Here is a 72,089-nt window from a genome sequence, read left to right as displayed (position 1 = left end):
AAGATTACAACTTAAGCAAAGAATCACAAGTACAAACAAGATCTTCTTCTCCTTCGTTGTATTATGCTATTAGGTCTTCTTGCTGCTATCTCCTTGCTCTTCTATATGAAAAACATCTTTTAAAAGTCTTTAAATACCAGCCCAACAGATCAGGAGTCCGACAAATTAATCTTATAATAGAATCAGGATTCCTGAAATTCGATGTAGCGCGGCCGCCCTGAGTTTCTGACAAATGGGTGTGGCTGCTCCCATGACTAGCGCGACCGTCCTAACCTTCTGGAAATTCTAATTTTTCTTGTTTCCTTGACTTCAATTGTTGGTTTCTTTCGTGCTAACTCCCGAGGCTCCATCCTAACACCCTTTTAGCATTAAAACGATGTAAAATCTATTCCTTCTTCCAAATACACCCTGAAATGCAAAATACTACAAAAACACATCAAAAACACAAATAATTTGAGTACAAATCACCAATTCGAGCCTTTACGAAGCGTTCTAAGTGGATATAAATTCCACTTATCACATACCAACTGTTAGGCATTTAAGTATACTGTAGAGAGAGAGGTGAACACAGTCTTGAAAATCAAATCAATTTCAAACACATTAATATGAGAAACAATTTTTGTATTGATTATAAAAACTGTTAATAGATTATAAAGTACTCTCTCAAAGGATGGAAATATATCCTTGAGAGATGTTAGTTTACATGAATGATTAAAACCTTAATAAACACGTATAGTGTAAACCTGAATTGTGTGCTTATATACTGCACAGCTACGAAATCAATCAAAAATATATGATAAACATTAATATGGAAATATAATGTATATTTTCTAATTGATTCCTCCAAATAAAAAAGTTCTACACCGACATATCTCTGCAAATATTATCTCCTTGCAACAGAATCAATCTTCTCCTGACTTCCGCATATGCCATAATTCTATTATTTTTCAGAATATGGGTGACAATTTTTTTTGAGAAAATGAAACATATTAGATTTCGAGTGTAGAACTAAAAATACTCACAAATCAATTATTTTGTGGATAACTACTTAAAAAATGTAGAGAAAGTTGAGATAGATAATGGAGAATGGATGAAAAATAGGGATGTCATGCATGAAAATCAATGGGAGGAAATATTTATGTGTGGATAAAGTTTGGAGTAACAAAAAGGGTGAAAACATTTATAGTATGGTAATATAGCAACTGACAATCCCAACCATAATCCATTTCAAATTCAGGTCGAATGATAATTTTGTTACATTTCTAAAATTTTCTCTCTATCTACTTTCAACCTTCATTGCAAGCAGTAAATCTTTTATTAATATTATCTTATGTGCATTTTTAATATATCGCACTTCCGGACTATTAATTCTAAATTAAAACTAAAATAAATTACAATTTACTGATAAAAAAGTCTATTACAAAGGTGACTATTACAAAAGCGCAACTAACGGAAGTCCAAAAGTCAATCTACTCCAATACTAAGCCCTCGAACTTCATTGTTGTCCAACTCGAATCTTAGACGGAACCCGAAGTTGTAAGTAATGAGGTATACATCCCGGCAAGAAACTAATCGATCCAACTAGTAGGCCAAGTAACATATACATATATATCAAAAATACAATTATCTATATGACACGATATACGAAACAAGCTCTTTCGGTATATATTCTTATTCTTATTCGATACACAAAATACACATACCAAATAAATAACAATAATTCAAAACTCATAATCCATACCACGACCACTACAACCCGGTGATAACGGTCCTAAATTTCAAAAAACTACCACTACAATCCGGTGACTACGGTCCCAAGTTCTTATTCGATATTTTCACAAATCATGGCATAAATCAGATATCCAAATTATCATCTAGACACTACACATATACATTAGTACATATTCTATAATATATAATACTTTCAAATATATCATCACTTAGCCCAAATTTCGATAATCAAATATACACGCATGATAATACAATTGTCAAAACACTAGCAAGATCGATCGAAAACTTACCTCCAAACCTGACCATATCTGAATTTAGCCTTTTTGACCCTCTAAACGATATTTTCTTGAAAAATATGAACCACAAAAATTTAAGAGAATGAAAAGACCTTTCCGAAAAGTCCAGAATCAACGAATTCCGACTTACGATGAATTTCTACAAATTTTACAAGACTGCTGATTTTTGTGTTTAGGAGCCCCACGAATTTTAATAAAAAGGACGAGAAAGATGATTATGATGGATTTATAACGATACAAAACCTTATGTAAAGTCCAACCCAAATTTTAGCCCCATTAGGCTAATTAAATTTTAAATTCTAATCTATGACAAATTTTAATCTTTTTATTCTATTATCAATCTAATTCTAAAATTACGGAATATTACATACTACCCTCCTTAAAAAGAATTTGGTCCCCAAATTCACAACAAACCTATACGTCTACGCCTTCTAATCTTCTATAAGTCAAACTTAAACTATGGTACACGGGAATATCTTAGGGAATGTACTAGTCCCGTACCTAATATACTCCGAAGGACATCCTATTCTTGATACCAACTGTAACATTCCACATTTTTGGACTAATAATTCTAAATAAAAAACTTAAATAAAACACAATTTTTATTCAATAAATCAAAAATTACACGAAAGTCAAAGCATCGGTCAAACTTACAAATCAAAAACATAAAATCAGAGATCCAACTCCACAAATACAATAATCAATATCTTGCACTTAATCAAAAATATTCTAAAATCGCAATAATTCTTATCAAAAAAATTGCACCAATTCACATAGCATGAAATTTACAAGTTCACATCCACATTATTAATAAGCTTCCACAATGTCCGACCCTGGAATATCATAAAAGAGTGAGCTAGACAACTCAGCAAGTAACAAATTGACTTACAAATATTATCAAAAATTAATGGGCGTTTTATAAAATAGTTTTTCACCAAAACATTATTGTCAAATTTGAAAACCTTTGTAAAATACAGTCCAATCCCAAAGTTTAAGATTTCAAAATATATAATTAAAAATCAAAACGAAATTCTTATAAATACCACAGTCGTACTCTACGACCACACTTTGCTAGTAGCCGACATCTTATTCTTATTCTTATATACCACCCTTTGGCTATGATCGGCATCTAAAATTTAATAATTACGCGCCCTTAATAAGTATCTAAAATTGTACACTCATGCACCTACTAAGGGTATCTAAGGCTAGTTCCGTAACTATAGCGTAAATTACGAACAAGTTCGAAACGTAGAGATTGGGATTCGAAAGATTCTCGTATCTTATATCTGACATAGTTCGAAATGATATTCTTATATCTTATATAAAAATTCGAAAAAGCAGAGTATCAAAATCTTTTTCAAAAATAAAAGTAAGTCAAAATATACTTATCTCGAAGCCGACTTAAACCCAAAATCAATACATGAATGAATCCTTGAATATTAAATTAACAAAACATAGAACAATTAATAACAATTATTAACACACGATTTAGGCTAACTGACACACAATTGATACACACATTACACGTGATTACCACAACCAACAAAATAACAATAAACTAATAATTAACTTTATAAACTTTTAAAATCAACCATTTACCTTCGTGGTTGGTGTCAACTTAACATGCATTCGGGTACATGGCACATAGTTAATATATTAAAACTAAATCTTACGCAATTTAATAAGTAACTTTATAAGGAAAAATACTACTACTAAGTGCATCAACAAATCAAGATCTTTTGGGGGTCTGTGATGGGCTTGTTGTTTACCCAAGTTTGCTGCAATCGGGACAATATGCTTCAACTTATTTCAGACTCGAAATCGGGACTTGACCCGATTTCGAAAAAGGATCGGGATTTAACCCGGGTTGTCACATATGGTATCGAAAGCTTGATGCGTCAAGTTGCCGGAGGTGGGGACACGAAGGCTGGTTGTGTTATCTCACCATGGCAAAAGGTTTGGAGGCGGGGACACGAAACCAGCTGGTATTATCCCACAATGGCTAGAAAGGTACGATCTGGGTCCTATGGACTGTCTGTTCGGGTCTGACGAGGACGACATAAGTTTAAGTGGGGGAGTTTGTAATACCCCAGTCCCATATTGAGGAAATTTGGGGCATCTATTCAGTTTATAAGGTAAAATACTACTACAAAGTGCACCAACAAATAATGATCTTTTGGGGGCCTATGGTGGGCTTGTTGTTTAACCAAGTTGGCTGCACTCGGGACAGTAGGCTTCGGCTTATTTCAGACTCGTATTTATAACATTCAATCCCACGACCGAATACGTACCGGACCCAACAACCCACCACGGGTCAGCCTGAAAAAGCTAGCAATTTGATACACATTAGTTATTGACTTGTATCTATAAAGACCCCAAACACTCTTATTCATATCGATGTGGGATATTACAAACACCCCCTCTTATAGGACCGACTTCCTCGTGAATCACGCAAACACACATACGGAACCCGGGTTGTGCATCTACACTTCCGAAAGGCAGAGCTTTGATACCATTTATAACATCCAAGCCCATAATCGAATGCATACCGGACCCAACAACCCACCACAGGTCAGCCCGAAAAAGCTAGCGATCTAGTACACATTAGTTGTTGACTTGTATCTTAAAGGCCACAAACACTCTTATTCTTATCGACGTGGGAAGTTAGATACATGTTATCATTTCTATTCATACATCTTTCATTCAAACACAACACTCAAAATAAAATGTATACCTCAATTGCCATTATATATATAGTTAGGTTCAATGGATTTCACTGTTTCATTGGAGTCCTTAGAGTCTAATGTGTTTTGCAAGTAAAATATAACTTAACCAGTAGAACATCACTATTTTATTGAAAATCTTGTAGATTGCACACATTTTATAAGTAGAACATTGCAAAATATATTATTCTACAAAATAAAATATATTTAAGTAATTAATACATATTGCAGAAAAATATATAAACAAAATTTAATTGCCGAACATAAATATTTAAGTACATAGATATATAAACATAGATATCTATAAGTAAACGGGGTGTATATTTTAATTCGTGAACATACATGTCTGTACGCACTATTACGAATAAGTAATTAGGAACAGTTTTGTAGACAATTCGGCTTACTCAGCTTTTTTCATGATATAATATTTTAACATACACATACGAGTACTATAAATGAACTATAAATGAACAGAGTCGTTCGTAAGTAAAAATCAGGATCGGTTCGTTCAAGTGAACTCGGCTCGGTTCCTATTTTTAAATGAGACGATCTTGAACCTGAAAATAAGTTCAGATAAGCAAATAAGACGAGCCGAGCTTTTTGACTATTTGGCTTGAAATCAGTTCGTTTAACTGAGACTCGGCTCAAGCTCGGCTAACTCGACTCAGATAAAATTTATAAATAACAAATTAGTACTCATTACTTAAATATTTTTATTTGTACATTTTTCTCTCCATTTATTAATTATTTAATTATTTTTAGAATTTTTATTTTATATATCTATGTTTGGATATATATAAACTAATTAAATAATTAGTTTGGAGAACATAAATATTTATGTTGCAGAACATACTTATTAAATTACAGAACATACATATTATACTTGTAAATATATGAGATTTGCATGATTTTATTGAAGTAATTATATTTTGAAACATGTTTTGCAAGATAACACGTTTAACAAGTTACTTTATTTGCAAAACATAGATGGACTCCGAGGACTTAAACGAATCCAATAAAAAGGTGGTATCCATATAAATTTACTATATATATATATATATATAACTAAAATAATACCCCGTGCGAGTCACAAGTCATTTTCTAGGTTTATTTTTGTGCAACATATGACTACGGTGTTATATTATTACTTTTTATTGGTAAATGGTGCATGTACGTCTCACGTATATATGTTATAAGTTGATTAATTATCAAGATGTATATTTTCATGTAAGGTGTTACCAACTATACAAAGTTGCTAATTATGCTCATTAAGCAAATTATACATTTTTTGTTTATGTCATGTAATTTGTATTGTAATCGGCGCATGCTAGAAATCTGTCATATAGATTTTTCAATGAGTCATCAATTCTTGAGATAAAGTTTTCATACTCCTGAGTTAGTATTATCCTCATGTTCTTTTTTTATGCTGATGTGCCTTGACTCTTTACTTCCAAAGCATCTCATATCTATTTGACAGTTTTGCATCCAATCACCCCGTTGGAAATAACATTATACAGACTACTATGTAGAAGATGTCTCATCTTAGCAGTCTTCATTATAGAGGCCAAATCTTTAGTCCCTTTTATCCTGAGGAACCATTTTCTCAGGTTCATCAGCAATAGCAAATGTCAACTTGTTTGGCTTGTGAGGACCATCATAAATTTTGTCAATATATTTAGGATCTACTGCTTCCGGGAACATAGCCATCCTTACTTTCTCACTAACCCTCAATATTGGGACTCTTAATCTTTCATACCTACTTGATGGTGGTGGTTATGTTTAATTTGCTTTCTCGGCCATTTTTTATTTTTCTATTGGGTCTTAAACTGTTTGTGAATCAACTGCAAGCTCAGATACCAACTGTTAGGCTGTAATTATACTGTAGAGGGGAGGTGAATACAACATTAACAATAAAATCAATTTCAAACACTGTAATATGAGGAACAATTATTGAATTGATTATAAAAATTTTAACAGATTACAAAGTACTTTATCAAAGGATGAACAGATATCCTTGAGAGCTGCTAGGTTACGTGAATGATAAAAACGTTAATCAATTCCTACAGTGTGAACCTAATATGTGATTTTATACACCGCAACTATACAATCAATCTAAAAAATACGATAAACATGAATATGAAAATACAATGTATATCTTTAAATTGATTGCTACAAATAATAAAGTCCCACACCGACATATATTTGAAAATATATCTTGCAACAAAATCAATCTTCTCCTGAAATCCACAGACGCTATAATTATATTATTTTTCATAGTAGGGATGATAATTTTTTCGAGAAAATGAAACGTATTAGATTTTGAGAATAGAATCGAAAATAATCACAAATCGATTTTGTGAGGATAACTAATTAAAAGATTTAAATAAAGTGGAGATAAATAATGGAGAATGAATGAAGAATAGGGATGTCATACATGAAAATCAATGGGAGCATAAATTTATATGTGAGAAAAAATGAGGGCAAAAAAATTTACTGTATGTTCATATAACAACTGATAATCCCAATCATAAACCATTTCAAATTCAGGTCGAACGGTAATTTTTTTAATTCGAAAAATTTTCTTTATAACTATTTTCAACCCCCATTGCAAGTAGTAATTTTTGTATTAATAGTATCTTACGTACATGTTGTCATTTTCTATTCCTACATTTCCATTTAAACACAACATTCAGAAGAAAATATATACATCAATGGTCATTGAACACTCTGTCAATGTATACTGTATATTAATAAAACTAGCATAATAACCCGTGCGAGTCACGAGTCTTTTTTTAGATTTTTTTTGTGCAACATATAATTATAGGGTTTTATTATTTTTTATATTGGTAAATAGTGCACACACGTCTCACATATTTATGTTTTAAGTTGATTAATTATCAATGTGTATAATTTTCATGTAAGACGTTATCAACTACATAAAGTTGGTAATTTAGCTAATTGAGAACATTATACAATTTTTGTTTATGTCATGTCATTTGTATTTACTAATCAATGCATGTAAGAAATCTGTCATATAGGTCTGTCAATGAGTCATCAGTTCTTGAGTCAAAGTGTTCCTACTCCTGAGTGAGTATTGTCCTCATGTTCTTCTTCATGGATGATGTGCCTTGACACTTTACTTTTAAGGCATCCCATATCCCCTTAGCAGTTTTACACCCAAACATCCTGTTGGACAAAATATTCTAGACTGCTATGTAGAACATGTCCTATCTTAGCAACCTTCATTATGGAGGCCACATCTTCAGGAGTATAGTCCATTTTTATCTTTAGAAGCCATCTCTCAAGTTCATCATCAATAACAACAACTGCCAACTTCTTTGACTTTTGAGGACCGTCGTAAATGTTGTCAAGATATTTATGATCTGTTGCTTCCAGAAACATAGTCATCTTCACTTTTCATGTAGGGTATTCACTATCCTTCACTCTTTGGACTTATTATTTTACAGCTACTGGTATTATTATTAGTATTTATAACTAATGGTGGTGGTTGTGGTGGCCAAGTATTTATCAGCTACTTTCTCGGAGCGTGATGGCCAATTCATTAACTCGAGATTATTGGAGTAAACGATCACCTTGAACCACATAAAAATACATCTAATCAAAAAGTCAACCTTGAATCTTACGTGGGGCGACGCTTTTCGACATCATCAACGAGTGAGACCTTTTAATAGGTACAAGCCTCTTTTATAATTTTAATAATATATATGTAAAATAATTGGTTTGGAGCACTGCCTACCGTCTTCAGTGCCATCCTCCCGATACCTATTTGAAAGAGGTTCTTCTTTTCTTGAGTCCGACAGGGTGAAAATTTTCTGTAGTGAGAGGCTTACCAAAATTGGCAGTCCAAGTCTTTTTTACAGAATGATATTCAAAGGGCAATGCCTTCACACACAGGCCAAGCGGTCTTTTCATGGGTGTTATTTGGTTTATGGCAAATATGTTGTAATTTTTAAGTAAAAACCATCAATTGTATTCTTTAAAAAAATGGCTAGGCACATTTCATCGAGGCGAATATATTGTAACCGGATGATCTACTGATTGAAGTTGACTTTTTTTTTTCTAAACTAGGTTCGGTCGTTATACATACGTGTGATGCCTCTTAAATGGGTGTGATTATCGTTTTCGTAACAAATGTACATTTATATATAAATTTAATTCAATATATATATATATATATAATTTAACAAAATATTTATTACATTATATCCGAACGCATGTGTGCGTATATTACTAATGATTTAATTATTAACGAATTAGAAAAATCTAATTCTACATAATTTTATTTTTTTACAAATAAGTTAAATACAGTTTGCACTCCTTAACTCATATGAATTTTGATATATATATATATATATATATATGTGTGTGTGTGTGTGTGTATACATCTTCATGAGATTATTTTGGATCCCCTAACTTTGAAAAAAATGGGTCAAAACGCAACCCATGATCCTTTCTCATCAGCTAACATCGTTAAAGTTATATATTTCAAGGGCATTATTATTATTGAATAACACAAAATAACAGAAAAAGTGGAAAATAACATTATCTACCAAATGAATGATATGAGAAATAATGTTCGTGTTTGACAACTGATAATATCACAATATATGGACTGAATGGCCGTTAGCAAATTTACCGCAACGTTTGGCCAAATTAAATGAACGGGCATGTAAGAAGAAATATGATGAAAAGATGAATGTTGTCCGGTGGGTACATTCCCGTTCTGTTCTCACCATTTTTCTTATACACATGTATATATCATTTCATCTCCTTCTTTTCTAGATTAATAGGAGAAATTATAAATATTATAACTTTTTTTTCTTTTTATATTAGTTTATCAAAGTTATTGATTAATATTTCAATTCTAATTCTTTTTACCTAATAAATTGTGATTTTGTGAAACAAATCATTGATTTATGAATAAGTCATTCAAACACCTAAATATCTTATAGTTTTATTTTAATCCGGGACCATAACACCGATCAAACTAAACCAAACTAATTATATTTAATTTTGTTTTTTTATCCGGATGGATAGTACTTTTAACGAGATGAATATTGCATCTTACATAACACGAGATCATTATCATTTTTTAAAAAAACAATTATTTCATATTCGTCTATCAAAATTATTATTTTATGTAATTTGTAATATACATTTTTTTATCGCGGGTAACCCGCAGCCTGTAATATCCCGTAATTTCTATAATTAGATTAATAATTGAATTATATAACAAAAGGATTAAAATTAGATAAGGACTAAGATTTAAAATTATATTAGATTTATGGGCCTAAAATTTGGATCAGATTCTAATATGGATAACTTGTAGGTTAAGATATAGGGTTTTGTATCGTTATAAATACACATTATTCGTCTTCCTTGTTTTTATTTATTAAAATTCGTAGGGGTTTTTCTTCATAAAAATCAGCAGTCTTGTAAAATTCGTAGAAAATTCATCGTAAGTCAGAATTCGTTGATTCTGGACTTTTCAGAAATATCTTTTCGTTCTCTACAACTTTCGTGTTTCGTATTTTCCAAGAAAACATCGTTTATAGGGTCAAAAAGTGCAAATAAGGATCTGATCAGAATTGGAATCGTGAAGAAAATCGAGATTTTAGATGTGTTGTGTTTGATGGTTTGCTAATGATTGATAATGTCTTCTGATGTGAATTATCAATTTACGTGATTGAGGCAAGTAATTTTCCGTTGCTCTGTATTATTTGTTTTCCTACATGTTTTATTAGTAACTATTCGTTGCTTCGTTTTTGTTGTGTAACGTATCTTATATTGTTTGGTTCATGTGCTCGAATATTTGTTTTGATAATCGTAAGTATGATATTGATATGTGATTGATAAGAAACGAATTCAAAGAAATCCTCAGTCTTAGTCATGTATAAGAAGTAGAAACCGATCACTGGGTAGTGTGATACTTAGAACTAGTTTGCGAACGTTCCGGAACACATCGACACCTTGTTAAGCTTCGGTTTCACTTGATGAGGGACGTAAACTAGCCCTAATCGAATAAGAATTAGAACCCGGTCACTTGGGAAGTGTGGCATGAAGTATAAGATGCCGGTCATTGACAAAGTGTGACATAAGGTGTGATTTAGGATTGTGGGACTAAAGATAAGAATTTGTTATTAAGATTTATTGATTGATTAAGAATATTGATTATGCGAATTATAGAAAATATTGTGTGATCTACTGTAACAGCCCGCACTTCCGGACCATTAATTCTAAATCGAAACTAAAATAAAATACAATGTTTGATCAAATATCCTATTACAATGCTTACTATTACGAACGCGCAGCTAAAAGCCGAAGTCCAAAACTCAATCTACTCCAAACCTAAGTCCTCGAACTCCAATGATATCCAACTCGAATTTTAAGCGAAACCTGAAATATTAAAAGAACGAGCGGCGAAGCCCATCAAGCAACTATCGTTTGACGGCTCAAAATAATATTTTTATCTTTTTTTTTGAAAAACACAACTTTACATTAGTCACATAACATAGATCACATAGAATCACAAATATTCGATAACATAGATCATACAATATATTTTCTATAGCAAGGATCAAAATTTTAGAATTAGATTAATAATAAAATAATAGAATAAAAAGTATTAAAATTATATGAAGACTAGGATTTAAAATTGAATTAGAGTTTTGGGCCTAAAATATTTGGATCCGATTCTAATATGGATAACTTGTAGGTTAAGAAATACGATTTTATATCATTATAAATAAATCTCATTCTTCTTCTTCTTCGTCTTAATTATTAAAATTCGTAGGGCTTTTATTTAATAAAATCAGCAGTCTCGTAAAATTCATAGAAAATTCATCGTAAGTCAGAATTCGTTGATTCTGGACTTTTCGGAAAGGTTTTTTCGTTTTACACAACTTTTGTCGTTCGTGTTTTCCAAGAAAACGACATTTAGAGGATCAAAAAGGCTAATTTTATATCTGGTCAGATTTTGAGGTAAGTTTTCGATCGATCTTATTAGTGTTTTCAAATTGTATGTTATGCGTGTCTATTTGATTATTAAAACTTAGGCCGAGTGATTATATATTTGAGAGTATTATGTCTTATGGTATATGTATTGTTGTGTATGTGTGGTATCTAAACGATAATTTTGGATCTCTGATTTATGTCATGGTTTATGAAAGTATCGAATAAGAACTTAGGACCGTAGTGACCGGATTATAGTGACAATTTTCTGAAAAATTTAGGACCGTTATCACCGGGTTGTAGTGGTCGTGGTATCAGTTATTGATTTTGAATTATAGTTATTTATGTGGTATGTGTATTATGTGTGTCAAATAAGAATAAGAAAATGTATCGAAAGTGTTTGTTTCGTATATCGTATCGTATAGATTGTCGTATTTTGTTATATGTGTATGTGTACTTAGGGGTGAACACGGGTCGGGTTGGGCGGTTTAGAGGTAATAAATCGAACCAACCCAATTAATTCAATTTTTAAAAAATGAACCCGTTAACCGAATTTTTTTTTTCAACCCGACCCTACCCTTTATATATTGGTTCGGGTTGGTTTGGGTTAAAACTCGAATAAAACTATTTAAATATTTTTAGGAGTTAAAATTACAAATAATTTTAATCAAAAATTGAAGTGTACCCCATAATTTAATAGAAGATAAAAATTATTGGATACTATATGTACCGTGTACTCTTCTAGTTTTAAGTCAGTAACTTATGGTGTGTTACCCGTAAAATAATTTTTTTATTTCAAATATATTATTTATTACAATAAATATATAAATTAAAATTTCTAATAATAATACTATAATAAAAAAAATTGGGTTGGGTTGGGTTAATAAGGGTTTAAATTTTTTGAAACTTGACCCAACCCATTATATTCGGGTTGACAAAAAATTAAACCAATGATCGGGTTCTAAGTATCACACTACCCAGTGATCGGGTTCTAATTGTTATACATGACTAAGACCGGGAATTTCTTTGAATTCGTATCTTATCAATCACATATCAATATCATACTTACGATTATCAAAACAAATATCCGAGCACATGAACCAAACAATATAAGATACGTTACACAACAAAAATGGAGCAACGAATAGTTACTAACAAAACATGTAGGCAAACAAATAATACAGAGCTACGGAAAGTTACTTGCCTCAATCACACAAATAGATAATTCACATCAGAAGACATTATCAATCATTAGCAAACCATCAAACACAACACATCTAAAATCTCTATTTTCTCCACGATTCCAATTCTGATCAGATCCTTATTTGCACTTTTTGACCCTCTAACCGATGTTTTCCTGGAAAACACGAAACACGAAAGTTGTAGAAAACAAAAAGATCTTTCCGAAAAGTCTAGAATCAACGAATTCTGACTTACGATGAATTTTCTACGAATTTTACAAGACTGCTGTTTTTTATGGACCTACGAATTTTAATAAATAAAAAACGAGTAAGACGAATAAGGTGTATTTATAACGATACAAAACTCTACATCTTAACCTACAAGTTATCCATATTAAAATCTGATCCAAATTTTAGGCCGATAAATCTAATTCAATTTTAAATTCTAGTCCTTATCTAGTTTTAATCCTTTTATTCTATTATTCAATTATTAATCTAATTCTAAAAATTACGGGATATTACACAACCACTACCCTTCGGGTGCGTTTTTAATTTTGTCTTAAAAAAAATATAAGTTATAAGTTATGACCTACCAAATACATTATCAACTTTTAAGTAACTTATACTTAAATTTATCCAAACACATTAATAACTTATAATTTACAATATTCATTTCACTTATACGACAATTTCACTTATACGACACTTTCCAAGTTTAAATCATAAATCATATTTTTTAAGAAATTTCAAACGGATCCAATATTTTGACATGTTCTATCGTTGCAATAATGACCATTTGTGAAGTACAAGCATGACTCATTTATTGGGAATTAAAAAGAAAATGTATTTAGCTCTTTGAAATTATACAAATTGACGAGGAGCTGGACCGAGAAGACATTTTGGATGGCAAGCCGAATATATGGTTAAGGCCGTATAAAATAGTACTCCCTCCGTCCCTAAAAACGTTTTTTCTTTGTGTTGGACACGTTTGCCAATACACACTTTTGATCGTTAATATCTTTAAATTCGTATTAGTATTAAATATAAAAATTTCACTGTATTAAAATATTGATAAATACGAATCCAACGAGATCACTCATAACTATGTTTGATATTATAGATTATACGTAAATTAGTAATCAATCGTTTATTGTAAACAGTACCGAAAGTTAAAAGAGAAAACGTATATTGGGACCGAGGGAGTAGTTATACTACGCTATTGCTTTAATATCGTTGCTCAATCACGCAACCAACTTAGTCACAACATGTATAGCATCAGTTTGGTATGACCCGTTTATATATTTGCTAAAGATAATGGCTTGTCGTTTAATTACGAGTAATGTCGGAGACACAAGAAAATATATAAAAAATTATTATCAAATGACGTTACTTGGATGATGTGTCGGTGCGAACAAACCAGTATTATTAATGTAAATATATGAGGATCCGTGGGACCTTGGACCAAGGAAGTGGGGCCCAAGAAGTTTTAGTTATAATATTTATTGAATTTTGACGTAAAGCCCAAGAAAGTATATTATTGGTAAATAATAGCTCATTTGGGACTCCCAATAAATAAAAACAACAATATCATTTAAAGGGGTTGGATAATTGAATAAAGAAAAGATATTCTTAAAGATTAGTTTTAAATATTAAATAATATTCGAGGCCTATCAGGATCATTTTAATTTAGCAAATAATATCCTGACAAGTTAATTTTGTAAATATTTCCGAAACCAACTTTGTTATAATAAGTCGGTTCATTATTAATTTCATTAATTAATTTTTGATTTTTTAATTATATAATTAATAACATAATATAATTAATAGTTAACAAAATTTATTTTCAAACTAAAACTTAAATCAAGCATGAAACTCGGGTCGTAAATAGTCCGGTAGCCTCAAGTTCAGCTCAAAAACTTGAATCAATTTCACCAAATATTGACAAAAACTCGAAATATGATAAGTTATACTCGAATTCGATTCTAATAAATTTATAAAATATTAAATAGATAAAAATATATTTATTAAAAAATAATATCGGCTCGATAAGACTCGTGAACCTTATGAGCCGATTAATTTGAAATTCGAGTTCGGCCGTGTAAAAAAATTTATTATTTTGCCCCCATATTTTGATAAACATGACATCTAAACATTATAATATTTTTGGTATCTGCAGTTGAAAAAATCATCGAGACTTGATAGAAAACCATTATTTTTAATGGTAATAGTGCACTTTAAACTTTACATTCGCGACACAATATAAATTTAAGGATGTTCATCGTTACAGTGATGTTTCTAACATGAATCACACAATATGGTATGAAATAACACGCAAATATCGTAAAAGTACACAAAAAATAGTAATTCTTTTATAAATAAAACTAGTCTGTGACTTGCACCGGTAAGAAAACTAGATTCTCATAATTATGCAAAGGTGAAAGTGAGATTCCCATATATTGTAATAATATTTTCGTAATCTGAAAGGTCAAATGTTTGACTTTCTTCTTCTTTTATTTTTGTACGGTTTTTGTGCTACATATGAATTTGAAAGCACTACTCCCGCCCTCCAATCGAATTATATACATATGAGTTGTGACATGAAAGTGAAGAAAAAATATAATTTATTAAAAAAGTAAGAAAAGTTGGTAAATTAACGGGACATACCAATTTTTTATGTATATAATGAGTAAAGTGAAATAAAGTAGTGGATATAAGTGATTGTAGTTGATTTGTATATTATAAAACTTTATTATTTTTGAAACGTAGAGAATTGAGAGTACCTCTCAAAAAGAAAATGATAAAGAAATGAATGAAAAAGAAGAAATAATTTTTTTACCACATATCATCTCCTTTTAAAAGTATATTATAATTTTGTGTGATGGTTCTCAAAACGTATGTTTAAAATAGCTGATCAATGTTATTTGTATTTTCTTAGGTTTCAGATTGCAAGTTTAAGAAAATAAAAAGGGGTCAAACATTTTCGGCGATGACAATGAGACGCGAGTGATGTATGTGATATTGCGAGGAGACGAAGACTTTTAGGTCAGTATCGTACCAACTTTTTGTTTGGTAAGCACATCCTACTACTTCCACATGATTTTGAATTTCACTCGTAACTAGAGCCGGCCAAATGTGCGGGTTTGAACCGCCTGTTCGGGACCGGCTCGTACGGAAACCCGTAATTATTCGGCCCGAACCGGGTCGGTTCAAGCCCGAACAATTCGTTGAAATATATGAGCCGATTACGAATCTAATGACCGGCCCACACGTACACAACTCGCGACCTGCACCGATTGCACAACCCGCACAGGCCCGTGGGTTTGCTCCTGCAACAACTTGAATTGAAGTGGAAATATGGAATAAACTCTCACACACACACAATACAATAAACACACAATACACACATAACTATGCATATACATATACAACCAATCAAGAACAAACTGAAGCCAAACAACCAGAACAAAACGGCGGCTGGAAAAAGAAATTACCGGAAACAGGGGAGAGAAACGAGGAGGAGGAAGAGGGGAAAAAGAGAGATGAGAAAAAAACGAGAGGGAGAGATAGAGATTGCGAGAGAGACTGCAGGGAGGGTGAGAGAGAGAGATTGAGTGAGGGAGATATGAAAGAACAGGGGAGGTGGGTTTTGTGTCTGTGTGTGTGTTGTTTTTGTTTTTTGTCTTTTATCAGGTAACATATAGCAACTGAAATGTACAGCCCGCACAACCCGTTAACAACCCGCACAGGCACACACAACCCGTTAACTCACGATTATTCGTGTACCGGTTACGAGTCCAATTTCGTCGGTTCAAACCCGGCCCGAGCCCGGTTCGTTCTTAAACAGGCCGGTTCAGTGTTGACATTCCAAGTGCTCAACCCGTGTGCGGCCCGGCCCGGCACGCACGGATCGCCCAATTGGCCAGGTCTACTCGTAACTGCTTTACTAGTATTTCAAATCTTCTATCCATATAAAGAATTAGAATATGTATATTTTTAATCTTCTCTCTATATAAAGATTGGTGTATTCATGTGATTTTTAATTTTAAATTAATATAGCTTGGTATATTCTTATGAATTTTTGTAAATCAAGTGAATTACCTGAATTTTATGCTGTGCTCTAGAGATTTTTTAGGAGAGATGGGAGAAGAAGAGAAAATAAAAGAAATAGTAAAAAAAACAAATCAGTCCTGTACTATCGAGTTTGTGTAAAAAATGAGAGAAAATGACCAAGAAAAAAAAGATAATGTGAGAGGATCTTTTCAAATCTTCCCATTTTTAGAAAGAAAGTTTCAGGAAAAAATTATAGGAAATTTTCTTTCCCGATTATTTCCCTTCTCTCGCCAAGAAACTCGGAAGCACGCCTATGAAGGAAAATTTTAGAATTGTCTTTTCTCTTCTCTTCTCTACTCTTCTCTTATCTATTCTCTCCATTTTCGAACTCTGCAGCATTAAAGACAATCAGACCCATCATTATATGTATGACGGAATTCGGTGATAGGGTATGCGGCTAACAAGATCAGTATTTTAAAAATCCTCGATTTAATTGATTAATCTCCGATTAATCTTCTACAAGGGGCATAACTAATTCAATTTATTCGATTTATTCTTATAAGTTTTTCTTTATTATATTATATATAGTAAATTATTACAATTAAAATGCTATATCTATTTAGATATGAATAATTATAAAATTTATGATATAATAAATATATATTTGTTAATAAATAATCATAATAGTATATTAAACAATATTTTAATATTAAAATACGTTCGATTTTTATTCTGATTAATTCTCGATTCAAACTAATTCTAAATTCACAGTTAAATCGATTACGTCTGATTATCGATTTTTAAACGGGTTTAAAAAAAATAGATACTTCAATATATATATATATATAAAGGAGGATACGCGGGAGTTTATGTGGCGCTCTAATATTGTCTGAATCTATTTTTCTAATTTTTATAGAGTTTTAAAATTTTAAATATTAAAAATAAAAAATATCTTTTAAGGTCCTAGAAGTACTATAGATATTAGAATTTATGAAGGACAAGAGTTACTTTTCCACGAGGATTCTAAATACATTTATACTCTGCGACTGCAACCTATATATATAAATATAATGATTCTCAAGCCCAAAGTATCAAGTACGGTGATTATTATTTCAAAAAAAAATTGGTTGATATATATTCGCCAATTTAATCATCTAGCATCCATATATATGTGATTTAGCATTCATGAATGTTGCATGTGCGTAATTTTTATATAATAATACTTATTTCTAAGATATTTTTTTGATTGCCGATTTAGACCAGTAAGAGTGCAAGATGAGTAAGAAAAATAAAAAGAGAAGCAGGAGCATGCATGGATGACTGGATGTGTATGTATTACATTCTAATTTTTAGTATATACTTCTATCGGTTTTCATTCTAATATTTTAAGATTTTAGTTTCTCAATTCTTGGTGATTTTTATATGTTAATTTGGTACTCCCTCCGTCCCTCCCAATTGTTATCGTTTCTGGGAGAGTGTCCGGCACACATTTTAAGATGAAGAAAAAGTATAGTTCTATAACTTTTTTTAAAAAATTTTATTTTCCTGAATAAAAGTTTAAATATTCTATTTTTATTCAGAAAAAGAAAATTTTTAAAAAAAGTTATAGAACTATACTTTTTATTCATCTTAAAATGCGTGCCGGACACTCTCCCAGAAACGATAACAATTGGGAGGGACGGAGGGAGTAGTATTTTTGCCGGGGCTATACTCAATATGAGACTAAGGGTTTTTTTTATTGGTTTCATATGGTTGCCAACTTGGATGGCAGTTTCCTGGGGCATGTTCAGTAGTTGTACTTCGATGTGGGTGGATTCATGTGCAAGTAGATTCTTATCTTTAGTTATGGTGTATATTTTGTATTGTGTACTTTTGATAACTTAAGTAGGATAATTTTCCGGACAATAAATTTCTAAATATATAGTTAAAGAGTTTAATGGCATGAGATAAAAAAAAAGTGCACAAATCGCTTTAATTTGTAAAATTGTAATGATTTATGGTTTATAATTGTTTTGCAAATAATTTCTTCACAATTATGATTTTGTCCTACAATTTCTTAATATTCGGATTGCGAAAGGGAGGATATGCATCGGATTAGGCGACGCTCTACATCGTCTCATTCGATTTTTCTTTTTTTTAGAGCTTTAGAATTTTAAATGCTTAAAAGTAATAAAAAATTGTTGTGTTAATATATCTGAAGTCGAAAAAATATTCGAATTTATAGAAGAGAATAGTTCGAAAAAAGTTGTATTCTTTAAAAATATTATATATATAAAATAGGTGTTCGAATTTATTGAGCAAAATAGTTAGAATTTATATTAAAAATAAAAAAGGTGAACGCAGCAGGGGTGAACACTATATGCATAGGTGCAGGCATGCAGATCATATTAATTTAATTCTCTTAATTTGTTAGAATTTAATTTTTTTTAAATATTAACAACTAAAATGTTTATTAACATATATTAAAATTAATAGAGAATTAGAGTTCAAATCCATATTCAATAGGATACATATACCTCCTGTAAAAATCAGAGACAAGTCAATCCTTACAGTAAAATCAATTTACTTTCGTAGGACTCTTGATGAGAAAATTCTCCCGTTTCGACCTTCCAGCCGGTAAACAAAGACGCAAGCTAACGCTTTAGCCTGAGGTGAATCCATATATTTGATGTGTTTTTCTGTTTAATTTTATATTATATATTCATTAACATCCATATTACATATGAATATTGCACATCTTATATTCATATATCTCTTATCCATAAGTTTTTTTACATGTAATTTGATTTTAATTATCTTCCAATTTGTTTTTAGGAGTTTGTAATAAAACAAGTTTTCTTTAATTTAAGTTTTTCTATTATCACATTGAATATTTTGCGGTTGAAATTTAACTGCTGCTAACAGTGTTTTCTTTAAAAATTTTGTAGTTTATTAAGCTCACGGTGTAGAGAACGAGAGATAGACCAAAATGTCATTATTTTAGTAAAAAATGCCCAAATTGTCACTTTTCAGAATTATGGCCCAAAATGTCAATTTATAACGGGGTATCGTGTAATATTTTGAGAACAGGACAAAACAGTATACGAAATACCGTTTTGCTACTTTTTTTTTACATTTTAATGGTAAAACGGTAGATGAACTAACATTTTATGTTTTTTTCTTTTTGTTATTTAAGTTGTTTTTGTTGTATTATTTAGTGGTCCGAAAACATCATTTAATCTTACGTTTTTCGGTATTTCTTTTTATTTAATATTTTTAAAATTTAAAATTATACCGAAATTTAACAATTTTTAATATTTAGGTTTCACCAATCCCCTTTTGGGTTTTAGAAATATTAAAAAAAAATTAATAAATATTATACCGATTTAAGGCCCTAAACCCTATAGCCTAAACCCTAATTTAATCTAGGGTTTAGGGCCAAAAATGTAAATTTTAAATTAAACAATTTTAAATTTAAAAGTTTAACTTAATTTTGATAATTTTTAATATTTTAGTGTTCACCAATCCCCTATTGATTTTTAGAAATAATTTAAATATTTTTTTTTAGTATTTTAGGAATTAATAATTTTTTATTTGAGATTAAAAATAATTTTTATTAAAAAAATTATATGTATAAAACATTAGATAAATTGATGTTTTGGGGTCAAAGCGATACATGATGTAGTGTTTTGGATTCCAAAACATAACACCATCTCACATCTAACTTAAAAAAAAAAGAGGAATAGACTTAACGGTGTTTAGTGTACCGTTTTACTTGCTAAAAGTAAAAAAAATTAAAAAAAACAAAACGGTACACGAAGTACCATTATATCAAAACGTTTAACTAAGTGTCGTTATGAATTGACATTTTGGGCTATTATTTTCAGAAGTGATATTTTATACTATTTTTAACCCAAAAATGACATTTAGGGCCACCATCCTAGAGAACGTCAAGGATAACTTTGATAATATTTTCGGTTCCTAGGATATCCAGAATTTTAAAGGTCGTTCTATTTTTCATAAGTAAATAAAAGGCGAATCTATTCTTTATAGATTTATTAATTTAATTATTATCCTAAATGTTTTATATGCAAAATATATAAGTTAGAGCATTTTCAATGATATTAGCTAAAATGGCTAAAATAACATAAAATAATAATTATATTAAATTTGCTGAACTATAAGGTTATGTGCTTCAATAAGTCTGTCTAAAATATTAAATTAACATTTTCATCTTTTTTATAACTCTCCGAGAATTGGACAAATTTTACATTTAATTTTAAATAACATAAGTGTCACAATTTGTATATATTATGTATAATAGTTGTCGCCTAAAATTTTGTTGCTAAAATATTCTGTCATAGCAGATGCTGAAATAAAATTTCATCCTTCCTAAAAAAATAAAGCCAAACAAATCTACATATAACTATGAATCAAATCGATAAAATTATCATCTATACAAGGTGTCACCCGATATCAATTTTACAAAAATTGACCTAATTGATAAAAACACCAACGAACAAGGGTCTCACGCCAACTCTTAAAAAATAAATAAAAAAGGTAGAAATAAGCGAAAAAGTATATACATTTTTAAACTTCTATAATTTCTAATCGATCCACGTGAATAATTAATATGCAATGGTTAACTTCTTTTCTGAAATACGCAGGACAATGGACATGTTTCCTTGAATTAATATTCTAGAACTAATGTTCCAAAGCTGCACGAGATTTTCAGGATGAACCTTAATTTTTTATTGTTCTTTTTGAAAGTATGTTTTCTAATTGTATATGCATATCTAAATTGTACAGTACCGTTAAAACTCTTTAACATAATAAACTTGATCCATGAAAAAAATATTATTTTATCGATATTAAAAATATATTTTCTGCATAATAGTGGGATTATAAAAAATATTATTATGATTAAGTTTTTGTTTTATTGTTTATTACTTAATTGAGTTTCAAATTAACGTGATTATTAATTTTTATGATATTATAATTTTTTTCAGATTTTTTTTCTTTAAAAATTTTCTTAAAATATAAAAGATATTATAAAGACAACGTAAATCATGGCTTAATATAATAGTAATACTTCAAAACTGATTCATAATCTCTCCTCTTGAGCAACCGCCCCTAATATTTTTTAAAAGGCTTTTATCATCTACGGTCAATTGCTCAAGATAGTTGAGTCATAACAAAGATTGAATAATGATATATTAACTGTTTGTTCAATTTCGATTATATTTAAAAATACTGTGTAAATTTTATTATTGAATTGATAAACAAGAGGGATTCGAATTATTTTTTTTTAAAAATAAGTATAAAAGTACACGTATAATCTAAAAAGAGTAGTTTGGATTTATAAAAAAAATGTATTACTTTTTAAGAAATATGAGATGCGAAAATTTAGGTGGCATCATATTCGAACTAGAAAACACATACATATTTCTATAAAATTAAATTTTCAATTTTATACTAGATAAGAATATTCGAGTTAGATAAAGTTATCTATTCGAAATAGGCAATTTTTGATCAGTATTGTGCTTAACAGGAGGGCGACTAAAATTAATTTTTATTTAAATTGTGGTAGATATTGATATGTGAAAAGTTGAAGGCGGTAGAATAGATTAAATTTAGCGGCTTATAAATATTATGCACCCGATGAAATTAATGTATAAGTCCCGAATATCTCCTTTTTATAATTCATGTATAAATATAAAAGTTAAATTCACATGTATCTTAGATAAAGGACAAAAGTTTAAATTTTAAAAAGAAAAGGATAATTATTTACAAACAAAAGGGGTTGGGATCATTTTTAAATCAATCTCTAAAATACGCGCAATTAAATGAGAATAGTTTGGATTTTTAAAGAAAAATATATTATTATTTAACAAGTATGAAATGCGAGAGATTAAGTGTCAACGTATTAGATTAAAAAACACAATCATATTTGTTAAAATTAGGTTTTTGATTTTATATTAGATAATGATATTCAAAGTAAACAATTTATATACTGAAAACAAGCAATTCTTGGTCAGTTTGTGCTTGACGGAAGACCGGCCACCTCAAATCACTTTTTATTCAAAATTGTAATATAAATTCATATTAATATCTCATGAGATAAAAAGATCCTGATATGTGAAAAGTCAAAGGCGATAAAATATAATAGAGTTAGTGGCTTAAAAAATACTATGCACGAATGAAATTAATGTACAAGTCATCGATCTCTTTTCTTATAATATTCATGTATTCGAGTAAAAGTCGTGTGTATTCTAATTAATTTATAAAGGAGACGACTTCGGATTTTAAAGAAAAGGTATCATTATTTATAAATAAGAGGGGTTCAGATCATTTTGTTAACAAATTATAGGTCTAAAAATACCCGTATAATCAAATAATAGTAGTTTGGAAATATACAAAAATGTAATATAATTTAATAAAGATGAGATGCGAGAGTTTAAGTGTCAACCTATTCGAACTAGAAAACACATTCATGTTTATATAAAATTAAGTTTTCGATTTTATACTAACCAAGGATATTCGAAATAGAAAAGGTTGTATATATAAAGCATGCATTTTCTAATTAGTATTATATTTGACGGGAGGGCGGATCAAATTATTTTTTATCTAAATTATAATAATAAATCATACCAAAATTTAAAAAAAAAAATACACGCCGCCGCGAAGCGCGGCTTTATTTACTAGTTAAATGCTAACGAGATAAGCCTTCATTTTCATTTCCATTGAGCTATTATGATTGATTTTGATACTTTTGAGTTAGTAGTTGGGACGTTTATTTAATTAATATTGATTCACCATTCACCAATGTGCGGTGGTTGGTGACTGCTCCGCACCTTTCATTTTTCAATTCATTTAATATTTCATTTCGCTATGAAATTCATTTATAGAAAGATAGCCACCCAAATACGACTTTCCTCATTAATCTTATTATACTATTTCAATAATTATTTTAAAAAATGTCAGAGCGTCCAAATATTGTTACAATTTTTTTCTCCAATATTTTATAAATGATATTTTTTCTCAAAATAATATGAAATAACACGTATATTTATATGCGTACATGAATTAAATTACAACATATGTCATGACACATAATTTTATAATTTTTTTTTTAGAAATTTTGGGTTAACTGACATTACTTTTTTTTTGCCAGCTATATAAGGAAAATGTTTGATTGTGTACAAAATTTTTGCACATAATGACATGACATGTGGTGAGTTTTTCACATCAAAGTACAATTAAAACATTTCACGTTAATTGTCACGTCATTTGGTATAAATTTTTTGTATACAAATACGCTCTATAAATATTCTCCTTGTTACACAGTCTTTAGCTCAAACAAACTTCAAACACTTTCACCTCACCACCTTTACTTACCAATGAAGATCACCGTGAAAGAATCAACGTTAGTGCCTCCGGCCGAGGCCACGCCACGACGGAGTCTCTGGAATGCTAACGTAGACCTTGTCGTACCGAATTTTCACACACCTAGCGTGTATTTTTACAGGCCAAATGGCAGTGACAACTTTTTTGACACAAAAGTACTCAAGGATGCATTGAGTAGAGCTTTGGTTCCTTTTTATCCCATGGCTGGGCGATTAAAAAGAGACGATGATGGGCGCGTCGAGATTGATTGTAATGGAGAAGGCGTGCTCTTTGTTGAGGCTGAGTCTGACGGTGTAGTGGATGATTTTGATGACTTTGCTCCCACGTTAGAGCTCCGCCAACTGATTCCGACGGTTGATTATTCACTTGGGATATCATCGTATTCGTTGTTGGTTTTGCAGGTGAGTTTCAATTGTTATTTTAGAATGACACTTCGTATATCCTTATTTATAACCACAAGGGCGTTATAAATAATAAAAGGGAGAGGAAAATCGAACATGTGACCTATCGTACACAGGACCTCAGTCTTCGCCACTAGACTAAGATCTCACGAATTGCATGTACATGTTTATGGTTGGGTTGATCAGTGTCTTAAAATGAACCTCATTCCGTAAATCATCCTTCATTTTTTTTATCAAAAGATACATTTTCGATTCTCCTAATAGGATGCAATATCCGAAGAATGGATTTCCTTGATTCGAGAAAGTTTATGTAACTATTACTGTTTAATCTAACTATTACATTCTTAGAATTGTCAGATGTTAGATTTGATTCTTGTTGTCTGATTGTAATTTGTTTTGTTGCGTCCAAAATTAGTTACAGTTGAACCTCGATTAAGTAATAATCTTTAAAGTAGTAACCTCCTTAAATTGTTTTCTATGACTGCAGATAACCTTTTTCAAATGTGGTGGAGTCTCACTAGGTGTTGGTATGCAACACCATGCTGCAGATGGAGCCTCTGGACTCCATTTCATCAACACATGGTCCGATATGGCTCGCGGTCTTGACCTCACCCTCGCACCATTCATAGACCGCACCCTCCTCCGTGCTCGTGAGCCGCCTCAACCTGCATTTCCCCACATTGAATACCAGCCCCCTCCTTCCATGAAGTCCAACCCTGATTCGACAATTATTCCTGAAACATCCGTCTCAATCTTTAAAATTACTCGAGAACAGCTCAATGCTCTCAAAGCCAAGTCCAAGGAAGATGGAAACACAGTGGCTTATAGCTCCTATGAAATGCTGGCAGGACACATGTGGCGGACTGTGTGTAAAGCCCGCGGACTTGCTGATGATCAAGAAAGCAAGCTGTTCATTGCAACTGATGGAAGGTTGAGGTTACTGCCTCCACTCCCACCAGGTTACTTTGGCAATGTAATTTTCACTACCACGCCTATAGCTGCAGCAGGTGATCTCATATCAAAGCCACTGTGGTATAGCGCTAGTAGAATTCATGATGCATTGGCACGGATGGACAACGATTATCTAAGGTCAGCGCTTGATTACCTGGAATTGCAGCCTGATCTTAAAGCACTTGTTCGCGGGGCACATTCTTTCAAGTGCCCCAACCTTGGAATTACTAGCTGGGCTAGATTGCCTATACACGACGCTGATTTTGGATGGGGAAGGCCAATATTCATGGGACCTGGCGGAATTGCTTATGAAGGTTTAAGTTTCGTGTTGCCAAGTCCTTCTAATGATGGAAGCTTATCGGTGGCCATTTCTTTGCAAGCAGAGCACATGAAGCTCTTTAGCAAATTGTTATATGACATTTAAGAAACATCTTTGTTGTTAAGTTACTAGTCCGTCTAAAACCTTAAGGTGATAGAGGAAGGCCCGAACAAGATCTTATACTCTTTAACATTTGCTACTAAAGAAAATTGCTAATATTGGTACTAAACCACAAATTCTTTCTACCCTTATCATCCTTCTGTCACATTTCTTATCTTCTGTAAGAACTATAGTCTATCGATAACTAGTATCACCAATTACTCAATTAGTAAATATGAATGTTGATGAAAGTTGGATACAGTTTACTAGCAAAACTGCAAACATAGAATTGTGGTGGTCTGTTCATCAGCACCAAATCTACAGAAGGGAGATCCTGACGGTATTCGACTACCTGGTATCTCAATTCTTACTGAATTACAATCTGAAGCAGGAACAAAGATGAGAAATGTGCAAAAAGCAGATAAGAACACTCTCTACTCTCTACTCTTCAATGCCTGAAATTTTATTGGATGCAAACTCAAAACAGAACTGTTCAACTGTTGGACAACTGAATTAGGGCAAATCAAATCAACTAGTAAAATAAAGAGATGAAGCAAGAAAGCCTAACATACATTATTCAAAGCTAGCCTAAGTTATCCCACTCCACGCGATAAATCTTTGACCATGATCAGAAAGACAGAGCAAGAAACAAGCAGACTGAGATATAAAAAGACATAGTCTGAGGCAGCTTAGACACAGCATTATTTTTTTTCTTCCCTGAAGGATCGCGAACAACATTGTTACCACCACCAGAGCCTTTCTTTCCTTGAGACTTTTTTGAGACAACAATCATGTCCTTTACCTCATGATCCACTCTTGCTGTACTGCCATGCTCTTCTGTTGGATTAATCTCCGCGACTGTAGTCGTTACTTCTGCACAAGAAATTAATTGAATCTCTGGAATCTTAGCTAAAACTCCTTAAAATAGACCAGTGTCATAAATGTTTAACAAACACTTTAGGACTTACCATGATCATCAAGATTCTTCTTCACGGATGTCAGCAGCTTCTTCTCGATAGCAAAGCTCGTTACGATGAGAAGTTGAACACATAATGCGATGATCAATAAACATCTGATCATCCCACTCTTCATTTTTCTGCAACTTCAGTTGCAGCTAGCTAATTATAAGACTCTGTTTTTACCAGGTCTTTGTTTTCAGTTTTCACCCTACTTATAGTATATAATTTCACTTGATTTTTAGCAAAGATGCTACACCATTGGCTAAAACACACCTACTCTATAACAAATGTTAAGTAATCAGTCCGTCTAAGACTTTAAGATTGCAAAGGAAGGCCCCACAAATACAACCGAAACTAATATCAATACCAACAACAAATATTTAAATTTAATAAATGGGGGTGAGAGGACTTGAATGGTGGGAGCTCTGATACCATGTTAAGTAATCAGTCCGTCTGAAATCTTAAGATTGTAGAAAAAGGCCTCAACAAGTTCTTATACTATTTAACAAACAAACACGAGTGAGATACAAGACTCTTTAGGCTTTGGTGTGGGCACGTCAGTTGTCAAAGGGCCAATTTGGAAGCAACACAGCAGATCAAAATGGAATTATTTTTGAGAAAAAGTTGTCAATGATTCATTATAATTTAATTGTAGAAGATAATATGCTACACTAATATACTACTACAATATACTAGTTCAAAGAATTATAGGCATAGGTAAGAGGTTTTAGCACACTTTAGAGTTGAATAATAGGTGTAGGATATCTAGCATACTTTTTGTTTCAAATGTGTACTTCAAATCCTAATGCAGGTGGTGTGACATTTCCATGAATTTGGCATACAATCTTGCTGAGAATGCGAGGTAATTACTCAGACGGGTTATCATAGACTAAAGTCCCGACTGAGTCAAAAAACGCGTAATTCTTTAGTTTGAGTCGCGTCTAGTTTTAAAAATCGCCGATAAATTATTTAGGTACGACTGATCTAACAAAGAATGTCCAAGATACATAATTTTTCACATTCAACTGCCCAAAATATAGAGATGCGCGCGAATCGCCCAAAATACCCCGAAATATGCATTTCATGGATGCGTAGTCAACCTTTCAAATTTTAATAAAGAGTACGCATGTTCCACATGCGTATTCACTTTTTGATTTAAGAAGAACACGCATATGAAACATGCGTATTCACTAAAATACAAAAAGTAAATACGCATGTACCACATGCGTAATCTTTATAAAAAATTGAAATAATTAATATGCATCCCTCACGTGAGTTATTTTGGGCGTACAGTCTCGCCAATTGGCATTTTGGACATTTTTCCCCAAATGATGGGTATTTTGGTTTTTCATCCCTAATCTAAATGGACGGATTTTTATTTTTCATCCTTTTGAGCTCAAAAAAGCTCCTCCCTCCGTTCCGATAGATTCTTAACATTTAAAATGAATAGTTCGACACGCATTTTAAGACTCTTATCTTGTATAACTCCATAACTTATTTTTAAGATTTTTTTTTGAATAAAAATTTCAACATTTAATTTTTATTCCAACGAAAAAAGTTTTTAAAATAATTTATGTATTTATAATAAATATAGCATTAAAATACGGTCGAATACTTTGTTTCAAATGTTAAGAATTCATTGGGACAGACCGAGTATTAAAAAGGAGAAGAAACTAGAATTCAAAATCTGCGTTCTAACTCTGTAGTGTAGAGACAAGAAGAAAGCTCCAAATTTTAATTTTTTTTTGGTGTTGTAATTTCTTTTTCGAAAGGATTCCAAATGAGTGCTCTGCTCCAGCTAACTAATGGAATAAGATTCTTTCACAAATATGTGCTTTTGGAAGAATTGTCGTGCAAATTTTGAGGCCCTAAAACAAGATTATCTTAAGGCTATGCTTTATTCTGCTAAGCAAATTAATATAAAACTACATTTCTGATTAAACACATGAGTCATGACAAGTAAACAAGATGCTTTAATTGCGTGACAACCGAAAGAGAAAGATTCACAATTACTAATTTACTATGATGTCCTTTTGCATTCTCCCTCCATTTACACTTTTGAATTTTTTCGATTTTTTTCTCATTTATGTTTATCGAATACATTTACGGTGGAAATATACTGAACGAAACATTAAATAAGCAATGGAGAACAAGATTCTAGGAGCAAATGCCTATTGTAAAACTTTAACATTTGATAGTGTAATGATATTGGATTATTCTTACTTGAGTGATTGTGGTATCTCTGTGAGCACTTTCGTATTTGAATTTTGGAGATATTAGGAGTGTCTTGAGTAGAGAACTCTCATAAAAAAATTCAATGACAAGCAACTTTTTATTGCATCATGACACTATATTTTGTCAATGAAAGTGAGATTTTTTTAGAGCATCTCCAATGGTGCAAAACCCTTAGCTAAATTATCTAGGTGAAATTTATGTGGCACTTAAGTGATAATATTTAGAAATTATGTAAAATTTCAAGCATTCCAATCATAGTTGCCCTTAGCAAAAAATATAGATAATCACATTTGGTTGACTATATTTGTCGAACTACTAAATCGTTTAGGTATAATTTTGCTATCATTATTATACATAATATCATTGGAGTGTTTCCCCTTTCCCTTAGGTAAAATATTACATAATTCCTTATTTATCATATTTTAGCTACCAGTTATTCTAATTACCGTTGGAGATGCTGTTATAGCATGAGCTCTCCTCTACCTTAACACCACATTAATGTGTTAGAAAGAGAAATTAAGTTAATTACATGTTATATTTCACAGCCGGAAACGGGCCCGATTTCTCTAAAGTATATGTATTCAAGTGACTATGTTATGTGTTAATGTTCCAAGTTCATTTTTTTTAATCATTTTTATTAGATTTTTTAATTTTTTGAATACGTGACGAATATTAGTATTTCAACCATTTATTCTCGAATTTATGATCATAAAATTATAAATAAAACTAAATAACTCAAATTATGAAATATTTATTACATTATAGGGAAATTTAAATTTTTTGGTGGGGACACTTAATTAAATATACATATTTATATCTTAAAATTTTAATAAAAATCGTTAATTTTTAATTTCATGAGGGCACGTGTCCCCGCTGGTATCTACATGAATCCGCCCTCTTTATATTCAACATATTTATTAAAACATTTTAGTGTTAGAAAATAATAAAAATTAATCGAATCATATTTTAAATTCATGTCACAAATTTTGATAATGCCGCTATGGAAAAAAAATGTTTCAGGGGTGATCGAGACGAACATACTAAAAATGATAAAATAACATATTTCACTGGACATGAGTAACAAAATTAATCTATTTTTTTTAATTAAATAACACATCTCTCATTTTATAATCATAACTTGTAAAATCATGTAATCAGCAAAAAAAAAACAAGCGGTAAAATGTACACAAGGCCCAAGGCCCAAACCAACTTGTATTTCTGGCCCATCATGGTCGGGTCGCCCGGAAAATCGCACCGGCTACCGCTAGCAGTTTGTGAAATGGAGTGACACTAAAGCTCAAGATTGGTAATGATTATCAGTTAAATGTCTGCATATTGTTGCTAAGATCAGTTATCAGTTATTTTTTATACTTTGCTCTATCAATTGCTGTTAGTGTATTTGTTTTGCACGCTTGTATATTTGTTGATATGAAGTTGCAAGTTACTGCCTCCCTCCCAGAGGATGTTATACGTGCACTAGCACCTATTTTGAGACTTCTATAAAATATAGTTTCATAATATTTTTTCAATAAAAGTTTAAACATAAAAATTTTATTAAAAAAAAAATTTAAAAAAATTATTTTGGAATTATACTTTTAAACGAGTATTGAAAAGGCTGCATGGATAGAATTCAATGGGACAGAGGAATATAATGCAACGGTAGTCACGTGTCATCATGGATACATGTCCAAGCATCACTCTTGCAAATGTTTCGTATATTTTTGACCGAAATTAATTTGTTTTGTGTTAGTACTCTGTCCGAGTGTCAAGTGTATTTGTTTTTAGCCGAAATTAATGTGTTATGTGCCAATTGTCAATACTCTGGGAATGTAGTGTATTGGTTTATGGCCTAAATTAAAGTCAAGTGTATTTTGATTTTGGCCGAAATTAGTGTCATGTGTCAATACTCTGTCCGAGTGACAAGTGTCCGGTTAAGGTGAAAAACGATTCCAGCAATACTACTGTGTCTTGACACTCCTAACGGCTATTTAGGATAGTGATCTTGTTGTATACTTATCTGTTGTAATTTGTAACTCCGTTAGAATTAGTGATTAGGCAAGTTACTGATTCAGTCCTTTTTCTTTCCTCGTGCAAATAGATGTTTGCATTGTGATGATACACTGTAATTCACTTATAAATCTTGGCAATGATTTGATGTGGAACTACATGCTATACCTTTTGGTTGACATTTACCAACATAGATGCTCGTTTTAGGAGGATCACCATGCACTGAAAGCAATTGTATGCAAGTATGCCCATTATGGTCTGTGAAGCAGACAAATTGTTCTTTTTGACTTCACAATTTCTAAACCTTCAAATCTGATGCAATTATCTGGGCTAATGTTTACTTTGTTTGCCAATAACTTAGCGCGACCAAAGTTTAGGTAGGAGGATAAAGTTTGTTAGTTTTGTGAAGTAAATACAAATCATAGTGATTATAAAGAGATATCCGGGGACAAAGATCATATGAGGAGTTGATAATCACGATTTTGTGTTTAATTAATTATCACTGCAGTGCTTTAGTTATCATCTTAAAATTTGGTTGCTTTTTATTTACAATTTTGATTAGTTCTCTTGGTATTTTAACTTGGCATTATGTTTGGAGATTGTAGTCATTATCATGGTGCAACATCACCCACTTATTGCTGTGCTTATTACAAGCTAAAGATGAGATTGTGGTCCTTATCTGGACGAAAGCATTACCATTTCTTCTCAAATGGGGGAAAGCACTGGAAGTTGGTGCTGTTCACACCTTATCTTAGATGCTTTTCGTAAGTTTAATCATTTTGCAAGTTTAAGAAATATCTTAGAGTACTATAGTAATATTCATCCTCTCTATGTTAGTCTTAGTTGTATTCATCTAAATCTATCAATATTTGTTAATATCATGTTAAACGTTAGACGATAATGAGTTAATTTCATAGTTTCTGTGGTGATCGATCACCTAGACCTTATCTGGATCTACAGATGCAATAGGTGGTTTACTATTAGTGTTTTGAGATGCAATAGGAGGCACTTTGATTTCAGACCCCAGGATCTAATTAAGTAGTGGGAATATGGTTGTTGTAATTTGTCAGATTTATTAGTCCCCGCGCTATTTGAGTTTTTGGATTCTGCAAGTCAACTTAATGTAGATTGATATTTGATAAAAAAAATTAATCTTTGTACATGAGTATGTATTGGTGCCACCTAGTCATCGCCTACAGTAGACGATGATATTCCAAGAGAGGAGGCAAATGTCGCAGTTGTTTCCCCACCAAGGTATCTCTTCAGCCGATCCAAGTCATCAGCAGCATCTAGCATCGTAGGCCTTGTAGCGGGGGAATACTGTGTACAAAGAATGCCTAGCTCAATTAATTCTCCTATCGCAACTTCCCACATTCTTTTCACTTCAGGGGACTGATTTCGAATAGCTCTCACCATATTGGAGTTTATTATTTTCTCCATTCTTCCATGATAGTGACTTTTTACCCATTTCTGCAGGCTTAGACCACCAATGAACATTTCATCTGTTGGTCTCTTTCTAGTCACCATCTCTAGAACCAAAACTCCAAAGCTGTAAACATCTCCCTTGGTGGATGTGCCTGATCCAAATCCATACTCTGCATTGGGGAAAGAAACCCGAAAAACTAACTTAAGCTTGCATTGAAAGTTGATAAATCTGCTCACAGTTTTTGTTTGTTGTTTGTGCATTTATAATCTGGTCACTCTGCATTTTTAAGTAAATCATGTAATTGTGGATTAATTGTTGGCTGTTTAACTAGAGTATAATGTCCAAATTTGTACATAGGATCTTTCTCATATAATTTCTTGCAAACTGTAACAACTTTTGCTTACGCGACAACTTAAACTATGCTCATTATCAAATTTTATCCTGAGATATAAATCCCTCTTTATTATTTTGTGTTCTAAATGATGAGATGCAGTAATAAAGGCGAGTTTCTGTACCTGGTGCAATGTATCCTATAGTTCCCGATAACATATTTGCAGTGGAGTCACCCATATTCTCAATAACTGGAGCATTCCCTCCTACTGTCATAACCAACCTTGCTATGCCAAAATCAGAGACCAGAGCTGTCATATCGTCGTTAAGAAGAACATTGCTGGGCTTAAGATCACAGTGGATTACCCTAACAGGAGAATGATGATGAAGATATGCCATACCTTCAGCAATATCACTGCAAATATTGACCATCTGAACAAGGTTCAAGTCGGAGGAATCAGAACGAAGGGCTGATCCTGGATATCGGTACAGATGACTCTCTAAGCTCCCATTTGTCATGTATGGAAGAACAAGAGCCTTGAAGTCAGGTAAACTACAAGCTGTTATTATCCGGATGAGGTTCCTATGCCGAATCCTCCTAAGAACCTGACATTCTCGTGCAAAACTTTTTGTTGAATTGCCAGTTTGTAATTGTAGCACTTTGACTGCTACTGCTGTACCATCTTGAAGAACTCCTTTATAGACACGTCCATAGCTGCCTGATCCAATCAATTTCTGCTCGTTGAATCCTCCGGTGGCTTCTGAGAGTTGTTTGTAAGGCATCCTTGGGAAATTAGGCATCAGCTCTGGTTCTGACATCGTTTCTGTCTCATTTGTGGTTGTGGAATTTTTTTTTTGCACATGCCTGTATCCAAGCACACAGCATATGGTCGAGAAGAAAGCTGAGACAGATACGACAACACAGAATATAATTAAGAACACGCGTGAATGAAAATAATGGCCTTCCAGATGGCAATTATGAATTCCTGGCACTGGTCCGCAGATATGTTCGTTACCCAGGAAAGACAGGCTTGCAGCAGAGTCAAAGAAGCCACCTGAGGGAAGCTTCCCAGTAAAGTGGTTATATGAAAGATTGAGAAATGTGAGACTTTGGATTTTACTCAAGCTTGTCGGAATCACTCCAGATATGCTGTTGTTTGAAACGTCAAAGGCTTCAAGGTTTTTAAGATTACCCAAGGATTCTGGAAGTTGACCAACAAGGTAATTCTTTGAGAAATTCATCATCCTCACGGCAATGCAACTCGATATTTGAGAGAATATGCGCCCACTCAGGTTATTCGATGAAAGATCGATCTCTTGTACATTTTCAAGCTTACTGAGCTCAATCGGCAAAGGACCCTGTAGGTGATTATGTGATAGATTTAGATATATCCTAATCTCGTAAATAGCTAATATTTGCGGAGGAATTATTCCTGTCAACTTGTTGTAGGACAAATCTAGCTTGTCCAGATCTTTGCATTGCCCTAAGCTTGGAGGTATCTCTCCTGAAAGGTGGTTGTTGTTAAGGAACAGATACCTTAATTTAACTAAATTTCCTAAATTCTCTGGAATCGGACCAGAAAATTTGTTGATTGACAGATCAAGAAGGCCAAGCTGACGCAGTTGTCCTAATGCTGTTGGAATCTTGCCAGCAAAGTAGTTGTATGATAGAAAGAGCTGCTCCAAGTTCTTCATCCGGCTTATTTCTGGGGAGATAGTTCCATTCAGAAGATTGGATGTCAAATTGAGCAGCGAAAGATTCCAAAGGCTTCCCACTTCTGGAGGAATTGATCCGAATATCTTATTTTCTTGCAGCAACACAACTTTTACCTTGCTACTGAGCCGTCCAATAGAACTAGGTAAATTGCCTCCCAGGCCCATACCAGCAAGTTCAAGCTCCTTCAAACTTGTGCAGTTTGCAAGTGCAGTGAAGAATGGGTCTAGATTAGTGTTTCTGTCGTGACTGATCATTTTGTTATATGACAAGTGAAGAAAGGTCAGTCTAGGTAGCTGTGCCATTACTTGGCCAGGCAATTCACCTGACAGATGGTTGTACTCTAAATCCAGATTATACATGGCTGATAAGTTGGATAAAGAAGAGGGTATCTCTCCTGTAAACTGATTATTATACAAATTGAGATTCCATAGATGTGGGCACTTACCAATATCTGCTGGGATGGTTCCTGTAAGGAGGTTCTGGGAGAGGTCTACATTTTTCAATGAAGTGCAGTTGGAGAACAGGGAAGGTGGAATAGCACCGGTTAAGTTGTTTTCTGCAAGAGTAAGTAAGATAAGTTTGGTAAAAGATGAGAAGGAATCTGGCAGTGAGCCATGCAAGTTGTTCCCATCCAGCTGGAGAACTTGGAGCCTGGTGAGATTAAGAAGGAACGGAGATAATAGCCCAACAAGTTCTTTATCGACTAGTATGAGTCTGTAAACGCGATGATGCTTTCTGTTGCACCTGACTCCTGTAAAGTTGCAGACATCCACCATCTCATTCCAGTTTGCAAGTGTGGAATGTGGATCAACTGAAATAGTCCTCTTGAATTCCATAAGCGCCGCTCTATCACTTTCCAACGAATGGTGATAGTGATCTCCAGAAACCTTCCCTGATGTTGCTAAAATCAGATATTGGAGCAGTAAAAGGTACATGCTTCTCTTGGAATTTATGGTGCCGGATTTGAATGGTCTAATGATAGCTTTCCTCATGTTCATAGTGCTCGAAAAGTTAATTTTTAAAATAATAATTCTCGCATACTATCTGAGGAAGGTTTCAAGAATAGGTCTTGAGCTATGAAAGGACTAAATGGAAATACAGTTTGTTGATGTGTAATGAAGATGAAGAAGTGATGTGTGGTTTTCAACATCAGCTGTAGTGTCCATTAAGCACCATTGCTAATTGTTTTGTTTTTGTGGCATGCAATTTAGGATAGAGCATGTAGGTGGACAATTTAAATAGTCAATGCATATGAATGATTTTGTGAAAGAAAATGTTGCAGAATGTGAATCTTAAATAGTGCTCTCTTTTTGTAAGATCACTGTTAGTAGTCTTAGGTGGTGTTAGTATTATATATTTTTCCTGATTTATGAACTTGGAGAGCATTTTAATACTAAAAGACATCGTGAAATGAAAAAATCATGTATCCTACTAAATAGAAATGAAAATCGGATAATCGGATTGTATCAACCTCCAGGTAGAGCTATATGATGCATTTCGGGTCGGATCGGACTGATTCGGTATTATTCTAATTTTGATTTTAAGTAAATCAAAATGGATCGTGTTTTTTATTCGAGTCAGACTCATACTAAAACCGAATAGATTTCATACTAAATTCGGATCAAATTATTGTTGGATTAATTTTGAATTACTATCGGATGTTATTTAAGACGAGTAAATTGGTTGAGAGTTTGGACATTGTGCATTAACCTTAAAAGGTCCCCTTCTTTTTCACTTTTAAGATTTGCTTTTAAAAAATTAATTTTTTTTTGTATTTCCGGTAAAATAACTCAGGTATGCGCAATGCCACTTCTTCAAGTGTAGTGGTGAACTACTTTTATTTTTTTAATCTGGGAGACTTCTATAATCATAAGATTAAGCAATATGGTTAATTCATTTGTTGGGTAATTAACAATTCAACACTTAGGAAATACTAAACACTAACCAGAACGTTGTATTACTTTCTCAGTCCCAAAATACAAGTTCTTTTTTTACGCGTATTTTAAGGTATATAAAAGTCATTGCGCTGCATATTTATTTTATTTTATTTTTAAATTAAAATTTAATATATATACTTTCATTTAGAAAAATAAATTGAAAAACAATATATAAAATTATTTTTTTTATTCACCTTAAAATACACGTAAAAGTCAAAAACACCTGTATTTTAGAAAAGACTTGTATTTTGTTACCGAGGGAATACTTTATAATTTGTAAGGTGCGCCTGTGCACGCCATTTGATTATTAACTCTGATCGGCATAATTACAAATCTAAAGTACTGCTATAAAATACTCTAGAAATAGAAAAGCATTTTAAAGTTGGCTATTCTTTTTTAAAAATTCTAAATAAAAACGTGTCTTGGTTATTTTCTAAAGTTATTCTAGTGACATTGTAACTTTTCACATTAGTTTTTTTTAATTTTTATCGACTATTGTAAATTTCCACATTTTTATTTCAATCTTTGCCGGCTATTGTAAGTTTCCACAAAAAAAATTATTTATTCTTTTAGGGTCGGTAAGGAAATTTAAATTCAATGATATAATTATTTTTAATCTTTCATTCTCCAAATGACATTAGAATTTCACGATATAATCACTATTTTTCAGCAATGACCTTAAAATTTTATGATATAATTCGTCGAATTTTGCTATCATTACTTCGACAAATGAATAAGTAACCGAAAATTCAAAACAATTACTATCAATTATTTTTATTTTATTTTTTTGACAAATATTACTATCAATTATTTTGACCCTTAGGAGTTTATTTGTTTATACTTAAATGTTAAGAGTTTTAAGAGTTTTAACCGTAACCAAATTGACTTTTTACGATATTTTTTTTTTGTCGGGCATTTTTAAGGAATTTAACTTTAACTAAATTGACCTTTTACGGACACGAACACGACCCGAAACTTGTACCACTCGTATTCTCTAAAAACACAACCTTTTTAGTGTCAATTTTAAAACTTAAGAGACTAAATACATGTGATGGAGTAACTAAACGAACATTTCATCAACCTGAGAAGATGCAAATTGAACAAAAAGGCTTTCTGGTGCGCTTATATGTGCGTTTATATATAATACATACCAGAAGCATCATTAGAACACACCTGCAGCCCCATAGGCCATAGCAACAACAAAAAGTAGCAAGTTACAGCCACACTCAGAAGCAGGGCCTACTGAGTCAGCAAACATCAGCCGAAGAACAAAATCCAGTTTCACATTCTCTCAAATCTCAAAGAGACTGCAATCCAGAAGGCTCGCATAGTCGATTAATATTGGGCCTCCCCTCTCAAAGATCATATCTACAGATTTATTTTGACAAAATTTGGCACAAAGCCACTAGAGCATGTCAACATGTAAGCATCGCATAACAGTCAGCAACTAGAACGGGATGGGTAAAAGCATATTAACATCAAGCAAATTTATCCGACATCTTAAGTTAAAAGGTAAAAAAGCTTGCTAGATATAAACAACCTTGTGATTATACAAAGACGACTCCATTTCCATTCACAAGTGCTGGACTAGTAGTTCAGGCATAGGCAAGAAAACAAACTACTGTTACAAAAATTAGTTAATTCGTGTGTCAGGCAAGTACGTGTAAATCCTCTATCTGCATTTCGATAAGATTCTTTTCAGACTTCTGTAGTAGATAATTCTTACTTGTCATTCTCATTTTTTGAAACATAAATATAGTATAAATTACAAAATAAGACCTTCTCCTAATTATAAATATTTTTTACAAGAACAACTTTTTCTTTCGGCTATAGCATCAAGTATAGTCTAAATATAATTATAAGCTCCTTAACTCTTGTGCAGAAATATTAACTAGTCATATTTGAAAACAGAGGGAGTGGTAAGGTTTGACAATTATCATTTTTCTATATGAATTTCTTATGTTTTACTCCCTCTGTTTTTAATAATTGACGTTTGATTTTTTGGCACACGCTTTAAAGAGTTTTGACCACATATTTAAAATTTTATTTTTAAAATTTTTATTTATCTAAATAAAAATATAAATTTAATACTCTTATTCACAAAAAGAACTTTAAAAAAAAATAAATAAATTAGATCAAAACTCATAAACATGTGTGCCAAGAAGTCAAGCGACAAATATTTGAAAACAGGGGAAGTAAATATTTAACAAGCAGTTACTGAAACACTTGATAGATTTCTTACCTGCCAAATGCCAAATTGAATTTTCCAGGCAAAACAGCTACTACTAGATAAAAAAATTCTTGCCGACTTCTTTAAAATAATGTCCATAATTTGCAGCTTCAAAAGCGGTACACTTTGTCACAGCCAGTTGCAGTCAAGATAAATAAAGAAAAATGCAGAGAAGAGACTACCATATTAAAAGGCCTTCTTTAGACAATCCAAAGGCAGATCTTTAAAGCAGATTTTTCTTAGGTTCTTCTTAAGACAGGACCACAGGACCCATTACAAGGTCTTCCGAGGCATTCAGCACATAGAGTCTGTAAAAGAAAGCACAGAAAAATCAACGTATTTGTGCAATATTGTAATCAGAAACTCCCTGGTCTATATGCGGTACAGAAATCGATTGTATCCACTTGGAAGGGAAGGAGTGACCGTCCGACTGGGAAGGAGCGACCATCCAATTTGCAATTGGACGGAATTAAGTTCAAACTTGGACAATGGAATGGAGGAATTAACGAATACTTGTCCACACATGACCATATATTAAATCAAAATAACTTCAAATATATCTGATTTCATTAAATCCAAATCGACACAACCTAACTACTAAAATGGCTGAAATGGTATAACACATACATTTTCTTCATACTACCCAGAAGTAGTCAGTTTATTTCTATGACGCAGAAACTGTCGTTAATAGAATAATCCAAGTACTGTGATAATTTTGGGTCATTGCCATCCAGCACTACCTACAGGTGGCAATTGGCTAGTTGCTCAATCGCATGCGTGAAGAATTTAGGTACCATAATACTTTGAAATTTTAACTAAAACATCAGTAAGTCAAAATAAAGAGTGGCTTAAGCTGAATACATGAAGTGCATGTGTGATGCCTCAAGTAAAGATAAGACTAGTAAGTTACCAAGTCTAACATTGGTAAAACATTAAAGATAAGACTAGTAAGTTACTAAGTCTAACATTGGTAAAACATTGTTAGTTGTTACCAGGTCGATCTCTTCATAATCAATTTCCATCCTTCATTTCTCTGTTTTCCATTAGCTCTTCTTCAGTGGACCAGGATGGATGTCAGATACATCGCAAAGTGATAATCGTAAGAGTACTAAGCAGTTGCATATATACTTAACATCAAGGAACTCGTCTTGACCTCTTCCTTCCGATGACTAAAAACTTATAGAGACATTAATCCAAAGGATGCAAAGTAATCATTCTATAGATACGCAGTGGCGGATGCAGGATTTCGGGAATGGTGTGTCACATTCTAATGTGATGATGAAAGAAGATTGTCCTTGATTCAAGAGTATATAATCGAGTTATTCACTTGCTTCATAATTTTTTACGGCGATCCTCTTTGAGTAATTTTTTTTAACATTCACCATATTTGATCTTTTTCATTCTACATGATACTACACTGTTTGGCATTGCTTAACACACTTCTGAACAATGTAACCCAAATTTGACAGAAAATAAAAATAAATTCAAAAATAGTTATCAATGGAATGTTCATAAACACCTTGTTGAATCATCTTTAATATCTTCACTGGAGCAGATTATGTAATTTAAAATTTTGAATTGGAATTGGAAAGGGTTAGATGGTGGAGAAGCAGGTTGGTCTGTTAATTAGATTGAGGCTGATTTCTATGTGTAAAAAAAGAAAAGAAAATAATGGTCTGTCACTCGACACACCGTGCATACATTTAGATCCGCCACTGTAGATAAGGGATACCTAGGCTTAAAAAGTCATTCAGTACAGACATAGGTGTACATGTAACTAATTTTCCCAGCTGATTCACAATTTCACCTTTAGACAAAATACAGTAAGACTGTCCTAGGGATAGGGAGAGACAGATTCCAGTACAAGTCAAGGAGGGGAAAGGACTCAAGATACTTTAAGCAAGATGTGATTTTCTCTCATTTACCAAATCAATCCAGCAGTTGCAAGGAAAATGGCTCCCCAGTCCTTTGCACATCAACTTCAAACCACATGAATACTATAAAGTCTTTGGGATGTGTAATCTTTGAATAATTACAATAATTGAATTGGGCGATTATTACATTTCATTCACTGTATGAGTTCAATGTAAAATAATTGTTAAATCAATAAGAACTACCTAAAATCAGGAAATACTTACAAGTAGTTTTTCCGGCACCAATCAGTGAACTTTTTCCTCCGAATTGGTTAGGTAGAAGATGCAGAGTGGTGGCACACCTGTATATCACCTAATGACCTTGGCTTGCAACAAGTAACACACTGATGACACTTGATTTGTTAAAAGAAAATGCACGTTCATTCCCAGCACTTAAATTCATTTAAGATGAGCAAATAAAACCATGCCAAAATTTTAACACTCTTTTCTTCTCATACAAACATACTGGGTGCATTGAATTGTTTTATAGTTGTTTAAGATAAGTTAATAAAGGAGAGTGAAGGATTATCTTATGAGAACAGTACATTTATGTCCAACTGCTGATACATTTTTATACGTTCAGGGGAGCGAAGTTCTTAAAAAATTGTAAACTGTGCAAGAACTAAGTCTTAATTTAAAGACAGCATTACATAATTACAACTTAAGCGAACAGTAAACAACATTAAATTTATTGTCTTAATACCCATACACATATCGTACATATAGACATAATTATAATGTAAAAGTTGCAAAATATTACTGTAAAAATTTGGTGGACGAAATCCGGAAATAATGTTAGTCAAATGTGCAGAACAATTCGTATAGCAGAAAACCAAAGAAAGGAAAGAAAATAAAAAATTACACATGCATGCAATGATTTTACATAATTAGAGCATAATAATCATTTCAAGGCATACATTTGATATAAAGTTTCAACAACATATATGTTTTCAACATTCATATCTTTCAGTTGACATGTTAGGTTGCGATATGTATACTATGATTATGTGAATTATCATTATAGGTTAGAATAAATATTCACATTTGCCTAATTTGATTCAATGTCTTACCTAAATATTGCAAGATACCGGTAGGAACTGTGATTGCCACGGGGACTGCAGTCGTATTTGTCAGAACTGGCCTACTGATTGCATGATTTAATTTATATCAGCAGACTCTCCTGGATATTCAACATAAGTTTCCACCATTTGCCCATTTTTCAGACCAATAAGAAACAGTTTCTTCTTCAGACACGAAGTCACCTGGAACAAGGAACAATTGAGCTCATCTTCAGCCTCAGAAAATAACAATGACAAGCTCTCTTTATTACGTCTGAAACCTCCTCGAATTCCTCAGTGTCATCAACATAAACAAACTCTTCAAAAATGAATGATTCAAGAGCATCTACGCCATCAAACGATAGAGAAGCTTCCCCACCAAACACCCCTTAAAAAAATTCTTACCCATAAATGTAATTAACATCTCATACACCCACCACCAATCCTTCCAAAAGAATCTCTGCTGTCAAAGATAAATAGGCGTTCCCTGCCTTTAGAATGATTTTTTTCTCTGATTCACAACCAAATTTTTTTTCGAATTTTATAAACAAAATCATGGCAGGTACTATTTGTAGAACTTTTTTATCTCTCGAGCTAGCCACTTGATCCACATTCATATTTCCATATACACTTCATTCACATATCACAGTGGAACAGAAGGCATGAAGTTCTGTACCAGCACTTTTACAAATAAATCGTCACCAGTAATCTTGGCAGGAACAACTTCCATCTAGAAAAGAATGGAAACGATTGACATCTCTTACAATTATTAGTCTGTTTGTGACCTTTGAGATAAGCTTTATAGCGGAATGACAGTCATTGCACATTCTCAAGTTCTTAATGACACGGATAGGTGCATCAGGAGGCGTTTTCAGGATAGCATAAGCTATAGCTAGCTTCTCACTGTGATAACTGAGATATTCTTCCTTCTGTTCTGCCTCAACATCATGAAATACAGTGGCAATGTCTGGCACATAACCCAACAGTGTAATCTTATTTAAGAGATCTTTCACCTTCTCATGAATTTGTTTCAACTCGGGGTGGCTTTTGTCATCTGAAACGAAGACACAAGTATTGTTTCTTATCTCTGTCCAGCTCAATCCAGGCTCTTTCTTTATATTCCTTTCCCTCATTAATTTGCGAATGTCTGCAACTCCATCCCACCTCTTTGCCTTTGCAAGCATATTAGATAACAGGGTATAAGTACCGACATCATCAGGGTACATTTGCAACACAATCTTTGCAACTTGTTTTCCTAGATCATAATTTCTATGTACATGACAAGCATTTAGCAAAGTACGCCATGCAACAACATCCCAATTGACCGGAGTAATCCTCATGAAATTTTCAGCTTCATTGAGTAGTCCAGCCTTGCTCAAAAGCCCAACAATACAAGTATAGTGCTCCAACCCAGGTTTGATACCCATTTGGATCATTAATTGTTGCAAATAATAGAATCCTTCTTGTACTCGACCAAGATGTCCACAGGCAGAGAGAACGCCGATAAAAGTTATACTGTTAGGTTTTACATCTGCAGCTAACATGTCATTAAAAACAGACAAAGCTTCTATACCTAGCCCGTGATGACAGTATCCTGAAATAATTGAGTTCCAGGAAATGATATCTCGATTTATCATCTCCATAAACACTTTATTAGCACGACCAACAAATCCAGCCTTAGAGTACATGTTAATCAGAGCATTACCGACAATAACGTGACCCTTAAATCCTGACTTCTCAGTATAAGCATGCAATGAAGTCCCATATCCCAATGCCGATAAACTGGCACTAGCATTCAATACAACAGCAAAGGTATAGTCATTTGGTACAACATCCTCCAGTTCCATGTCTAAGAAAAGTGACAGTGTCTCCTCAAAGCAATCATTCTGTAAGTAGGCTGCCATGATTGTTGTCCATGAGCCAACATTTCTACTATGCAACGAATCGAAAACTTTTCTGGCATATGATATCTTACCACATTTCCCATACATATCCATTAGCGAACTAGTGACATAAAAACCAAAGTCCTCACTATTCTTTACTAAATGACCGTGAATTTGCATACCCATATATGTATCCTTAAGACGGGCACAAAGCGCAAATACATTTAGATAAGTAACTTCATCCCATGCCTTATACTCCACAACTATCCTATTCAAAACATCCAACGCTTCATTCACACATCCATGATCCAAAAGTCCACTTATAATCGAATTATACGTAACAATATCCGAACCAGGCACAGAATACATGATTCCCATAGCCCCACTAAGATCAGAACACATAGAATACATTCTCACAAGTGCATTCTTCACATACTGATAAAACACAAGCCCAGTTTTCAAACCAAGACAATGACATTGTTGGCCCTCAAAAACCATCCCTTTACAACAAGCCGATAAAGCAGTGGATAATATATACTCATTCGGACGAATAGCATCCACCAAACCCATGTCCCTAAACAACTCTAAGACTTTAAAACCACACCCAATTTGCAAAAACCCCATCATAAGTGAACTCCAAGAAACCACATTTCTTTCAGGCATTTCATCAAACAGATTGTGTGCAACCCCGGCCTGCCCACATTTCGAGTAAAAATTGATCAAAGAATTGCTAAGAACCACATTGGTGTCTTCTTGAGAGAGCTGGCTTGATATGATCAAATGGGCATGAATAGTTTTGCCAAAGGTGAGATTTTTAGTATCAGCTGCATTTTTAAGGTAGTATATGATGTCTTGACATGAAAAAGGTTGTAATAATACTATGTTGTTTTTAATGTTGTTAGGATTGGAGATTGAAGTGGCTTTTAAGTTGAGAAGTGCACGGACGCGTGATGGGGTTGTTGCTGTGCGCATTCCCTTCACTAGGTACGAATAATGTAAGTATACATAAAATATATAAGGTTGAAGGTTGATTTCAAATGAAAATTAGGGCTTGCATGCTCTGTGTATATATGATCAAATATGAATAGATTTTGATTTAAAGGATTAAACATAATTAAGGACTAAGCAAATGTTAGGGGTCTTGGTTCACTTTTTTGCTAGAAAATTTTTCTTTTTGGAATTTTTGAAGAGGAAATAAGTACCGGACTTTTTCGAAAATGAGAAAAATTATACTTTTTTGGATAAGCCACAATAATACCTAATTTCAATATTTTGATCATTTTTACAACAAATACTCAGTTTCATATTGGGTATTTCAAAAAAAAAATATTTTCTTATTTTTTTTGTGTAAAAATGCATTAAAAAAAATTAAAAAATGGTTGAAATATCCGGTCTGAAAATAGGTATTCGAACATATATCCAATGAGAAATCATATTTCATATATCCAGTTTTAGAAAGCATATTTCAATTTTAAAAAACTAAAAAATTATGTTAAATACCGGTGTGAGATGACGTATTTCAAATATCTGAGAAAGTTTAACAAACGGAGGGAGTATTTTTTTTTTCCCAAAAAATTTTGTTATAGTTGTAAGGATATATAATTAAAATCTATTTTTTTTTCCCAAAAATGAGGAGTTATTATTTTTTTTAGAAGTAAAACAAGGAGTTATTATCACTAAGATTTCAAAAATGTTTTTAAAAGTTTTTTTTTCTTATTTATATTTATCAAAGACGGAAATGAAGATTTTTTTTTAAAAAATATTCAAAACAAACCTTGAAGAATTAGGAATAGAATTATGAGAAAAATGAAAAGCTTTTTTGACTCGAAGATCATAGAACTTGATCACTTGAAAGTTAAAAAATGGACAACTGAAATGGAACTAGGTGCCTGTTTGGGGCTTAAGTAATAATTCACGTGTACGCAAGTCCAATGCAAGATACAAAATATTTATAATTATTGCTATAATTTGGTATCAAAAAGTGTGCTAAAACAAAATTTCAACTCTGTTAGATTACATTTTTGAAACCAAATATTTACTTATTTACCTAAATTTTGTCAATTTGTCCTAAATTTCATTTAAAGTACAACAACATGCAATAGTATGATGATGTGGCTAGATGCATAAATGAATCATTGGTTTCAAATTTAGAACCAAAGATACATATTTGCATCTAAGTATAGAACTATTTTGGAATTGAAATTCTTGACATTTGATTTCAAATTAAAGAAATAGCATCACTGATAGCATTGCATTGAACTTACTCTTACGAGTTATTCCTACACTTCATAACTTTAAGCATAAGTTACCCGTGACCATTCACTTTACGAAATGGAATGGATAAATGACAGGATTGTTAGGTTTAAGTGTTTTCTATCAAGGATGTTTGCACATAATTGGCCAAAACTTGGTTCAATCTTCTTGCTATTCTAACCTCATTTCATTCCGTAAAAACTGAGACTTGACTATGAACCTGATGCATGCAGATTCTGCATAGTACAGACAGAGACAACATTTGTTTTTCTCCTCTACCAAATCAATGCAGCAGTAACAAGAGAAATGACTCCTCTGTTGATCATAACATTAAGATGTCTCTGGAATACATAATACAGATTAATGGGTACTTCTAACGTCTCAAATCTCAATGAATTGATCAATTGCCAATCAAATGTAAAGATAAATTAGGGCTAACGACCACCACATTTAGGGCTTGCTCCTCAGTTTTTTAATGAGAAGGAAGGAAGTGATTAGGAGGTAAAGTACTTTCATCCCATTTTCGGAGTGAAAGTTTTGGAGGGAAAGACTGTCAAATTTGCTAGCACCATATATCCAATTATCCCCTCCATATAAGGTCGAGGAGAAGAGTTAGGGTACCCGTGTACATCATCTTGTGACCTTTGGATCGCGAGAAACACAATGACAATAGTTAAATTAATTGAAGGGATTAAAAGAAGAAGATGCATGTTCATACTCGGCATTGCAGATATACATTACATTAAGCAAATAAACCCGTGCCAAATTTAAATTGTTTGATATCAAGGGATAATGAAGAACTAGCTACAGATACCAGTGAACATATTTAATGCATACATAGACCATCATAATGATGCAAAAGTTGCAAAATATTCCTCTAAAAAGTTGGAAGGCCAAATTTGGAAAGAGCAGAGCTAGTCAAAGGTGCAGACTGCAGAACATTTCAGGCAAGTTGCAGAAACCACAAGAAAGGAAAGAGAAAGAATTTATGTGTCCAAGATTACCTTAAATGACATAGTTTTACATATTTAAAGCATAGTACATAATCTCTGTAGCTACAAATAAACTTTAACAACATCAGATCCTAGAAGCACAGATATCATTAAGTTACCAAGTCTGGTTGTGAGTTGTATACTTTCTGAGGACATGTGAATAATCACTAGGATAAATAATTCACATTTGCCTATCTTCATTGCTAGACAACAGTGGGAATTGTGAATGCACCCGGGAACTGCTGTCTTGTACTTGTTGGAACTGGCTTACTCAATGCATGATTGAATTCAGAATCGGATCTAGAGCTAGAAGCATTCAAACTCTCATGGACATTCAGTGTACCTTCTTTAGCAAAACCATTAACCTCTTGACCATTTAACACTTCTTCAGACCAATAAGAAACGGATTCTTCTTCTGATACGAAGCTGTCATCCTCATAGGACGAGGAGCAATCGAGCTCATCAGCCTCAGCTTCAGACAACAACAATAACGAGCTATCCGCATTCACATCTGAAACCTCCTCGCAAGCCTCAGACTCATCAGGATCAAGCAAGCCCTCCAAAAAAGGGTGATTCAACAGCATTTCAGCTGTCAGACGATACATAGGCTTCACTGCCAAACAACCCTTCAAAAAATTCTTCGCCTCAACTGAAATCTCATCTGGAATTTTCGGACTCTCACGTCCTTCCCCAATCCTTTCTAAAAGCTCATCAGCATCCAAATCTTGCGTACAATCCCACGGAGGCCTCCCTGTAAACATCTCAATAACAATACACCCAAGCGCCCAAATATCACAAGGACACTCTTGCATACCCTCAGCCGCCCAAATATCACAAGGACACTCTTGCATACCCTCAGCCGCTGCCTCAGGTGATAAATACATCGCAGTACCCCTAAAATAAGGATCCAACTTCCTCTTCTTATTACTCCTCATCCCCCTCTTAGCCAACCCTAAATCACCAATCTTTGCCCTAAACTTCCCCCTACTCCCACAATTCCCAACCATCATCACATTATCCGGCTTCAAATCGCAATGAACATACCCCTTACTATGAATCCAATAAATCCCGCGTACTAAATCCCTCGTATACCTCTTAACATCCAATTCCCTCAATCCACCACCACCTACCCTATCAATAACATCAACCAAAGTTCCACCACAACCATACTCCAACAACAAATTATAAACCATCTCACCATTCTCCCCTACAGTAACCTCATCACCAAAACACCTAATCACATAATCACACCTACCAATATTATCAAGAACCTCTCTTTCTTTCTGAACCGAACCCGAAATCGAAACCTCAGCACATTTAACAGCCATAACATCAGGAAAACAACTAAATTTTGATTTGGGATTCTTTAAATTAGCTAAATAAACACAACCAAAGTTTCCTTTACCTATCAATGCACCTCTATACCATGATACACCATCTCCATGCTTTTTATTTCTTGCACATAACTTCTTATTCTTCTTGTTGTTCTCCATCATACAAAAACACCCTTCACAAACACAAACAAATCAACAAAAAACAGAGTAAAAACAGCTTAAATTTCAAACAAACAATAGGGTTTATAACTTATAACCTAATGAGTGCAGATAAATAAATTGCAATAAAATTATAAATAGGGTTTTAATTTGGATGCAAGATTACAAATGAAATAAAATTAAGGGCTCAAGAAAAATTTGGGGTTTTTACAAGAAGTCGTGTGATTAATAATGCTTACTTGGACATATACATACATATTACATACACATGGGAATTGTAAATTTAACTGAATAACGGCTGCTTGTCTAAAACTGTAACTAGTTTCAACTCATACAACATGGTACTTTTGTTAATATGGATTAAGGTGGTCTCTTTTAAAATATGATAAAAATGTTGAAAATTTGTCTAGGATTAGCAAAATATTTTAGAATGTGTAGAATGAAGTGTAAAATAATAAACATGAATTTATTCTTTCAAACACGTTGAAACATTTTTACGGTATAATTTTAATCGATATATGAATTATTCGAGATTTTCGAGATATGCGTATTTTTTGAGATTATCGCGGAATATATATTTGTTAATTTTAATCGATATATGAATTGAGATAAGTGTAAATGTACGCAAATTCCGCGGAACATATGAACAAAATTATGATTACTTGTTTAAATCATGAACAAAATTATGATTACTTGTTAAGCAACTAATATATTTTCACGTGAAGCAAAGAAAAGCTGAGAATCCAGTTATGCATCTCTTCTAGTATGAGGGACAGATTTGTGACAGTTCACACTATTTGATTCTCAACAAAAAATTTATATTAGATTAATCTCGAAAAACTGATACGAAGTACACAGCACTCTTATAATTATTTTGAGCATTCTATTTGTTAGTTAAATAAACTAACAAATTCGAACTTTTTTTTTTGATAAAAATAAATTCGAACTTAAAAGGAGATTAAATTTAGCGAAAAACTATAATTTCTTGACGATAATTTGAACGAGAAGTTCTTCGACTATAAATTAAAAATAGTTATGCATAGCACATTAGCAGGCTTAGAAAATCATAGGAATTAGTTGCACATCTATGAAATTTTGACCAGGATAGTTAATTTACCATGAACTTGAGCTATGTTTGTTCATGATGAGCTTGACATTTCCCGAAATATTGGTTCGCATTTGTATTAGACTAGCCATGTTTACGTCATATTATCAGAACGCAAGTGTCAGAGTAAGGTTCAAACATGATTGTATACTTTTTAACGCTAGCACAACTGCTGAAATTTTTAAGTATCTGCAAATGTGCTCAGCAGGATCACTAACTGTACTCTGTTTGTGAGGATCGTAATGGAACGAGTCTCTTCGTGTGTTGATTCACCCACTTAAGTTTCTTCTTGTTCAGATCGAATGATCTGCAATATATGCATCTCTACCATTTTCCAGCAAGATCAATCATGCGCAGAAAGAACTGAAAATATCAGGTCTTTATTCGTACGCGTTTCCGTTCTTCACACATAAAGTATGCGGTCCGTCAAGCATCTGCTTCTTGTAGCATTATATGTTATTCATGGCCAATACTTTCATGTTTCTTTCCTCCCAAAAACTTGTTATCATTATATACAAATTAATTACTAAAAATACTAAATTTTCTAAGTTTTTTTGCGATTTTACTATTTTCTGATTTTTTTTGGCAAAAATAAGGTATCAACCAAAATCAAACAGATATACAACTAGTTGAACCGAGTTTTTTTTATTGCATAGATTGCATGTAGTTGCAGAAAGTCGTCAAAAGTTACATTCAGTTGATTCTATTTGCAAAAAACCGTATTTTTGCAAAAAAAAAAAGTTGAAAAATAGTATTTTTGCAAATAAAAAAGTGTTTTTGCAAAATTTTTAAAAAACTGATAATATTTTTGTAAAAATATATTTAGACTCAGATATTTTTCAGAAAAACCCTTAAATATATTAGTGGAAAAACTGTAAAGGAGACAACAAGAAGTATTATATATGAAGGAGTATGGTTAGATTTACAGAATTTTGTAAAAAAAATACTGGGGCCCATTCCAATTAAAATTCACCACATATCATCGTGTACAAATTTTTGTACACAATTCTGTACACCAAGCATTTTTCTATATGAAGTGGAACTATCATTTCACGGCAACAGGCTGCAAGCAGCAGCTTGGAGTTGGAGTTGATAGCTAACAAACATTTAAATCATTAATCTCAGTATTGCTACATATACCAACTACACCAAATCTACAACAATAGAAATCTAGGAGTAAATCTTTAAATACAAACTATAATTACTTGATGAATCAAGTCTTTATCTTAAGTATCAGCAACCTTATTCTGACCAATGAATTAGTGCCATATTTTTTTCACTTGCAAAGTTTAATGAATGCTCAGTTTTTTTAATACTTCTTAGTAGAAAAAAGCTTATGACAACAAGTATTGACAGGTGAAGTGGGCTAATATTTAATCATCTCCACGTTATTGGCATTTTGTAATGAAAGTAGTAATCAATTATTTTTAATGACATCATGGTTGTGACTGAAGCTAATTAATTATAAGTAAATTAAACATGCATGTATACAATCAACTCATGATAAGCTATCGCTGCTAAAATTACTATAACTTGCCCTGATTACTAAAAACAAATGCCCCGGATCATATGTATCGCGTCTGCGAGTGTTGACATGGAGCTGTTGAGTAACCGGTCCTGAGTGCTCTAGCTACCAGCCCGAGCTCTGATTCCATATCGAGGAATCGGTCCATTCAAAACCTTAGTTAAAGAAAGGTCCAACGGGATCTTATTTTCTAGATTCTTCCAAGTCTAACAGTAGCATTTTCATTTATGGAGACATCAGACAAATGAAAACAATTCATGCATGATTGAGATTTCCTTTATTTCATGGAAAAGTTGATAGTGAAAAGTTGGTGATTACTTGTAAGAATTATCAAACAAAGAAAACTAGTTGAACAAGATTCTGATAGAAGGGGTGGAAGCTAGTGAAGGTCGTACACTGGATTCAAGTGTCTATTTGTTATCCGTAGATGTGTACATCTAGATCTTTCTGGCGAATCATGATATTGTATTAATCAGCCTGATGATTCGGTAAATCAGATGCATTTCCGTGTATTAACATAAAACAAAGTTAATTGAAGTCGAGGTGGAGAACGAATTTATACTGCAGAATGGACTATAAACTATATTTCAGATTCTCGCGATGATCAACAGCCAAGGCCGGGCATATTTAAGTATTAAGTCATGTAGCACATTTAAATTTGTTTAAAGAACAATAGATAGTACGTAGAAGGTAAAGTGTCAGCTCCAGGAGATTAAAAAATTTGCAGATGAAGTGTAAGATTTTGAAAATTTAATACTAATCTTACAATGCTCGGATACGTACGAGTGATACCGATGTTTTCTTTTAATTTTATATTTTTTTGGTATGTTAAGATTAGCAGAGTGCTGATTTCTAATTATAGGCCAGAGTAGACTCTGATCTCAATGCCTCATCAGCTGTGCAGAAAATTATGATGATTCTCGCAGTGAAAGCTGTGTTTCTCTTATCTCTGTTTTCTTTCTTAGGAACTCATGCAAGAGATTTACCAGGTAATACCAGTATTAATTTCATGAATGCTTCCAACTATTGCTCCCCTTTGGTTGCACTTTATGAATTAGATTCGAATGAACTTCTGAATGTATCCGTTAGAATATAGATCCGGTTGAGGGGGAGTGTTAAAATATAGATCTGGTTGACTCTTCCTCTAACACCTTAAGGTTTTAGATGAGCCGGTTACTCAACATGTTATCAGAGCTCATAGATCCGGTTGAGGGGAAGTGTTATAATATAGATTCGGTTGGGTCTTTCTCTAATTAAGGTTTTAGATGAGCTGGTTACTTTTCGTTTCTTGTTTCGTTTCATTCTTATATATTTCACTTGCAAACGTTATGAGTTAGATTTATTCTTATGCTGCAGAAGATATATTCGAGTTTGGATGGACATCAAGCATCACTTCAATTTTTAGGCCGCCAAGACAATCACCTCCTCCTCCGCAAGTTAACCCTCCAATACGTCCTATTATGAGCGACAAAATCATAAGAATGCCGATGATTGTTGGAAGAACACATAGTCCACCACCTCCTGCTCCATATGTTGCGCCTCCTCGTGATCAGGCACTGGCACCATCACATTTTTCGCGACAAGTTCTGAAGGACAACCAAGTCATAAAGCGACCACATCTATCGTCACCTCCCCCTCCCCATCTTGCTCCTCCTCATATTCAGAAGAAAATTAAATAGTTTCTGCTATATATATTGAAATAAGCGTTATGGATCTCATAGTTGGACGCAAAATATATAAATAGCTTCGAGCCTCAAATATGTTGTGTCTGTGTGCTTGCCTCCAGACATGAGATCAAGTAGAAGATAAATAATGAGATCTGATTTCTTGGAGTGTAATGCGTGGTTTGCATGTATAATATATGATGTAGTCCTATTACGTGATTGTTATGTGATATTCCTGTAAGAGGAACTTCAATGGTTGAAATTTTGAAGGTACGCCAATTTTGCCACATCGGCATCCCAACGATTCCAATAGAGTGCTACCAAGAATGTCATGCCACCACGTGGCACCGGCACCCATTTAGAGTTGCTCTAACTGCACATCTGTGCTTAATTAGATGCCGCGGTTAATCCCTTCAAAGTTTTGGAATACACGAGCTCGCCAGGATTACTAACTGTATATTGTGTATGTGAGAACTGTTGGACCAAGATAATGCGGCCCAAAGGAATGATAGTTAGAATAATTGTAAAACATAATGTAAAGCCCAAGAATGCCCACTTTGTAAGGAAAAAGCCCATTTGGGACTTAGTATAAATATAAGACAACAACCCCATTTGAAAGGGGTTGACAAATTATAGCAAAGAGACAATCTCCTAAAATTAGAGTCTAATAATATAATATTATTGGAACATCATTTGGCGCTAGAAGGAACTTTACTTTAACAAGATCCAACCAGAAGATGATTGTAGAAGAGCTTGATCCGGGAACCGCCAGACCGACTCAGGTAAAGGAGTTGACGGCAGAAGTTCCCGCCGACCCCTCGACCCATGGCGATCGCGAGCTTCCTAAACAACCGACCTTGAAGCCGAAGTGTTTGTTTCCTCCACCTGAGGCGCCTCCTGAAGATCAATCTTTGGGCTTGAAGGGCACACTTCAAAGGGACAGAAAAAGAAAAACTGTTTCAGATCAGCGTTTTAGAGTACAGACATCTAAAGGAAAGAAAGTTCTCTCGAGCGACATATGACTACATTTGGAAAGGAACGAAAGGCTAAAAGCCCGAAACCAAGAAAATCCAGAAGACCCACTTGATTCAGATGAAGAACTCGAGTTTCTAGAACACGAAACTCGGAGATTGTAGGCTAAACTTGAGCGAAAACGCGAGATTCACCGTCTCCGTCGAGAGCTCCAACAAACTACAGTTCAAAATTAAGAACAAGACGATGAATTTTATGGCGGGGACGATGCTGAGTACGAATATGAACCGTCGGCAGAGTCGACATATTCACAACCACGCGAACGTCGACAGAGGACATTATCATCTGCCGATGTCTCGCGTCAGACAGAATCCACAGAATCTATATCTCACGAGGAGTTCGCTAAAATGCAGGAGAAAATCGCCCAGATGCGTACCTTGATGAGAAATCAGGCAGGGTTTGAAACCGTTTCCGAGAGCCCCCTATCATTGGTGCTTGAGAAGGCACGCATCGACAGGACACTGAAAACTCCAGCCCTTGATCATTTCGACGGATCCTCGGACCCGTTAGCATTCCTCAATACCTTCGATGGACGTATGGCCTTCTTCGGCCACTCAGAGGTCGCTCGATGTCAATTCTTCTCTACTTGCCCCCAGGGTACCGCTCTTCGATGGTACAACAACTTGCCCCCCCCGGTCGATCGACTCATGGGCGGCCCTAAAAAGCAAGTTTCAAGCTCGTTTTTCCAGTAACTACAAAGGAATAAAGGTCACAGCTTCCCTAAGGACAATGCACCAACGCTCAGGAGAAAGTCTCCGAAGTTTTCTAACACGATTCAGAGAAGAAATAGCAGAGATTCCAGATCTAATCGAGCAAATGGCAGTCAATTTTCTGACAGCAGGCATTGATAAATCTTGCCATGGTTTGCTCTTAGAGGAGATCTTTGAGAAAAGACCCAAAACCTTACAAGCAGTATTCCAAATTATAGAACATCACATGATGCTCCAAGAGGCAGTAAGCTACATACAGTCCCCCAAACGCTCCTCCAGGTATGAACGACGACGCAGCTACAGTCCGCGATCTCCCGCGCGTGACAGACATCAAGAACGTCGCCGTTCACCGCCTAGTCATACTGTCGAGCATCAACCAAGGGACAGAAGAGAGAGAGACTGGCAACCCCGCAGTCGTCCAGAAAAAGAATTTACCAAGCTTAACACTGAGAAAACGACCATTTTAGCGGTCCTAAAGACAGAGCCGGACTATCGTCCTCCAAGACCCATGAAACCGGGTCGTCCCCCAAGCTCTAGATACTGTGATTACCATGAGGATACAGGCCACACAACTGAACAATGCTTTCAACTAAGCAACCTCATCGAGGGGAAAATTCACCGAGGACAGCTAGTGCATTATGTACAGCGGGAAGATTCTCCTCGACGCCATAGACGAGTTGAAGAAGATCGGGTAATTGACGTTATCTTTGGTGGTGTGGCAGCCGGGGGACTCTCTCATAATTCCCAAAAAAGCTATGCCCGTGAGGTTTTTAATGTCAACCCACCGACATCCAAATGCACCAGGACAAATCCGTCCCCAGTCATTTCTTTATCAGACGATGACTACCGCCCTGATCTCATCGAAGGTCATCAGGACGCCCTTGTCATCACGACCCGGGTGGGAAACAACACGGTAAAAAAGATGCTGGTCGACAACGGCAGATCCGTCGACGTCCTATACCATCATGCCTTCTCCCGAATGGACCTCGGGGATCGACGCCTGGAGAATGCCCGAACGCCTCTATATGGTTTTACTGGGAATGAGGTTCATGTAGTGGGGACAGTCGACATGCTGGTGCTTTTTGGTTCTCCCCCATGTCAGATTTGGAAGATGGTCAAGTTTCATGTGATCAGTGCATCCTCGAGTTTCAACGCCATATTGGGACGAACAACGATCACCGCCCTTCGGGCCATTACTTTCGTCTCCCATTTGAAAATGAAGTTCCCCGCAGACTTTGGTATAGGAGAAATGATTGGTGATCAAGCGACGGCTAGGCAGTGTTACCTAACCACTGTTTTTCCAAGGAAAAGGACAGATGAAGAGTTAGAGGTCAATCAAGTACTTGACATCGACCCAAGAGAATTGATCGACACATCCACAAGCAATTCATGCTCCCCTCTCGAGGAAACAGAAGATATAGAAGTATTTGAAGGAAACCTCGATAAAACAACAAGAATTGGCAAGAATCTCTCCTCAGATCTCAAAAAAGAAATCACGAATCTCATCCGGAAATTCTCCGATATTTTTGCTTGGGTCTCGAAGGACATGCCCGGTATTCCAGAGGCCATTGCTCGACATTCGCTGCACATTAGTAAGGACATCAGGCCTGTGCGACAGAAACAACGCATATTCTCGGCCGAGAAAAGAGCACCCATCGACCAAGAGGTCGACAGACTCCTCGACGCCGGCTTCATCGAGCCTGTGCAATTCCCCACATGGATATCGAACGTGGTCCTGGTTAAGAAAAGCAATGGGAAGTGGAGAATGTGCATTGATTATTCAGATGTTAATAGGGCGTGCCCCAAAGATTTTTACCCTTTGCCCAATATCGACCAACTCATCGATGCCACAGCGGGAAATGAACTCCTGTCCTTTATGGATGCCTTTTTGGGGTATAATCAAATTAAAATGGATTCCCACGACTGGCAACAAATCGCTTTCATCACACACGGGGGAGTCTTTGGTTACAAAGTAATGTCCTTCGGATTAATCAATGCGGGCGCTACTTTTCAGCAGATGATGGATAAAATATTCTCCTCGCAGATAGGAAGAAACATGCTGATATACGTCGATGACATGATTACAAAGTCAAAAGTTGCCTCTGATCATGTGACAGACCTTCGAGAAACGTTCACCAACGCAAGGGCAGACAACATGCGACTAAACCCTGCAAAGTGTTCATTCGGCCTTACAGCAGGTAAATTCTTGGGGTTCCTGGTCACCCAGAAAGGCATCAAGGCCGATCCAGCTCAGAAAAAAGCTATTCTAGAAATGAGCAAACCAAGATCCATTAAAGACTTACAAAAGCTCACAGGGTGTATAGCCGCTCTTCGAAGGTTCATCCCTCAATCCTCAAAGAGGTGCCTCCCATTTTTCTCTGTAATGAAGAAAGCTTCCAAATTATCACAGTTTGAATAAAACGAAGTTTGTAAAAAGAATTTCACAGAAGTAAAGATATTTTTGACAAATCCTCCAGTCTTAACTCGGCCCTTAACAGGCGAACCTCTACGAGTATATCTCTCAGCTTCCGATGAAACTGTCGCGGCAGTGTTGGTCCGTGTCGATGAGGGAAAATATATCCCTGTATATTACATCAGCCACTCACTCCGAGACGCGGAAACAAGATACCCACAAGTCGAGAAACTCGTATACGCTCTTGTTGTCGCGAGCCGTAAGCTCCGTCATTATTTTCAAGCGAGAGAAATCCATGTTCTCACCAATCTACCTCTGAAAAGAATCCTGCACAAGCCCGACATAACAGGCAGGCTTGCAGATTGGACCATAGAGTTAAGCCAGTTCTACATCGAGTACAAACCTCGAACGACGATCAAGGCCCAAGTTCTCTCGAATTTCGTCGATGAATGCCAGTTCAAATCCAAGACATATAAACCTGAAGATGACCAATCTCGCCCGTCGCTTTTGTTTGTTGATGGCTCCTCGACATCCAACTCTGGAGGAGCAGGGGTCATACTAATCAGTCCAGAAGGATTCAAAATCCAACAGGCTCTCAAGTTCGGGTTCTCCGCCATAAACAACGTGGCCGAGTACGAGGCACTCATCGCCGGACTAAAGCTCGCATCCGATCTCGAGGCAGAGGTCATTGACATATTTGGGGATTCTCAGTTGGTTTCCAAACAGATAAGTGGCGAATTTAAGACGCATAATGAAAGGATGTCCCAATATTTAACAAGAACACAAGAGCTTCTTAGTAAATTTTCTTCATGGAAAATGTCAAACGTCGACAGGGAGGAGAACCAGTGGGCCGACTCTCTAGCCAAACTGGCCTCTTCCAATCTCCCTACTAATCTCAGCCCAACATACGTCGACATTTTGGAGACCCCCTCCATTAACGAAGTGTCAGTTAATCAAATTCAGGCTAGGCTCGATTGGCGCCAACCTTTCCTTGAATACATTATCGACAACAAGTTGCCTGAGCATAAGTCCGAAGCCCGCACTCTTATGTTCAAAGCCAGGAACTACTGTGTTGTGGGTTCGGTGTTATATCGACGTGCCCTCTCCGAGCCTCTACTCCGTTGCTTGTCTCCAGAAGAGGCCCTCCAAGCGATCGTAGAAATACATACGGGAATCTGTGGTGAGCATTTAGGAGGGAAAACCTTAGCCCTTAAAATTATCCGACAAGGTCTATTCTGGCCCACAATTCGAAAGGATTGTGAAGATTACGTCAAAAAATGTCAAGCATGTCAGCTTCATGGAAATGTAAACCGTCGACCCACGACTGAGCTAAATTATATTCTCAGCCCGTGCCCCTTTTTCCAATGGGGAATAGATATTGTGGGTCCCTTTCCAAAATCCAAAAATCAGTGCCAATACATCGTAGTCACCGTGGATTACGCAACCAAATGGGTCGAAGCAAAACCCCTTGCTAAAATTCGAGAAAAAGAGATGATAAAATTCTTTATGGAATACATCGTCTTTCGCTTTGGGATCCCCAGAATCTTAGTTTCCGATAACGACACTCAGTTTGTAGGGAAACGATTTGAGGAAACCCTGCTTGAATTAAAAGTCCAGCATATCAAAGCATCTGTAGCATACCCCCAAGCTAATGGACTAGCAGAAGTAACGAATAGAACCATCATACAAGGCTTGAAGAAAAGAATTGAAGAAATACCCCGATGCTGGGTCGATGAACTCCCGAACGTGTTGTGGTCGTATAGGACGACTCCCCGAAGTGCGACGGGTGAAACTCCTTTCCGTCTGGCATACGGAGTTGATGCTGTCATACCTGTTGAGATAAGTCTCACCTCACCACGGGTCGTTGTGTTCGATCCTGCTCTATCTCTCGAAGGCCTTCGCCTTCACAATAATTTGTTAGAAGAAACAAGGGAAGAAGCCCAAATGCGGATGATCGCCCAGCAAGAGAAAACTGCAAGGTACTTCAACAAAAAGGTCAAACCTAAAGACTTCAAGGTCAACGACCTCGTCTTAAGGGATTCCGCGGCATCGCAACCCACTATTTCAGGAAAATTCAAACCAGCATAGGAAGGTCCTTATCGGATCTCGAAACTGGTAAGTGCGGGGACCTATTAGCTTACACACCTCGACGGGAAGCCCATCAAAAATGCCTGGAATGGGATTCATCTCAAAAAGTTCTACCAGTAATTTGATTTCAGTTGTAACCTGTTATCTTGAGGCAGCTAATGCCATATCAAAGACAAACCCTCAATGCAATGAGGGTCGTTATGAGACCCCCATCGTGGGGTGATTAAGTTATGATGAACGAATTTCTTTAATTTATTCCAAGTAAGGAACATAAACTTCTGCTTTCTTCATTCCTTACATAATTAGCAAAAACATAAAGATAACCTTCGAAAACTTTCACCGACATAAACATTTCAAAAAAGAGATTAAAATAAGCTTTGGCTCACAGATTAATCTGAAAATTCCCAAGCAAACAATCAGAGATTAAAAACCATTCAACTCCAGGAAAATATTTATACAGCCTCACCAGTCGACAAGCTGGGCTATAAAATCTCTCTCATAGTATAAACGCTCGACCACAAACAGATATGATCTCCGACTTGGATGATCCCAAACTTGATAAACGGCTTAATATTTCGGACTCAAGACAAGTAGATGATAAAACTAGTCAACATGCAACTACTTAAAATATGGAAATAAACTTAATCATGAATCACGTGTCTTAAACTTGCTAACGAATCCATCATCCGGTGTTATCAATAAAATTCTTAAGTACATAAAAACGCTTAAATCCGGTTACAAAGATCCACAGGGCATACCCCATCTTCACGCATTATCACCCTTCGATGCAAGATCCCGAAGATAATCCTCGAAGGCATGACCCTCGACGGCAAAACCAGCCTCTTCTATCCGTCGGAAACATCGTCCGTAACCATCGCCCAAAGCATCAGCGATATCTTCAACAGCTTTCTCTACTTCTTGTTTCAAGTTTTCATTCTCCTTCACTATCAACTTGTAAGAGCTATCCATCCCCTCGACCTGTCGATCCAAGCCTTGGCGCTTGCTCTTCTCCTCATCAAGCTCTTTTTCAACCTCGAGAAGTCGACCCTCGAGTTCCCGCACCCTGTCACTCGACGCCTTCTCAGCAACTTCCATCTCAGCAATCTTCCTTGAAAACGCAGAATTTGCCTTAGCCAAATCACCCACCCTATGCTCGAGTTCTGCAAAACCAGCCGCGATTTTCTTCTTTTCTCCCTTCAGAGCAGCAACCTCAGCTTCGAGCTTAGAACAAGCCTCACTATCGACATCAGCCTTGTAATCCTCCATAATGTGCATAAAATCGGAAAGAAACTTCACACAAAAAAAGCGAATGAATGACGATGAAGGAACATGAAGGCAAAAGTATATGCACATAGAAAAGAGAAAGAAGGAAATGCGCATACTCGCCCAGCCCGGATTTTACATCGGTCAACAAGATCCTCACGCCTCCGACCATCATAAGCAACTAAATCCTGAGGAAGATTGAAAAGATTGAGTGCCCTCAAGGGCACGGTGGACCCCCCGTCCATCATTCCGAAGGCTGAATCTCGACCCTCACCACCTCTTTCTTAGAACGAGGGTCGACAGTATTCCCCATATAAACCCTGTTCCCAGCAACGGTCATAGTCTTGTTCACTCCCTCGACAGCAGCCTCCCGTCCACCAACAAGTACCTCATCATCTTCCCTTCGAAGACGCTTTCGAGGGTTACCTTCCACGCGGACGAGGTCTGACACAACCCTCTCATTGTCTTTAGTCACCTTATTCCCCTGATCATCGAGCAGCTCAATTGAAACCGAATGAGGGACCCCCGACGGTCCAAGCCTGGCCGCATCAGAAGGCTTCCTCGAGGCACGTTACAACAGCAGCATCATTGCCTTATCCATCTCTCCTCGAATCCCGCCGTCTACAACCTTTTTCAGGGAAGCGCCTCCCACTAAAACACAAAGATACAAAAAAAAACAACAAAACAAGTCATTCACTCTATATATAGGCACATACAAAAATAAATAGACAAGAATCGACGATAACAACTACAAAAACTAGGTACATGAACAAAATAAGGGCAATAACAAATAAAACATCCCCCTTACAATCGTGCATCTCTAAAAAACCAGAATCCTTTAAGTCTAAATGCGTATACCACGTCCTCGACCCATGAAACTCATCGAGATAAGCGGTATCGCGCTTCTCTAAGTTATTTAAATAATCAATCGTGCCCTGACTAACTTTCCCACAAGGCTTTGCAAATTCCAAATCAGGACCCCCAACGAACAACCATTGGGAGTGGTAACCGGAGTTCGATGATCTAACGCTAACAATCTTCATCCTCCTATGTCGTGAGTCGAAATATACTTGACCGCCATAGTAACGCACACCATAAATAGAGAAAAACAATTTCAAAGTCGGGGATCGACCCTTATCACAGCACAACGCCACAAAACCACTTAACTGGGCAATGGAATTCGGTGTCAGCTGCCCTAGGCCACAACCGATAGCCTCATACATCGTCAGGAAGAAAGGATGCATCGGCAAACCAAGACCAAACTGAAACATAATCATCGCAACCCCATGCATCCCAAACTCGGGCATCATCTAAACCCTCTCATCTGTTGTCGACACTTGATACCGGTAACCGTTAGACAAGTCGATGTAACTCTCCAACTTACTCACAGGGGGGTCGACGGTGATGTAGTAACTAAGATAATTTAGACTAGGTTTACTCTCAAATTCGATCCTACCTAACCGAAGATTTTCCTCGACCACTCTGTTTCTGAGTTCCAGGGTACGAGGGCTTAGGGGAGGAGAAGGCAAAGGCCCAGTAGGTATCCCCTTCAAAAACTCATCGCTCCCTAAGAAATCAAAAGGTCCACACTGACCTAAATCCGGGATTTCAAGATTATCCAAGTTCAAAACAGACTCTTCATCACCCTCCTCTAAAGGTCGCTTCCCGGGGTCTCGATTGGAAGCACTACGCGAAGATGACAACGAAGGAAAGTCGGCCATCCTAAATTCGTAAACTATAGACAGACACGATCGACCCGCAGATAAAAAAGGAAAAAGAAGGGGGAAAGAGGGTAACTTACAGTCTGATCCAAGGACGCGCAGCAACGCTTTTTAGATAACCTGGGAGGAAGCTGAAGAGTCTAGCCCGCCAATCTGCAAAAAAAAAACCTGAGAAAACAAATTCAAAAACACACATGAACGGATATATATATATATATCTTAAAAAAAAAAGAAGAAAGAGAAAGAAAGAGAACAGCAACAAGACAAGAAAACATTGCGTTTATTTCTTTTCTTTTTTCAGGCACACACATTTGACTCCTATCTCGAATTTACAGTTATTTCTTATTTTTATTTTGTTTTGTTTATTCGTTTCTTTCTTATTATTCCCCTTCATTTTATTATCCTATCCGGTCACTAACTTTACTCAGGTATCAAAACAAAAATCTCGAAATTCAGAACGCAAGGGTGAAAAAGCAGAAAAACGCAAATCTAAAGATATTGCGCAAAACAAGGAGGGGGACAAATGTTGGACCAAGACAAGGCGGCCCAAAGGAATGATAGTTAGAATAATTGTAAAACATAATGTAAATCCCAAGAAGGCCCACTTTGTAAGGAAAAAGCACATTTGGGACTTAGTATAAATATAAGACAACAACCCCATTTGAAAGGGGTTGGCAAATTATAGTAAAGAGACAATCTCCTAAAATTAGAGTCTAATAATATAATATTATTGGAACATCAAGAATCGTGATAGAGGAGTCGATCTAATGATCTGTAGTCATGTTGGTTTGATGCATTTCTTCCATTTTCCGGAAAGAACAATCATGTTTTAAGTGATATCTGTTGGACAAACTTAGTATTTTAAACTAAGTTGTGAATCATTTTGAGACACTATATGAGTGAGACATTATGTGTTAGTGGTGTGTATTTATTGGAACGTATTCTCCTCTTCGAGGGGATTCCAACGCATATTTACACGCTCAAAATGAGTAAAAGGTGAATGAGAACTGATATTCTAAAATTTTACCTTTTGGTTTTGTACCACATCGAGGGTAGCACAAACTTATTCCTTAGTTTTTCTTATAAATATCATGTACCACATCGAAAAGAAAAACAAGTCTTTTCAAGCCTCTCTTTATAAATAGAGTCTTAGGACACCAGTTTTATTAAGTCGAGGAAATAAGAGTCATCTCTTTCATTCTCGGTCTCTTTAGTCTTAAATTTTTCCAATATTCCGGTGATAGTTCTTGGGCTCAGTTCAAGTTCGCTGAGAGTATATTCGAACTATCGATTATACTAGTATCTCGTTTTATCCTGGGAAGCAGGTCGCTAAACACGGATGGTGCGGGGCGAAACTGCTTTAAGGAGACAGTTTTCTGGACTCGAGATTAAATTCAATCTCTGTTTGTTTTCTCAAACCCTTCTCCTAATTTAATTGTTAATTCTTATATGCTTATGTGATTTAAGAATTAGCAATGTTCTTGTGAATTAGTTATATATTCAATATATATATATATAATGATGTCTTTATCGTACAAGATTGATAACAATTTTAAAGCAGTTTTCTTCAATTTTCATACTTTCTTGTGAGTAGACGCAAAAGTCAATTTGATTGTTTAAATTAGATTTATTTATGGGTATAGGAGTGGCAATTATTTGCCTCATTAATTAAATTAAATTTAGTACGTTAATTTCTTTGATCACTTGTTGCCATGTGTTTGAAATTAATATAAATTTGATTTTAAGTGGTGTTTTGTTTAAGCATAACAGGTACGAGGCAAAAAAAAGCACAAAGTTGTTAGATAATTGGTTTCTTATAAGGCTATTGATACTTTAATGGTTATTGATTTATGATCAACTTATATTCAAGTGGACATATTTGGTGACATCTTTCTCGGGTTGATCATTATAAATTGGTAGATTAAACCCAAATTTATAATTTGTCCATGTTTTCGCTATTAATGGATAGCTTATTATATTTTGTTTAATTAGCATGGTGATTGATAATATATGAGCTAGAGTTTCTTAATTCTGAATTGATTTCGGAATTATTAGTATACTGATACAAGAATCGTATATGCTATATTTTACATGCGTGTTTGCAAGTTCATAACATGATATTGCTATGCAATTAAATGATATGGCTACATAAATGTGACCCTTCATGATGGAACTTGATTATTTGGTGATTAATTTTTAATCATTGTTGAGTGATGATAAGGCATCAATTATTATTATTTAATCTTTAATAATGGAGTTATATCACAAACTTGTAATACTGGATAAATAGAGGCCTTACCGCGTATAGGTTGGTGACAATAAATGTGATGCAAACTATATAGTTCTAAACATCTTATTTTAATAGATTTATTTGTTAACAAAATGCTTTTACTCTATATGGAGGCTTTGGAAAGCTATTAAAGGAGGCATAATGTTATTCCTAGAGGACTAACAATGAGATTTACAGAAGGGGGGTTGAATGTAAATCTCAAAACTTTTTCAGGTTTTGAGAAGTTTATTAAAGCAGTGTGTTCTAGATGAACAAGTGTATGAATTGCTTTGAGCTAATGCAGACAGATATATATTCAAACACAAAATGTAAAGAACACAACAAACTTTAAAAACTTTTCTGGTGGATTTGTTGTTCCACCAGAGATGGTATATTAGAAAATCTGTGTTCAACAATGTTGATCACAGCTGCATCCTAGTACAAACTAGATGAATTTTCTCTCAAGATATTTCTTAACAGCTCTGGAAAATCTCTCTCTAATTACTAGCTTCTTCTTGGTTTATATATTACCAAGTGTACAAGTGAAAAACAATATAAAATTACAATAGTAAAATAAGTTCTTCACTTGCTTCTTTTCCTGTTCACTCCAGTACTTTGTTGACTATTGCATCTTTGTACTAAAGAAGAACGGCTGCTTTTTCTGTTGATCCTGAAATTCGGCTGCCACATCTCAGTTTTCTCTGTCAACCCATGTGCCTCTGTCTGTAGGTACAACTACCACTTATCAACGGCTAATTAGCAGAACATCCGTTGAAGCTTTCATCCGTTAATGACTTCATCCGTTGAAGGATGTTATCCGTTGAAGCTTTCATCCGTTGATGCATTTATCCGTTGATGCTCTCATCCGTTGAAGGATGTTATCCGTTGAAGCTTTAGAGACATCCGTTGAAGCTTAGCTTCTCATCCGTTGAAGGTCTTTAAGTCATCCGTTGATACCACTTCATTTATACAAAATTACAAGGCATGAAATATTTACAATTGGCCTTCCTATCTGCATATCATCTAGTAGTCAACATGACTTATAGTTTCTCTCAACTTCTAAGAATTACATTTTAAATACAGAGACTGAAATATGCTACAATACTAGACTTATTTCTAAGTAAAGCTACACCATCAACGGATAGCCAAAGTGGTCTTATCCGTTGAGGCTACTGACACTAAATTTCTACTTAAGTATTTTGTTAAACATATCATCAAACTAATGCACATATATTCCTAACAATCTCCCCCTATTTATGTCTATAAGAATTGTAGGCATAAATTCAGGGTTAACTTGATGATAACAAAACACTTAACAAATATTTGAATTGAAACTAAGTAGAAATATAAAAGTGCTGCAAAAGTGTATGTACTAGGAGGTAATTGAAGATTTACAGTATTTCCAAGGGTGCTCCTCTAGCCTGAGCAAATCATTATTTTCTTCTTTGTTCCCTGGTTTTCTTTCCTAGCCCTTTGTCATTTTCCTCAAATTGGAGTTGGAGTTGTCTGAAGAATTCAGCTTCATCTTCATCACTGATATCCAACTTAGATTGCATTTCTTTGAGAGTTTCATTGCTGGCAATCTTGAGTTGGTCTTCAAGTCTGAAAAATCTTCTGACTCCTTTGTCATCTCTAAATTCCATCAACCAATGAGGTGATTTGTGAATTTTAGTTCCCCTTTCTTGTATGAGTAAGGTTCTGGGCAAAGCATTTGGTTCCCTCCAAGTCTTCCTTATGTTGGCAATCTTGTTGAGAATTTCAGTCTTGGCTGTTCTGGTAAAGCCAGAATCCTTTTTGATGGCTGAAAAGACTCTGATCAAGGTAGAGTAGCCTTCATTTAGAATCCTGTAGAGAGGCCATGTTCTTTCCCCAGCTCCCTTATATCTGAAAACCAATCTCTCTGGTAGCTGTCTGTAGGCAGCTATTCCCCTTACTTCCTCCAGCTCATCCAGATAGAGATTAATGTCTGAAGCTTCTTTTATGTCACAGATGTGAACATAATCATCTTTAGAAATGGGTGGCTTAGGGTTAGGTTTTTGTTTTTGAGTGAATTTCTTAGAGGTTAGGGGAGGTGTAGATTTAGATTTTCTTTTCTGTTTCTTTGGTAGTGGTAGAGTGGTTAAAAAGGTAGGCAATGTGATGTTGTCCCAATCAATAGGTTCCTCTTTTGGAATGATTGGTTCACCATGGATATTTATAGAGGGATCAGCAACAAAAGGTTTAGGTATGGAAGGTAGTGGTTTAGATATAGATTTGGTATCTTCAGGGTTATCTTCACTCCTTCTGTGTGCCTTGGCCTTTCTTCTGTTTCCCTTCTGCCATTCCTCTCTTTCTTCCATATTTTCACCAAATATGCTCCCAAGAACCTCATCTAAGTTAGCAATCTTTTCTTACAGCTTCTTTCTTCAACCTTCTGGTTTCTTCCCTTTTGGCCTTTAGAAATTTGGGATGTCCTTGCATCACACAGATACTCTTTCCCTCTCTATAGATAAAGGCCATGTCCATTCTCTCACCCTTGTCCTTGGTCTCCTTCTTCTTTATGATGCTTGCACTTAGAACTTTGTCTCCATCAGGTTTTGGAAGAGGAAAGTCTACTTCCTGCATCTGAGCAAAGTCTAGGGGATTCTTTGTGGAGTCCATACTGGATCTAGTGTTAGGCTTTAGAACCATAGGTTTTAAATTCTTGAAAGAAGTCTCTCCAACCTTATTTCTCCCTACTGGCTTGAGCTCCATGTTGATTGGTTCAATCTTTGTGCTAAATTTCACAGATGTTGATTTATTTTGTGTAGAACCAAACACCAATTGCAACCTTTCATCAATTCTCCTCCATTGTTCTTTCATTTGTATTTCAGCTGCTGCTAGCTGAATCAAATCAATTCCATCAGGTTTTCCCTTGATTTGAATGATTGGAGAGGTAGTGATGGCAGGAACTAGCACTTTAGATATCTGAATCTTTGTAGAGGGCTCTCCTTCCCCTTCCCTTTTATTCTCCCCCTTTTTGTTATCATCAAGGAGAGGGGTCAAGCCTTGTGCTTTTGCCAGCTGCATTAGGAGATTGGTTTGAGATTGTTGGTTGAGAAGAAGGGTGGCCACAGAATCTTCAATTCCTTGAACTCTGTCTTCCAACTTGGCCAGCCTTTGTTCAGTAACTGATTCCTTTTTCAATCTCGAAACCAAGTCCTGCAAAGTACCATAGGGCATGACTGAATCCAATTTTTTTTTGAAGTGAAGGATTTCAAGTCAGCAATATCTTTCCTGAGATCATCTAGACTCATATCTTGCTTTACTTTCTGCAACTTCATGAGATGCAGTGAGTCCAGGTGAGCTTGGAGGATAGCCTTGATATTTGCATTTGAAGTGTTCTGAATGGCCTGTTGAATAGTGATGATTTGTTTGACCAAGTGGACATTGAATTCACCTGTTCTATGCTCCTTAGTCAAGGCCCATTCAGGTAGATTAGGAATGGAATTAGGGTCTTCATCTCCCCCTATGTTCATGCTTCCATCAGAAGAAATAGAGTCATCATCATCAGAATTTACTCCAAATTCCTCAGATGGCTCACCAGCTGTAGAAGGCATCCTGTTAATAGCAGCTTTATCCCTTTGAAGAGATTCTGTTGAGTGCACTAGATGTAGTGTCCTCTCTGCCTCCTCATTGCCCTGAGCAGCCAACAGTTGATAGGCTGTCACAGGATGAGTAAAAGTGTCAGCATCCAAGGAAATGTTATCAATTACAGCTTTGTAATGTTGCTGAAATTGTCTTTCCTTTTCAGCATCATCCACAATCATTGACTCATGAGCAATGGCTGGTTCCACCCTTGTATCAACTGTACCTGCTTTTCTCTCTTTTTCTCTATGTTCTTGCATCAGGGGCTCCCCCTGGCTCACACATCTCACTCCCTCACCTTCACCTTCTAAGGTGGTACTCCACTCACTGACTTTTGCCATGCTGGAAGAAATAGCATGCATTTTTGTGCTCTCAATCTCTCCTTTTGCCTGGGAGCAACCCAGCCTCTCACTCAAATTTTCACTCCCTGCCCTCAATCCTAAAAGTGATTGCACAGTATTCATGTCTTCTACACTTGGAATCATTTCAGTTATTTGTGTAGAGACTATCAACGGATGTGGAATATCCGTTGAAGTTGAAACTGTTGTTATCAACGGATAACTGCTGTTAAGCTTATCCGTTGAAGAGCAACCACTTGTCAACGGATGAGTGATATCCGTTGAAGAAGGAAAAGAAGATGAAATTGAAAGTGATATAATTGTTGAATCTGTATAGATTGATTTGATATGTGTTGATACAGATCCTTCAATTATATCTGAAAGAATTTGCGGGTGATCCAACAAATCATCTAAAAGATGATGATCACCTGTATTTGAGTGGGGCTCCTCCCTGAGTTGTAAAGAGGGAGAATCAGGAATTGATGGGAATAACATATCCACATCCAGAGATGGTGAAGAAGTATTTGGTGATTGATGTGTAGTTATTGTGAGAGAATGGGGCTGTGACTCCACATTTATTGGAGTCACATCAAACTGAGTTTGAGAAGGCACAGAGACAGATGGATGTATCTGTGCAGTGTGTGCACCCTGTGTAGAAGATTGGGTTCTAGCCTTCTTCCTTCTAATAAAAGCTTTTGTAGGTGAGTGTTTGGCTTTAGTGTCCCTCCCTCTTTTGTTCTGTGTTCCTGGTTGGGAACTCTTTTCAATAGTAACATCCTTTTGGGAGGATGCTACTAGGGATGTGCTAGAAACCTTTTCAACCACCACAGCTTTTTGAGAAACTGGGGCTTGGCTAGCTTGGGAAGCACTCAACTCTCCTTCCTTATCCTGGGGGTTTCTTTGATGTTCACCCCTCCCCTCACCACTCACACCCTGTTCACTTCCCTCAGGGTTAATGGTTGTTGTTACAACTGTTGTCTTTTGAGAAACAACAGAGGTGGTTTTCTTTGTCTTGGATTTTGAAAGTTTAGATTTGGTGACCTTGGTAGAAATCTGTTGGGGCATTGACACAGATTTCATGGCCACACTAGAAGATAAAGAAATAGAGGGGTTGGAAGAAGTAGGAGTTGTAGAAGCAATTACCTCACCTACCTGGGGTGCATTCATGATTGGTAAATATACCAATTGCACACTGCTGTTTAGATCCATTCTCTTCAAGTATGCAAGAACTCTTTTCTCTTGTGCCCAGCACTTGAGTTTATTATTCTCATTGATTATGACTAAACCTTCAGCAACATGGTTAGCCAATAACATAAAGAATCTAGCATAATAGATGTTATTAGGTCTATTAGCTTTGTTACCTAATCTAGTACCTAATTCTAGCATCACATAGTTGCTAAAGTTAAAGTACCTATCAGAAACAAGCATATAGAACATATTAACAAGAGATGAAGTTATGGCATCAAAATTACTAATTTTCCCAGAGAAAACCTTTATGAAGGCATCCCCAAGAAAACTCCATTCTTTCCTAAGGCCTTTTCGTCTAATACCCCCTAAATTAGCAGAGTTAAGAGAGTAACCTATGGAATCTAACATGCTGGATACATCACTATCAGTGTGTGGTGTCATGGCATTGTTCTCAGGTAATTTAAAACATGCTTGTAAGTCATCACAGTTAATACAGTGATTTTTACCTTTGAGAGTGAAGGAGATAGTCATATCCATGGAGTTGAACTCAGCAGTTGTCCAAATCTCCTCAACTACTTCACAGAAAATCATTGGGGCTTCCAGCATTGCATAGCTAAGTTTACAGTTTTTGATGAAGTCCATCATTTTGTGATAATCTGAGTGGGCTTCATTCTTTTCTACCAGAGCTATGAAATTGTTCTTCTCGTAGATGAACCCAGATTGAGACATAATCTTCACGACTGGTGCCATTGTTGTGAGTAGAAATTGCAGAGAATAACTTGAAGGTTTTGCAGAGAGAAAATGGTAAATGCTTGAAATTCTAAGAAAGCGTAAAGTAATAATGAACAATCAGAAGGGCTTATATGCTTTCAAAGAAAAAGAAATAAATAAAGGATTAATCAATAAGTAGGTGTTAGTGAATTTCAGCCGTTTAAGAATAAACTGTAAGTATTCTAATAACTACCTTTAAAACCAATACATACAGATGTATGTATGGTATCAACGGTTAAGAAAATAGAATCAACGGCTGTGAAACACCTCAAACGTCTGATGTGACATTTCAACGGATAATGTAAATTGTCATCCGTTGAAAGGTACTTCAGCTTTATCCGTTGACGGATAAAAGTTCCAGAGATATACTTGTCTTTCAACGGATAATGAATATCCGTTGATAGAGCAATTTTGACTTTCAACGGATAGGGAACATCCGTTGATGGAATAAACTTTGTTAAAAGTCAAATTTGTTCTAGCAACTAATATATTTCAGGCTTCTCATCAAATTGCAAAGAAGACATGAATTTTAAGAGTAATTAAGCATACCTAGCTCACTTACCAATCTTGTGAATGTTGATTCATCAAGTGGCTTGGTAAATATGTCAGCAATTTGTTGTTCACTTGGAACAAAATGTAGTTCCACTGTACCATTCATGACATGCTCCCTAATGAAGTGGTACTTGATATCAATGTGCTTGGTCCTTGAGTGCTGTACAGGATTCTCTGTTATGGCTATGGCACTTGTGTTGTCACAAAAGATAGGTATTCTATCAACATGAAGTCCATAATCAAGGAGTTGATTCCTCATCCATAACATTTGAGAACAGCAACTTCCAGCAGCAATGTATTCAGCCTCAGCTGTAGAAGTAGAGACTGAATTTTGCTTTTTGCTAAACCATGATACAAGCTTGTTTCCTAGGAATTGGCAGGAGCCTGTTGTACTTTTCCTGTCTATTTTGCAACCTGCATAGTCTGCATCTGAATAACCAATTAGATCAAAGCCAGATTCTCTAGGATACCAAATTCCTAAATTTGGTGTACCCTTGAGATATCTGAAAATTCTCTTGATAGCAATTAAGTGAGACTCCCTAGGATCAGCTTGAAATCTAGCACACAGACATGTAGCAAACATTATATCTGGTCTGCTAGCAGTTAAATATAAAAGTGAACCAACCATGCCTCTATAACTTGTAATGTCCACAGACCTTTCAGTCTTATTTAATTCAAGTTTGGTGGCAGTGGCCATGGGAGTTTTTGCAGATGAGCATTCCATTAAGTCAAACTTCTTTAAAAGATCATAAATATATTTAGTTTGACTAATGAAAATTCCATCACTAACTTGTTTAACTTGTAAACCAAGAAAATAGGTTAGTTCTCCCATTAGGCTCATTTCATATTTACTTTGCATTAGCTTAGCAAACTTTTTGCAAAGTTTATCATCTATAGAGCCAAATATTATGTCATCTACATAAATTTGAACAAGTATACTAGAGCCATTAACATCCCTAAAGAAGAGAGTTTTATCAACAGTACCTCTAGTGAAGTGATTCTCCAAAAGAAATTTTGATAAGGTTTCATACCAGGCTCTAGGTGCTTGCTTCAGTCCATAGAGTGCTTTCAACAGATAATACACATAGTCTGGAAAATTTGGATCTTCAAATCCTGGAGGTTGACTTACATAGACTTCTTCCTCTAATTTCCCATTTAGAAATGCACTCTTGACATCCATTTGATAGACTTTGAAATTGGCATGGGCTGCATGGGCTAGAAATATTCTGATGGCTTCAAGTCTTGCAACAGGAGCATATGTTTCATCAAAATCTATTCCCTCTTGCTGAGAATAGCCTTTAG

At 34.9% G+C, this 72,089-nt stretch overlaps 4 protein-coding genes and 2 long non-coding RNA genes across 11 annotated transcripts; 2 read left to right on the top strand and 4 right to left on the bottom strand.

Moving 5' to 3' along the window:
• Positions 1 to 24,269: 24,269 nt before the first annotated feature.
• Positions 24,270 to 26,255, top strand: LOC141717455 (shikimate O-hydroxycinnamoyltransferase-like). The gene is made up of 2 exons (XM_074519529.1): positions 24,270 to 24,740; positions 25,228 to 26,255. Exons 1-2 carry the CDS (start codon positions 24,333 to 24,335, stop codon positions 26,113 to 26,115), a joined length of 1,296 nt encoding a protein of 431 aa, XP_074375630.1. The 5' UTR covers positions 24,270 to 24,332; the 3' UTR covers positions 26,116 to 26,255.
• Positions 26,256 to 26,551: 296 nt separating this feature from the next.
• LOC141717456 (uncharacterized) lies at positions 26,552 to 27,794 on the bottom strand. The gene is made up of 2 exons (XR_012573654.1): positions 27,078 to 27,794; positions 26,552 to 26,982 (listed from the first exon to the last, which is right to left on the bottom strand). It is a non-coding gene; the product is annotated as an uncharacterized LOC141717456 (long non-coding RNA).
• Positions 27,795 to 30,478: 2,684 nt separating this feature from the next.
• On the top strand, positions 30,479 to 33,370 carry LOC141717454 (uncharacterized). Its single transcript, XR_012573653.1, has 3 exons — positions 30,479 to 30,609; positions 31,916 to 32,074; positions 33,230 to 33,370. It is a non-coding gene; the product is annotated as an uncharacterized LOC141717454 (long non-coding RNA).
• LOC141717453 (putative leucine-rich repeat receptor-like serine/threonine-protein kinase At2g24130) lies at positions 32,429 to 35,781 on the bottom strand. The gene is made up of 2 exons (XM_074519528.1): positions 33,252 to 35,781; positions 32,429 to 32,905 (listed from the first exon to the last, which is right to left on the bottom strand). Exons 1-2 carry the CDS (start codon positions 35,779 to 35,781, stop codon positions 32,493 to 32,495), a joined length of 2,943 nt encoding a protein of 980 aa, XP_074375629.1. The 3' UTR covers positions 32,429 to 32,492.
• A 1,914-nt stretch (positions 35,782 to 37,695) lies between these two features.
• On the bottom strand, positions 37,696 to 44,869 carry LOC141717452 (pentatricopeptide repeat-containing protein At5g39680). 6 transcript variants are annotated; one of them, XM_074519525.1, is made up of 5 exons: positions 41,934 to 44,869; positions 41,089 to 41,207; positions 39,133 to 39,258; positions 38,963 to 39,058; positions 37,696 to 38,088 (listed from the first exon to the last, which is right to left on the bottom strand). In XM_074519525.1, exon 1 carries the CDS (start codon positions 44,774 to 44,776, stop codon positions 42,620 to 42,622), a length of 2,157 nt encoding a protein of 718 aa, XP_074375626.1. In that variant the 5' UTR covers positions 44,777 to 44,869; the 3' UTR covers positions 37,696 to 38,088; positions 38,963 to 39,058; positions 39,133 to 39,258; positions 41,089 to 41,207; positions 41,934 to 42,619. The 6 variants fall into 6 exon arrangements, with proteins under 6 accessions (XP_074375626.1, XP_074375628.1, XP_074375623.1 ...); XM_074519527.1 differs by having other exon boundaries at positions 41,089 to 41,184; XM_074519522.1 differs by having other exon boundaries at positions 41,089 to 44,869.
• Positions 44,870 to 47,030: 2,161 nt separating this feature from the next.
• LOC141717451 (mitogen-activated protein kinase kinase kinase 20-like) lies at positions 47,031 to 48,821 on the bottom strand. Its single transcript, XM_074519521.1, has one exon. It carries the CDS (start codon positions 48,543 to 48,545, stop codon positions 47,253 to 47,255), a length of 1,293 nt encoding a protein of 430 aa, XP_074375622.1. The 5' UTR covers positions 48,546 to 48,821; the 3' UTR covers positions 47,031 to 47,252.
• Positions 48,822 to 72,089: the final 23,268 nt, after the last annotated feature.

Source organism: Apium graveolens, chromosome 4, assembly GCF_009905375.1.
Source record: "Apium graveolens cultivar Ventura chromosome 4, ASM990537v1, whole genome shotgun sequence".
NCBI classification, from domain to species: domain Eukaryota; kingdom Viridiplantae; phylum Streptophyta; class Magnoliopsida; order Apiales; family Apiaceae; genus Apium; species Apium graveolens.
This window is presented reverse-complemented; position numbering and strand designations above follow the sequence as displayed.

Coding starts and splice junctions, on each gene's coding strand:
- LOC141717455 (XM_074519529.1), top strand. CDS start 24,333: ATGAAGATCACCGTGAAAGAATCAACGTTAGTGCCTCCGGCCGAGGCC. Junction 24,741..25,227: donor ATTCGTTGTTGGTTTTGCAG/GTGAGTTTCAAT, acceptor CTATGACTGCAG/ATAACCTTTTTCAAATGTGG.
- LOC141717453 (XM_074519528.1), bottom strand. CDS start 35,781: ATGAACATGAGGAAAGCTATCATTAGACCATTCAAATCCGGCACCATA. Junction 32,906..33,251: donor TATAGGATACATTGCACCAG/GTACAGAAACTC, acceptor TCCCCAATGCAG/AGTATGGATTTGGATCAGGC.
- LOC141717452 (XM_074519522.1), bottom strand. CDS start 44,776: ATGCGCACAGCAACAACCCCATCACGCGTCCGTGCACTTCTCAACTTA.
- LOC141717451 (XM_074519521.1), bottom strand. CDS start 48,545: ATGATGGAGAACAACAAGAAGAATAAGAAGTTATGTGCAAGAAATAAA.